This window comes from Emys orbicularis, chromosome 1 (genome assembly GCF_028017835.1).
Source record: "Emys orbicularis isolate rEmyOrb1 chromosome 1, rEmyOrb1.hap1, whole genome shotgun sequence".
In the NCBI taxonomy this organism is placed as follows: domain Eukaryota; kingdom Metazoa; phylum Chordata; order Testudines; family Emydidae; genus Emys; species Emys orbicularis.
In genome coordinates, this window is record NC_088683.1 from 215,783,552 (window position 1) to 215,840,584 (window position 57,033).

Below are 57,033 nucleotides of genomic sequence, written 5' to 3' on the forward strand. Positions count from 1 at the left end.
AGCCATGACTTCGCCTATTTCCATCACTGCTGGTGAGATAGTCTTGTGAGGAGCACCTTGGGACTAGCCAGAGTGCAGAGGCTGTGATTAGGATCCCTTACATGGACCAGGCAAGTGAAGAGAGGATGCCTTGCTTCTTCCTTGTCCCATAAGATAGGACAACTCACTCTAAACAGTACATCAGTCTTCCCTGCTCTGAGCTTCACTGATGGATGGGAGGAGAAGAGTGGGTTTGTTTCTTCTGGCTGTGTTTCAAGGTTGCCCATTTAAGTATCCCATACATAAATCTTTATACTCAGACCATGATTGATAAATTATGTCTTGTTATTTTATCCATGTTCGATGCATCAAACCTTTGAAAGAAACTGAAGGAATCATATCATTGCATGGACTATAAGCCCCCCCACCCTCCTTTGGTTAAGATTTGCTAATTCTTTTATATGATTTTGGAAAGTGAGGTTTAGCAAGAAGTTTGGGAGGTTTTATTCTGAATTAAAGATGACAAAGAACTCGTGCTACAGGTATAAAATACAACAACAGGGAACCTTACTAAAACAGGAGGAAGCAGAAAAGATCATTGGAGCCTTGAGAAAGAACAAATATAATGGCATCCTCTAGAAAACTAACAGATGAAATCAAAACTACTGAATAAAAAAATCATGAAAGGCAAGATTCTTAACATACTAAAACAACCTGCATTCATTCATTGTCTTTCCTTTTGCTACTCTTCTCATACACTTAGTCTGATCCTGCTCCCACTAAAATCAAAGACCACCTGACCTCAATGGTGCGGGATCTCATCCTGACTCTGTTTCAGTAAGATATTTACATTCCATTAAAAGAAAACACTTCTTTCATTCTAGCTAAACTTTATTCTGACCTCCAGTCAGAACTGTGCAGACTTAAAATTTGTTCTTTGAAGTGTTGTTGTAGCTGTGTTGGTTCCAGGATATTGGAGAGACAAGGTGGGAGAGGTAATATCTCTTTTTGGACCAACTTCTGTTGGTAAAAGAGACAAGCTTTCAGGCTACACAGAGACCTGAAGAAGAGCTATCTGTAGCTCGAAAGCTTGTCTCTATCACCATCAGAAGTTTGTCCAGTAAAAGATATTATCTCACCCCCTTGACTCTCAGACTTAAAAATGTCCTTGCAGAGAAGGAGCTTGAAAAATTTCCCACACAAGCTGGGATTTACAAGCTCCATGCAAAATGGGATCCCCCCCCCAACATTGATATAATTGAAAATGACATTAAACAGCTCTGGGGAGCTGACATTAATAAATAAAAAATGGGAAGCTGTGTTTCTCAAGTACTTAAATATAGGCTGCCTGCATAAAATAAAGATGTGCGATGGGGCGATGGATACCACCACGCATGTCAAGGTTCCTTCCCCACTCTGAACTCTAGGGTACAGATGTGGGGACCTGCATGAGAACCTCTAAACTGAATTACCAGTTTAGATTTGCTTTTGCTGCCACCACTCCCAAGTGCTAACTCCCTTCCCTGGGTAGCCTTGAGAGACTTCTTCACCAATTGCCTGGTGAACACCGATCCAAACCCTTGGATCTTAAAACAAGGAGAAAATAACCATTCCCCCTCCTTTCCCCCCACCAATTCCTGGTGAGTCTAGATCCAACCCCCTTGGATCTTAAAACAAGGAAAAATCAATCAGGTTCTTAAAAAGAAGGCTTTTAATTAAAGAAAGAAAGGTAAAAATAATCTCTGTAAAATCAGGATGGAAAATAATTTTACAGGGTAATTAGATTCAAAGAGCCCAGAGGAACCCCTTCTAGCCTTAAGTTCAAAGCTACAGCAAACAGAGATAAACACTCTAGCAAAAGGAACATTTACAAGTTGAGAAAACAAAGATAAACCTAACACACCTTGCCTGGCTGTTACTTACAACTTTGAAATATGAGAGACTTGTTCAGAAGATTTGGAGAGCCTGGATTGATGTCTGGTCCCTCTTAGTCCCAAGAACGAACAACCCCAAAACAAAGATCACAAACAAAAGCTTTCCCCCCACCAAGATTTGAAAGTATCTTGTCCCCTTATTGGTCCTTTGGGTCAGGTGTCAGCCAGGTTATCTGAGCTTCTTAACCCTTTACAGGTAAAAGGATTTTGGAGTCTCTGGCCAGGAGGGATTATAGTATTGTACACAGGAGGGCTGTTACCCTTCCCTTGATAGTTATGACAATGCATCTGGCAAGTAGGGGGTTAAAAAACACATTTTGTACAATCAAATGCCTCCGCAAACGTGGCTGGAATTGAAGAAGCAGGTGGTCACTTGATAACATCGCTACAAGAATCTGGCAGCAAGGTCTAATTAGTGTGCAGGAGCTCCAGAGGACTGCTTATGAGCTGAAAAGGCAGCAAGCAGGCAGTGCACGGGGGGAGTATAAACAAGAGCCAGGAAGGCACTGAGGGAATCCATAGCCCATTACATTTGGCTGCTGGAAGCCTTTTTCCTTGTGTGGTTGCTTAGTGAATGTGTGTGTCTCTCTACCATGCCTGCACTGAAAATCCATTTGTGTAGGTTCCTTTTTCTTGTTTTTGCCTCTCCAGGTGGCCCGTAACAGTTACTTTAAACTACTGTACGGTGTGTGGGTGTATAGAGAGAGCTTTATGCATACAAATCACAAACCCAGCCCCCAGGAACTCCTCTTTCCAATACCTGTCTCTCAGTTGTCAAAGAGAAATAGCTCAGCAGCAGGATCAAAGAGCATTATATGTATTTAAAAATCCCTAAGAATGGGCCCATGTAACCATTTGGTGAGCACGTTCGCCACTTCAGAGCTAGCCTTGACAGCAGAGCTGGAGGAGACGCTGAAAACATGGACCCTATTTTTGTTTATATTTCTGTGCCATGACTATAAAAGCATCCAGCTGTCAAAGCCTGTGAGTTGGGGAGGGGTGTTTTGTCAGAAGTTTGAAAGCTATTCGCTTCAGGCAAATTGTAACTTGATCACAGCGACCTGAGTTGAAATATACCAGAGAAACACCTAGAAAAATGTAGCTCTTTACCAAGGAATCCCTTGGAACAAACTGGATACTAACAAAGCTGAGGAATGAAGGGAGAAGACTAACCCACCTCATTTCTGCCCTGGATGTGTTTTATTCCTACTTGTTTTTAGTAATATTACAGTAGCGCCGATAGAACCTATTAAAAATAAGGATCCCATTATGCTGGGAGCTGTATGAACAAACAGGTAGACAAGGTCTCTGCTTCAAAGAGCTTACAATCTAATTCAGTGCCTTTAAAACATTAAAAATATGTAGCTACAGCATAATCATCTGTACATTCCTTTTGCCTACTTGAGCAACAGAGAGTTGTTTTTCAGAGAATCTCACTTTTGGGTAAGGCTATGTCTACACTTCAGCACTGATGCAGCTATGCCGCTGTAGTGCTTCTGGTGAAGATGCTCTAAGCCGATGGGAGGGAGCTCTCCCGTTGGCTTAATGAATCCTACCTCTGCGAGAGGCGGTAGCTTTGTTGGCAGGAGGGAGAAGCTCTCCCACCGACAAAGCACTGTCCACACCTGCACTTAGGTCAGTGTTTTTCAAACTGTGGGTCGCGACCCATTACTGGGTCGTGGCATGTAAGGTGCTGGGTCGCCTGGCTCTGGTCAGCAGTGCCGACCGGGACGTTAAAAGTCCCATTGGCGGTGCTGCCCAGCTAAGGCAGACTAGTGCCTACCTTTTCCGACATCGCGCTGAGCCCCGGAAGTGGCCAGCAGCGGGTCCGGCTTCTAGGCAGGGGGGCCACAGGGTTCTGCATGCTGCCCCCACCCTGAGCACCAGCTCCGTACTCGCACTGGCCGGAAACTGGCCAATGGGCACTGGGGTGGGGGGAGGGCAGTGCCTGCGGGCGAGAGTTGCGCAAAGCCGCTTGTGCACTTCTGCCTAGGAGCCGGACATGCTGCTGGCCGCTTCTGGGGCACAGCGCGGTTCGCGGTGCCAGGACAGGCGGGAAGCCTGTCTCTGCACCCCGGCTGTGCCGCTGACCGGGAGCCGTTGGAGGTAAGTTCACACCCCAACCCTGCCCCCCCAATTCCCTGCCCCAGCCTTGAGCCCCCCCTCAAACCTTCCTGCACCCCAAACCCCTCATCCCTGGCCCCACCCCAGAACCTGCACCCCCAGCCCAGAGCTCCCTCCCACACCCTGAACCCCTCATTCCCAGCCCCACCCCACAGCCCTCACCCCTGTACCTCAACCCTCTGCCCCAGCCCTGAGCCCCTCCCACACCCTGGGTCCCCAGAAAAAAGTTTGAAAACCACTGGCTTAGGGGTGTGGATTATTCACACCCCTGAGCCATGTAAATTGTACCAAAGTAATTTGTAGTGCAGACATAGCCTAAGTCCCATTCATCCCTCCCCAAATTCCACTTTCTTCCAGAAAATCCCTGCAGCCAAAATAAGCTGCATGTTAAATAGCAAGCATTATGCTAACACGCTTTTTTGTTTCATAGGATTAAGCTATTATCAGTGTAAACTGGCTCCCCAAGATGCAACCTCTATCGATACCCTGAGGAAATCACTACAAATGACAGGAAGCTAAAGATAGTTAGTTGAGACAGACCCCACAAAGAATAAATTTCTGCTAAATTGCTCAGACTGTGGAGGCCCATGCAAATAGACCCAAGGTCAAAGTTACACCAGTGTAAATCCAGAGCAATTCCATTGAAGCAAACGGTTTAACATTAGTGTAACTGAGATCAGAATCCGGTCCATAATCTCCAAACTCCAACAGAAAAAAAACACCAAGCTCTTTAGCTTTTGGATTTAGCTATTCCAGTATCCTGTCGGGGCCAGTGAGTTAAAAGTTTTCCTTGTTAAAAATGAAGTGTACTCCTCGTGGATCAGCAGCCGAGTTGTTGATACACTGCTTATTGAGTGTTTCAGCCAGGGCTTCCGGTCCACAGAGGAAAACGCCTACTCTGGAGCTGTTAAGAAAGAACATCACAGTGTGGTAAGTAATCAAGCAGGTATTCAATCCACAACATGAGTAGGGTGGGTGAGCAAATGGATCATTTGATCTGCAGCTGACAGACATTAAAGGCACTAAAATAGAACCTTGTATTACAATATCAGCTACTTAACATTAATACATTTAACATCTCTTTAAATCTTCACAGTGCTCTTGAAACAGGAACTAATTTATCCTCCTAAAACCCGTGAGGTAGACAGGCAAGATTTATAACTGCTTTTAAAACAAATGGCAGGCTAAATCCTGGTCCTCCAGAAGTCAATGCCAACATTTCCATTGATTTCAATGGAGTCAGAATTTGGTCCAGTGAAATTGAGACAGAGAGGTTAAGGCCCAGATTCTCATACGCAGCCTCTAATTTTGCTGCTTCCAATTTTGGGTTCCCAGATGCAGCCCATCCACCTTAAGGCCTGGTTTTCATCAGTATTAATCATTGACTTCAATTGGAGTTACAGATTTTTCTAAAACGAGGCCTTCCGTACATGAAGTTTAGCACCCAAAATTAGTGGACATTTTTGAAAATGTAGGTCTAAAGTGGTTTGGCGAAGGCCATCCAACATTTCAGAGGCAGAGCCGAGATTAGAATTTGGGAGTTCCTGGCTCTGAAGTTCACATTCAGTCTGTTGGATCACTTTGCCTTTCAAATATTACCAACATAAGGAGTAAGACAATTTTTTTATGGCAGCTAGTTTGAGGGAGTCCACAGAAACTATAGATCTGAAATCTGATTTACCTTGGGTGCTGACTTGCAATGGTTTTGAACTCATTTTCCCAGTTGGGTCTGCCATACAAGGTTTTCTGTTTCAGACCCGTAATCACATCTTTCTCTTCATCATGGTGTACTGTAAAATGAGTGGCCTATGGGAAAGGAGACAGACTTTAGGGAACAGCGTAAAGAGAAATTTAGAGATGGTTGCTTTAGCACCAGTTTAGAAAGTTAACCCTATTAGCATGCAGTGGAATTATCTGCAGGCCAGAAGAGTTCCTTTGGGATGTGGAATTTATGTTTGATCTCAGGGATTGAAAATACTAATCCTTCAAGCTAGTAATTAGCTTTCTGTTGTAGTGAACAGCCTGATTCAGGTTCTCTGATGATACTGTAATGACAAGATTCTCCCCTCAGTTATACTGGTGTGGTCCCATTGAGGTTGCACTGGTATGTCTGAGGGGAACGTGTGTCCCTGTGAAGTCTTTTCTCTTCTCCCTATCTGTGTAACTTCCATTTACATCAACAGAGTTAAGTGCATGATTCTAAGCTCACAGAAGTCAATGGAAAGACTCATGTTTACTTCAGTGGGATTTGGATTAGGCCCTAACAGAGTTACTAGTTATATTTGGGGGAAGAATTAGAGAAAAGTGTCTTATTCAGAACCAAGAGGTATACAACCTTATTTCTTCTCTTCCCCACGTCTAAAAGTGTGACAACTTCCCGCCCCTTCCACTCACAGAATTTTGTGTGGCTGAGTCCCATTGCTGTGCATTAGCTGCTGCAGGGGAGGCCCAGCTGGAGTTACTGCTCAGTTGCAGAGAGACAAGCTCTCTTAAGGGAGACCACACGTCCCAAGGAGGAGGGCTAAACAATCCCTGAGTCCAAGGAGAGAGGCTTTCTTTCAAGTGTATTTGTATTGAATAAATTAGAACCCGAGGAGGGGAATTTTATCTCACATTCTTTTAGACTGGGTGGAGTTCTTAAGCAACCCTGAGAGAAGAGAACCTGAGACAGGGAGAGCCTGCAGCACCACACTAGGTCAAGAGGGGGTGCCGGAGGGCAGGCAGGGCCTACGACAGGGCAATGTTGGGTTTTAAGCACTATTACTAAGGCTAAGACTTTAGTCATGAGTATTTTTAGTAAAAGTCATGGACAGGTCACGGGCAGTAAACAAAAATTCACGCCTCATGACGTGTCCATGACTTGTACTATATATCCCTGTCTAAATCTTGGGTGCTCTGGAGGGGGAGTCTCCGGGGGCACCATGGGTGATTTGGAGGGAGGGCTCCGGGGGCACATTGGGTGCTCAGAGGCAGGGGGCTCCGTGGGTGCTCTGGGGCAGAGGGCAGCCTAGGACCGCCACTGGTACTCCGGGGAGAGGCAGGGGGAGAGAGCAGAGGGCACGGCCCGTGGTCCAGAGGTCAGTTGCATCAGCCACTGCAGAAGTCACAGAGGTCCTGGAAAGTCACAGAATCTGTGACTTCCATGACAGACTCGCAGCTTTAACTATTACCAATAGAAATTCTATTTTTAGCATATGGAAACTTCTCAGTTGGCCATAGGTTTTTGCAAGTTGGTCTTTCTGACAATACCCTTCTAAAAATAAAATCCCTGACAGCCATACAAGGGTAAGGAGAATGGTACAGCTCCTTTTTGAATGCTTGTACCTTCACAAAAACCAACCACCCCAAATGATGTTAAAATAATAAATAAAATCCATGACCCTTAAGAGACTGACATTTTCCCCAGAGTGGTTACCTGAGTTTCATCCCAGCCTGTTAGGTAGATGTTGTAACTGAGAAACTCTGCATTGTCCCTCTCCTGCATTTGATTCTCCAGGGACTGCAAGAGGTCAGCAAACCATTCAAAGGCGTGAGTGTCTCTGCAGAGCCAGTAAAAATAGATCTGAAAGAAACAGAATTAAACTCTTATCTTCTGTATGCACTTATGCATTTCCACATCCATCATGTTTGCTGATCGAAATGGGGATTTTTAGAGGCACGGTTTACTGGTGCTTTAGAAATTCCCCTTGTTGATGGGAAGTTCATCTGGCATCATAACTGTTTAGAGGCTGGAAGGGCTGTGGGGAGGAGATAACGATTATGTGAGAAGGGAAACAGTTCCCCCTTTTCCCTCCACCAGTGTCCTATTTACTGTATCATGCTGCCTCTCCATCCCTGCTCCCTCAGAGTAGCGATTTGTTAAGCCATTCAAAAGTGACTTGGAGGAAAACCTGTCTCCATCTCTGCAGCCAATGAGGGCCCAGTAGGCAGCAGAACTGGTCCAGTTCCTCTACTCTGGGGGGGGGGGGGCAGAGGGGATGTGACCTCAGGTGCACAGAGGAACTGTGCAGGCTCCCTCTGCCCCAGCACACAGGGCAATTTCAAGAGCGAGGGCATGGCTGTGGACCAGTGACTACTTAGTTCCATTGACCTATAATCCCACCCTGCCCTGGGGGAAGAGTGCAGCAGATGCCAAGGCTATTGCAACCCAAAGCTGGCAACAATATAACAGAGGTGGTGAAGTGGCTTTATTGCTGCCTTCCTCAATTCAATGGAAAGCTACTGGGTGTAGCTCATCTTCCCTGCGCTGAGCTGAGTCCAGAATTTGGCCCATAGGCTTGTGACTGCTTCTTCTGTCATCATCTTGAGCTGCGAACAGCGAAGAAGCAAACAGAGGGGGAGTTCCCACAGAGTTTTTTGCCTTTCAGGCTTCTGGGAGCAATAAATACAACATCTGAAGAGGCTCTTAGAAGGAAGACAATATGGATAGTGAGCGAGCAGCTGTTGTGACCTGCACAGGATGTGCCATGTTTGTCTTTCTCCCAGAGGATAGAAGTGACTTTGTCTGTACGAAGTGCAAGCTGGTCTCTATATTGGAAGAGAAGGTTAAAGGACTAGCGACCCAGGTATCAACCCTGCATTGCATCAGAGAAAATGAAGACTTTCTGGATAGAAGTCAGCGTTTGGTACTGCAGGCACAGCATGCTGAAGAATCAGAGAGGGCCATACAGAATAGGGAAGATAATTGGCAGCATGTGACCTCCAGAAGAAGCAAGAGGAGAACCCATGTACCCCCAATGCAGATAGAGGTAAGAAACCATTTTCAGGCTCTCTGCACAGGTACTATGGTGGAGAATGGTTTGGAAGAGTCATCTGAGGGAAGGGATCAGAAGGAGACCCCATCGACCAGAAGGCATGGGATGCATTATCCTATGGATGGAGGTTCCATGACCACCATTCCCAAGAGGAGGAGACAGGTGGTGGTGGTCGGGGACTCCCTCCTCAGGGGGACGGAGTCATCCATCTGCCATCCAGACCGAGAAACTCGAAAAATGTGCTGCTTGCCTGGAGCTAGAATTCGGGATGTGACGATGTGTCTGCCGAGACTGATCAAGCCCTTGGACCGCTACCCCTTCCTACTTCTCCACGTGGGCACCAATGATACTGCCAGGAATGACCTTGAGTGGGTCACTGCAGACTATGTGACTCTGGGAAGAAGGATAAAGGAGTTTGAGGCACAAGTCATGTTCTTGTCCATCCTCCCTGTTGAAGGAAAAGGCCCAACTAGGGACCATCAAATTTTGGAAGTAAATGTGTGGTTACGCAGGCGGTGTCAGAGAGAGGGCTTTGGATTCTTTGACCATGGGATATTGTTCCGGGAAGGAGGATTGCTAGGAAGAGATGGGATCCACCTATCGAAGAGAGGGAAGAATATCTTCACAGGCAGGCTTGCTAACCTAGTGAGGAGGGACCTAAGCCCTGAGGTAAGTGGGGAAGTGGGATATCGGGAGGAAACACAAGGAGGAGGGTGCAACAGGGGAGGCCTCCTGATTCATACTGAGAAAGTAGGGCAATCAGCTAGTTATCTTAGGTGCCTGTATACGAACGTAAGAAGCCTGGGAAACAAGCAGGAAGAATTGGAAGTCCTGGCACAGTGAAGGAACTATGATGTGATTGGAATAACAGAGACTTGGTGGGGTAACTTACATGACTGGAGCATTGGTGGATAGAAAGTTGGCTAGATCATCAGGCCCAACAGGTAGTGATCAATGGCTCAATGTCTAGTTGGCAGCTGGTATGTGCCCCAGGGATCGGTCCTGGGGCCGGTTTTGTTCAACATCTTCATTAATGATCTGGATGATGGGATGGATTGCACCCTCAGCAAGTTCGCAGATAACACTAAACTGGGGGGAGTGGTAGATATGCTGGAGGGTAGGGATAGGGTCCAGAGTAACCTAGACAAATTGGAGGATTGGGCCAAAAGAAATCTGGTGAGGTTCAACAAGGACAAGTGCACAGTCCTGCACTTAGGATGGAAGAATCCAATGCACTGCTATGGGGAGCGACTGGCTAAGCGACAGTTCTGCAGAAAAGGACCTGGGGATTACAGTGGACGAGAAGCTGGATATGAGTCAACAGCGTGCCCTTGTTGCCAAGAAGGCTAACGGCATATTGGGCTGCATTAGTAGGAGCATTGCCAGCAGATCGAGGGAAGTGATTATTCCCCTCTATTCGGCACTGGTGAGGCCACATCTGGAGTACTGCATCCAGTTTTGGGCCCCCCACTACTGAAAGGATGTGGACAAATTGAAGAGAGTCCAGTGGAGGGCAACGAAAATGATTAGGGGGCTGGGGCACATGACTTACAAGGAGAGGCTGAGGGAACTGGGCTTATTTAGTCTGCGGAAGAGAAGAGTGAGGGGGGATTTGATAGCAGCCTTCAACTACCTGAAGGGGGGTTCCAAAGAGGATGGAGCTAGGCTGTTCTCAGTGGTGGCAGATGACAGAACAAGGAGTAATGGTCTCAAGTTGCAGTGGGGGAGGTCTAGGCTTGATATTAGGAAAAACTATTTCACTAGGAGGGTGGTGAAGCATTGGAATGGGTTACCTAGGGAGGTGGTGGAATCTCCATCCTTAGAAGTTTTTAAGCCCCGGCTTGACAAAGCCCTGTCTGGGATGATTTAGTTGGAGTTGGTCCTGCTTTGAGCAGGGGGTTGGATTAGATGACCTCCTGAGGTCTCTTCCAACCCTAATCTTCTATGATCTTTTCCTTTTCCTGATGATACTTGTCTTGTTAAATCTGTGGACACTTCTCCCCCAGCAGGCAGGCACATCTTTGGAGCAAGGCAGTCTGTTCATAAGGTTTGCTGGGCCTGTTTTGTTGGGTCTCCCCCTGTCCCAATTCATTGGGAAGGTTTTGTACACCCAGGGGACATACCTTTTTGAGTCTTAGATTGGTTGCATCATTGCAGTATTTGTACCAGACAGACTTGAGTACAGATGCAAATGGGGTGACCCCTATTCCAGCTCCAACCAGCATCACAGTTTCATAACTGAATACATCTTCACTAGCTGTGCCAAAGGGGCCATCCACAAGTATCCTAAAAGAAAGATTACAATTAATAATATAAAAATATCATCTATATATCTATCACCAAATACACAAAGTGTGGCCTCAAGTCTTCCCTACGTCCAAGCACCTCTTGGTAAAGGATAGGGTGGGGCACTGTAAAACTAGTTACAGCTCCCTGATTCTGTGACACCCAGCCCCAATCTGACATAGCGCAGTCTAGGGGCTGCTCTAATTGACACCAGTGAAGGGTTGGTATAATGGAGTTCTCCCCAATTAATCCCCTTTGCTGGTGGTGGGAAAGATCAGTGGCACAGAAGCTGTTTCCACTGGTTTTATGTCAGTTGGGAGTTTTCCTACACTAGTGGAATTCTCCACTGGTCACTTATAGCCAGAACTGGAGTCTGAGAATCTGGCCCATAAACTTAAGGTTGCTCAAGTGCATTTTCCATTGACAGAATGACTCCACAATCTAGGCAATCACCAGATTCACCTCCTCAAAAACACTTGTCCCAGTTCAGCAGAATGTGCATTTTAAGAAAACTGATTTTTATGAGCAGGCATGGAATGAAAATGTAGAGGGTAGCCATCAGCCAGGATGGAGGGAGTCAAGGAATGTGTGAGGCATGCCTCCAAAGAGGGTAGGTCTGATTTTAGGCCTAGCAGACTTGATAAACATTGTCCCTTTTCAGAGATTATCATGGAGATTGCACATACTTTGGCAATTTCCATGCTTCTTGAAATTCTTGTTTGTCACATCCACAGGCACTGGACAAGCCCTCTGTCCAGTCTCCTACAATACGGATGTGAATGCTGAAGTAATCCTCTTCAGGGGCAGAAGTCAGTGTGAAAGGGTGCCACTCCAGATGGGACACTGTGGGACACTGGACAAAAATGTACTGGCCAACTTCCATCCTGAAGCCCTTTTTCATCATCTGGAGCTCAAACGTTTTGAAGGGATGATTGACCACCTAAGGGCACAAAATACAAAAGACTGCCAACAGCTGCATGGTTAGCTCCATCCACTATCATCACATCCATCACCACCTGACATAGTTCACTGTGAGAGCAAATTAAACTGGTCAAACTGTCTTTCAAAGAGCACAGGACAGTCTGAGGAATAGCATCTGACAGCCAGACAGGAGACTGTAGAACTGTCTAAATTGATAGAAACATTTTCATACCATTCTTGTGGCTATTATTTATCATTTAATACAAATTGTTATAGGGCAGACAGATACATCTAGTACATTGCCAGGGTTTTGTGTGTGTGTGTGTGACTAATTCTAGGTGCAGTGTGTCAGTGCCACAGAATGGATCACATGTTCATGAAGTTGAGGAGTGGAGGTTAGCACACAAGCAGGGCATTGGATTGACAGCACTGGAAAGTGAAGCCTTCTGTGTATATCCACGTGGGAGTTATGGCATGGGCATTCACCTTGCCCCTGTGGTTTTTTTAAGCCTAGCTGGAAATGACCATCTCGAGGCGCAAGACAGTAATTCAGTCTCTATGACTTTTTAACATTGACCTCTCTGCTGAGCCTGCCAGCAATTTTCAGGAGAGGTTTGGAGAAGGAGATCTAGTCTATTGGCTAACTTCAGAACTGGCTAGCTTTGTAATTATTTGTATTACTGTAACATCTAGAGGCCCAAATGAGAGAGGGCCTCATTGTGCTTGGCACTGTACAGACACATAGCAAAAGACATTTCCTGCCCAGGAGAGCCCACAGGATAAGCAGACAAGACAGATAAAGGGTTGGAGAAAGGAAGTATTATTCCCATTTTTCAGGTGGGCAGCTGAGGCACACAGAGATTCAGAGTAACATTTCTAAAAGCACTTAAATAAATAGAAGTGCAGATGTACTGCTGAAGGGACCCATTTTGGTTAACAGCATCCAGAACACTTTACAAGGGTACTTTCTCTAATAACGCATCCTGGTGTGAGGAAGTCCATGCCTTTTCCTGCAGGCACTCACCATACTGTATTCTCGACTACTGACAACAAGTAATGGGAAGACTGAGGAACAATTTGCCCAAGATAAACACATAACATTGATACACACCTTTGTGATTACAACCTTCTGCTGGGATCGCCAAAATCGCACCAACCTCTCAAAGAAGTACAAAATCATGGGAACCACTACCCATTTCCATGTCTGTTAGCAGAACAAAGGTAAGAAGAAAATGAGAAGGGGAAGCAAGATATATGCTGATAAGTGACTTTACATAAAATATTGGAGGCTTTATACACACAGAAATTCATTTCAGTGAATTGATGCTCTTCATCACTCAGTCTGGGAATCTTGATACATCACATCAAACCTTCAAAACAACTTCCTCCTTTGAGAGTGGATTTTCCCTCTAGCAGGTGTTGCAGATGGATTTACAATCGCTACAGTACAGCTGGCTAGTTAGAGAACAGGATTCTCCCATGGGTGCTCCTTCCCCTTTGGCTAAAGTTCAGAGTGACTTTGAGCACAATATGGATTAATAGGTATATATTTTTTTCTTTCAAAGTCGAGTCAGGGAGCGGGATAGAGATTCTCAAATCCCAATGTGAGGATCAGAAGACTAGATGAACAAGAGGCCTACATTTGGTGGATAGGATTTTCTGAAGTGAAGAGTTTAGAGTCATCGGGTTTACACTCTCTGGTAGGGTGACCAGATAGCAAGTGTGAAAAATCAGGACGGGGATGGTGGGGTAATAGGAGTCTATATAAGAAAAAGCCCCAAGGATCGGGACTGTCCCTATAAAATCAGGACATCTGGTCACCCTACTCTCTGGAAACTTCTGAGGTTTGTTTGAATTGGTCAATTCTAGTTTCAAAGCAGAGGGCTTGGATTTTTCAGGCTTCATATGAAGGAATAAGTATAAATCTGCCTCAGAACTCAATCACTTTCTTAGTTCAGCATTTATTTTCTCTTTCCTTTTGTCTCTTCATGCACATACAGTATGTAAGACTAACAGTACATTATACATTAAAAAGGTTAGTAAAAATCATAAGAATAAATTAATCCCTGGTATAACCACACTGATTGAAATGGAGCTACACACGCAATCAGTTTGGCACATTTAAATTCTGTGGGTTTGTAAACTGGTGGGTATGTGACCTCTGATGGGATCTGGGTGATGAGTTCATTTCAAAAATATTTTCAAAGAAATGGGACGAGTAGCAAGCCCTGGAATATTATGACATTTTTAAAAAATCCATTATGATCTAACAAGTTTGAAAAGCAATCAAGAACCAGCTGAGTTTAGACTTGCCCCTCATGAACATAATGGAGCAAATTTACACACATGCAACTCTATAGCTTTTACTTGGAAAATGAGTCTGTTTTTGTCAGAAAAGTACTTTTAACAGTGACCCAAAACACTGGGAAATAAGAGTCACTCAGCACATTAGAACTATAACGCTCACCCTCTCCTGGTGATTATACTATCAGTTGATGGTACTGAACAGTGCCTGGCAATTCTCTTCACATCTTGATATAAATCTGTGCTAGTCTTACTTCACCTTCGCAAGACGGTGGTTCCTACTGATAGATTTGGATAGAACCTGAGATCTAGTCAAAGAATGCCGCTGCACGGTTGGCGATCATGTGGGTGCCAGAAGTTTTGGTAGCACAATAAGATTGCCAGTGACAGACATGAACTGAGTATCCAGACAGACTACTTTAAGGATCTAGCTAGTAATCAGTCCAGATGATCCTGGGTCTCTCTGGGGTTTGCCATAGGCGCCGACTCCGTGGGTGCTCCAGGGTTGGAGCACCGATGGGGAAAAATTGGTGCTCTGCACCCACCGGCAGCTCCCTGCCCCACCAGCTCACCTCCGCCACCGCTCCGCCTCCTCCCCTGAGCGTGCCATATCCCCGCTTAGCCCCCTAGCTCCCAGTGCTTCCCGCCATGAAACAGCTGTTTCACCGTGGCAAGCGCTGGGAGGGAGGGGGGGAGGGGGAACACGGTGCACTCAGGGAAGAGGGGGGGCCGGGGCAGGGATTTGGGGAAGGAGTCCAATAGGGGCAGGGAGGGGGTGGAGTTGGGGCAGGGACTTTGGGGAAAGGGTTGGAATGGGGGCGGGGAAGGGGCAGGGTTGGAGTCGGGGCGGGGGGCGCAAGCACCCACTGGTGCCGGGAAAAGTTGGCGCCTATGGGGTTTGCCATCATGATGAGCTCTAAGTCGAAAACGCCCTTAAAATAAACATATTATCCTCAACGTTCCTTAAGCCATTGTTTTACATTAATGCACGGTACCTACCTTAACGATACGAAATATTCCCTCTCAATATTATTTCTTATTTGTATTTCAGTAGCACCTAGAGACTTCAGTCATAGGCCAGGAACCCCATTGTGCTACACATTGTACAAACACACAACAAAAAGACTATACCTGCCCTGAGGAGTTTGCAATGTTCCTGAGCATGCTAACATATAATTTTGAATAAACCCTGTAAGCTTATGATTATATTCTAGTGAATGGTTCTCATATTTTTTTGGTATGTCAATCCTGTTCGATATTTTTCCCTTTCCTTTTGCCCATCCTGTTAAATATGAACATTTTAGTTTAGAGATGGTCAGGACGAATTCAGGAAACTTCAATTGTCTCTGAAGAAGAGGTATTTGGAGATCCACAGATGGGACCAACAGCGGAACTACTCCAGATGGTAGTTCAACCAGCGTGGAGGAGGCTGGGTTGGTGCTGTCATCTTGGATGTGGTCACTCAGTGCTGACTGGGCAGTGTTCTTACATCAGATGTTTTCCCCAGAAGTTCTTCTTTCCCTGGGTAGCCCACCCAACAATGATATACAACTTGGTGATCTCCAATATCTGGGCCTCCAAGTATCAGCTCAAAAGCAAGACATTTAGGTGATGCCCTCCATATGCAGTCTTCACACAACCTTCTTTGGTATGTCTTTGATTACAATCTGCCATTTCAAAATGTTAAAAAACAAGTGATTTCCCACTGAAGCTCATGGTTTACTGCATATCTAGATTCAGATTAAATCTTTCTATAGTTATCTAAACATGTTTAACACAAAACGTGAAAGCTTTTGAAGACTGTCATTACTGTATTTATACTTAAGACAATAGAACATACCATAGGAGGATTTCCAGCAAACTGGGGGATAGGACATGAAGGTATTTTTCCCCACTGAGTGAAATTCTTTCCACATTGTATTGGATTATGCACTTCCAAACTCTCAGCTGTCTGTCCACGTACAATACGGCTTGAAAATAAAACAAAATGTTAATGTGAATTAAATGATATCTAGTACTTACAGTTATTATATTCAACAATTTATTTCTGCACTGTTAATATCCTTTTTTCTGGTAAGATTCTACTACACTGCTCAATCTGAAGATTTGCTACTAAAATAAGGAGAAAGGGAGGCAAATCTGTATTGATTTCCTAGGGGAACCTCCCCACATAAAACATCAAGTGAAGAACTGAGAAATACTACCGTTACAAGTTGTAATAACGTGGTTACAAAGGGAATATTTTATTTGTTTGAAAGAAAGCCTGATTTATTTCTGCCTGTTCTATTTCTATCCCCTAGAAATAAAAGAGGTGGAAATATCAGGATCCTCAATTTATCAGCGGCCATAACTAGAATTACTGCAAACAAACTTCAGCTGTACAAGCTATGTTTGGACTCTCCTGTCTCTTGGAAGCTGTGGACTAGATCTTCAGGTAGTCAGTCTCTCACATCCTAGCTCGTGCAAAAACGTCAATGGCACTATGACAACTGACACCAGTCGAGGATCTCCCCCTGATTTCTAGCATCAAATCTGGTTATTGCTTTTCCATACACAGATGACATGCAGCTATACGTCTCCTTAGAGACAATGAGTTGTATATTTTCCATCACTCAAACTATACTGAGTCTGTCAGTGCCTGGTTACTTGTGACATCTACCCTTCACACATGAAAGACTAAGACTTCCTTCTAGGTGAAAAGTCTTCTGTCCAATATTTCTGATTACCTTATCATTCTCCTTATACTCAAAAACTCCAACTTTGCTCCTAAGGCCAAATACACTGGAATTATCTTAGTCTCAAGCTGATCCTTTCTTCTAACATCTCTCCTCTCTGTACAACTGCCTACTACCTTGAGATCATAGCTAGAACTTATCCTTTCCCCTACAGAAATCTTATTCCTGCCTTCATCTCCTCCCATTTAGACTACTGCAGGTCTCTCCTGGCAATGTTTCTAATCCTTGCTCTCTAAACGTCAAGGTTTTCAGTATTGCAAGTTTAAACTACCAAGGTTGTAAGTAAAAATACAACTTTGACTAATATTGCTCATTTACCTCCTATTGTAAATAGAGACAAAAATATACCACTGTGTTGTAACTACTGACAAGTGTTGACTTTTTAATGACGGGCATTACTTTTGCTCCAGGAAACATGAACCATTCTTATCTTCTCTTGCTTCATTAGCTTTCTATTCATCCCAGATATTAAAAAGCAAAAATTTTCATCCTAGTTTTCAAAACACTTCCTGGACTTGCATCACTCTAATGTGTTAACTTCATAGTCACCTTCTCATCTGTTTGCTATTTGTGCTCCTCCAGCTGTAATCTCTGTGACAGAGTGTACCAACCCCGCACTGGGCAACCAGAGGTTAACCAGTCACTTCAGGCCCAAGAGGCCATGCCCCTGTGTCTCTGCTGCACATGCCTCACGTGGAGGGAGCAGATAAAAGGAAGCTGGCCAGCTCAGTCAGGGCTGAGTGAGGAGGAGGACGGACGTGTGTGGCTGGCGCCAGTAAGCCCTCCAGACTCCTAAGGCGGGTATCCTGGACTACACTACGGAGAGCACAACACTGGCTGTGGAGACCAATTTGGACGCTGAACTGTGGCCCGTGGAAGACAGGCCCGCAATGGACTTAAGGGTACGAAGTGACCCAGGGAATGTATTGGAGCCAATACTTGAACCCTAAACAGGGAGGTTACCAGCTTCACAGGGCCCTGGGTCAGAACCCGGTGGAATAGTGTGGGCCCGGGTTCCCCTGCCCTCCACCCCATGCTGGCAGGTGGGCATTATTGCTGGAGATCCCAGCCATAGACCGTTCATTTGTTCTGCCTCGGCCAGGGGGCTGAAGCCCTGTTTGTGATTGTTTGCCCCCAGCAGGAAGCCCAGGGGCTACAGACTGTTCATTTCTTCTGCCCTGCCTAGGGGGCCAAAAGCTTTGTGGTTATTAACCCCAGCTAGGAGGCTGAAAAGCTACAGTCTGTTCATTTGCTCTGCCCCACCCAAAGGGCTGTAGTCCCTGACTGTGTTTGTCTGGCCCAGTTGAGAGTTGTGATGACCGTGTGACAGGGTGTATCAACTCCGCACTGGGCAAGTGGAAGCACCCCTCCCTCCGATGGATGTGCAGAGCCCCCGTGACGATCTCATTTCTGACTTCTCCCTGGGGTCATTCACAGTGGATGGAGGAAGTGTTTTTGCACAGTCATCATTACTGACCATTTTTAAAGAACTCTTTCCCATCTTCTGGACCACTCAATCTCTCTTTTAAAAGGTCACATCAAGAACTTCCTCTTAACTGTAGTTTATGAGCATTAGCCAAGAAATGCTGCTTGTGACTAAATGCTATTTAGCTTTCTGTCCTGCTTTATACATCTGTTCTGTAATTTTAAACAGTAACTGGAGTTCATTTTCCTAGTACTAAAGCTGCCTCACTTGCTCTTTATAACTTCTTAAGCTATTTTGCAATGGGAAATAAAGAGGAATGAAATGAATGATCCACGGGAAAAGAACATGCCTGTTTGGAATTTAGGAGCTGTCTCTAAGCCACAACAATTAATGTTTGTCTACAAATAAACCTGCAACCACTGAAATGTAGAAAGAACAGTAAATATGGCAGGCGACCAGCTTGGCTTAACAGTGAAATCCTTGCTGACCTTAAATGCAAAAAAGAAGCTTACAAGAAGTGGAAGATTGGACAAATGACCAGGGAGGAGTATAAAAATATTGCTCAGGCATGCAGGAGTGAAATCAGGAAGGCCAAATCACACTTGGAGTTGCAGCTAGCAAGAGATGTTCAGAGTAACAAGAAGGGTTTCTTCAGATATGTTAGCAACAAGAAGAAAGTCAAGGAAAGTGTGGGCCCCTTACTGAATGAGGGAGGCAACCTAGTGACAGAGGATGTGGAAAAAGCTAATGTACTCAATCATTTTTTTGCTTCTGTCTTCACGAACAAGGTCAGCTCCCAGACTGCTGCACTGGGCCGCACAGTATGGGGAGGAGGTGACCAGCCCTCTGTGGAGAAAGAAGTGGTTCGGGACTATTTAGAAAAACTGGATGAGCACAAGTCCATGGGGCCGGATATGCTGCATCCGAGGGTGCTAAAGGAGTTGGCGGATGTGATTGCAGAGCCATTGGCCATTATCTTTGAAAACTCATGGCGATCGGGGGAGGTCCCGGATGACTGGAAAAAGGCTAATGTAGTGCCCATCTTTAAAAAAAGGAAGGAGGAGGATCCGGGGAACTACAGGCCAGTCAGCCTCACCTCAGTCCCTGGAAAAATCATGGAGCAGGTCCTCAAGGAATCAATTCTGAAGCACTTAGAGGAGAGGAAAGTGATCAGGAACAGTCAGCATGGATTCACCAAGGGCAAGTCATGCCTGACTAATCTAATTGCCTTCTATGAGGAGATAACTGGGTCTGTGGATGAGGGGAAAGCAGTGGATGTGTTATTCCTTGACTTTAGCAAAGCTTTTGATACAGTCTCCCACAGTATTCTTGCCAGCAAGTTAAAGAAGTATGGGCTGGATGAATGGACTATAAGGTGGATAGAAAGTTGGCTAGATTGTCGGGCTCAACGGGTAGTGATCAACGGCTCCATGTCTAGTTGGCAGCCGGTTTCAAGTGGAGTGCCCCAGGGGTCGGTCCTGGGGCCGGTTTTGTTCAATATCTTCATTAATGATCTGGAGGATGGCGTGGACTGCACTCTCAGCAAGTTTGCAGATGACACTAAACTGGGAGGAGTGGTAGATACGCTGGAGGGTAGTGACAGGATACAGAGGGACCTAGACAAATTAGAGGATTGGGCCAAAAGAAACCTGATGAGGTTCAACAAGGACAAGTGCAGAGTCCTGCACTTAGGATGGAAGAATCCCATGCACTGTTACAGACTAGGGACCGAATGGCTAGGAAGCAGTTCTGCAGAAAAGGACCTAGGGGTTACAGTGGACGAGAAGCTGGATATGAGTCAAAAGTGTGCCCTTGTTGCCAAGAAGGCTAACGGCATTTTGGGCTGTATAAGTAGGGGCATTGCCAGCAGATCGAGGGACGTGATCATTCCCCTCTATTCGATATTGGTGAGGCCTCATCTGGAGTACTGTGTCCAGTTCTGGGCCCCACACTACAAGAAGGATGTGGAAAAATTGGAAAGAGTCCAGTGGAGGGCAACAAAAATAATTAGGGGGCTGGAATTATGGGGAGAGGCTGAGGGAGCTGGGATTGTTTAGTCTGCAGAAGAGAAGAATGAGGGGGGGATTTGATAGCTGCTTTCAACTACCTGAAAGGGGGTTCCAAAGAGGATGGATCTAGACTGTTCTCAGTGGTACCTGATGACAGAACAAGGAGTAATGGTCTCAAGTTGCAGTTGGGGAGGTTTAGGTTGGATATTAGGAAAAACTTTTTCACTAGGAGGGTGGTGAAGCACTGGAATGGATTACCTAGGGAGGTGGTGGAATCTCCTTCCTTAGGGGTTTTTAAGGTCAGGCTTGACAAAGCCCTGGCTGGGATGATTTAGTTGGGAATTGGTCCTGCTTTGAGCAGGGGGTTGGACTAGATGACCTCCTGAGGTCCCTTCCTGATATTCTATGATTCTATGAAATCCAATTCTGAAACATTAAGGGACTGCTAATATTAATGATGTTTGGAAAGATAATTCCTTGTTAGATTTAGCACTAAGGTAACAAAAATGGGTTTGTTGTTGTGTTATTTCCTTCGGACAATTTCAGGTGGTATATTATGTAATTCCTTCTAGGAAATAAGGCTGAGGTAAGTTATAGAAAGAGGAACCCTACACAGGAAAGAACTTTCTAATTAGAAAGTCAAAAAGTGAATATCTGTGAGTCTAAATATGACCAGCTCTTGTAAAGATTTATGCATGTGACAACTTGTCTCTGATATGCATGTTTGTAGGATTGGGCCAATAATCACTATCAAGATTATTCTAAATCAAGCATCCTAAATCACTAATCAGATACATTACATGTCTGTTTGTTGGGCTTCAATTTACAGTACATGAACTACCATGTATCTTGTAGTGTATGCGGTGAATGTTTACAAATACTTACCCAGCTCCATGAATGACAAGTCCAATAAAGAAGACGACAAAGAGATGGTGTGTGTACCAAAATACTTCAAAATAGGACCTTCGAATGGTTTTAGTGGATGATGTGATGATTAATATAAGGGCCAATGTAATGATGACACCACTGAGACCTGCCAAGTATGTGAAAGCTACGTATAGGCCACCTTCGGGGTTCTGTGAAATAAACACACACAGGGGTTTAAATGAAGACAATTTATCAAAATTGAATTGGGCACCATCAGTCTTTTTCATTTCAGAATCTTTAAGGAGATGGCATTCTGTAAGAAACAGCATGGGAATAGTTAAAGTGTCAGCAGTGATCAGAAGTTGATAGGAAAAAGGGAGGGGGATAGAGGAAGCCATCTGGGATCTTTGAGGATGAAAGTGATGCAATCACAATTATTTGTACTATATTTGAAGTTTTTGGTTAGGGATAAGTCCAAACCCCATCCATGACACTACAGCGGTAGGCATGTCTAGAAGGCTACTAGAGTATACACCTGTTGGGTTACAAGATGATGTTCTGGGACATTGTGGTTACAGCATGTTAAAAAACAGTCAAAGTAGTAGCTTTGACTGACAATTGGAAGAAGCCTTTTGAGCATCAGAAGCTTCAATCTGAACCCACTATTCATTCACACCTGGGGTGAAATCCTGGTCCAACTGAAATCAATGGGAATTTTGCCATTGACTTCAGTGGAGTCAGGATTTCACCTCACAGGTGGGATTTTCAAATGCACCTAAGTGATTTGGGAGCACAAGTCCAACTGATTTCCAAAGGACTTGTGCTCCTAAGTCACTCCGGTGTTTATGCATACCCTATGTATGCTACACTGCACTTGTACTGAATCTGAATAAACTAAATGGAAGAGGGAAAGAAAGTATTTTCTACTCATTGGCACATGGAAGTGGGAGTCAGAAATTCTGGGTTCTGTTTCTAGCTCTGCCACTGGCTAGTTGTGTGGGGAAAAAATGTCACTGAAGTCCATTTTCACAGCTGTGTGTCTAAAGTTGGGAGCCTACATCCATATGTAGGTACCAATACGAACGTTCTGCTTTTCAGCGGTGCTGAGCATCTGCAACTATCAATAAAGTGAATAGGAATTGTGGGTGCTCAGCAGATGTGTGTGTGTTTTTGTGGGGGGGGAGGGGGAGAGACAAAAAACAGACCTTAATTGTAGGAACTCAAGTTTGAAGATTTTAATCTTCACATCTCTGTGACTTTCTTAGCCCATCTGTAAAATGGGGGTAATGATGATGCTTATCTAGCTACTTCGCATAGGCGCAGTTTAATGAATTAATGTTTCTAAAGGACTGAGACCATTAGGGGACAAATGTGAGCTATTACTGAAGCTCAGCATCACTATTATTAATTATTGCCAAATATAGAGGAATACATTGTTCAGGGTTTGTTCCTGTGATGTGGTTTAAACACAGATTCAGCCTACTAACCATACCAAATAACAAAATGTCCTTGACACAGTTGCCTACGTGAACATTCCTCATAGCACAGGGTCACTTACCGGGATTTTTTTTCGGACAAAATTCAGATAGGTTTCTTCTGACTTATCACCAAGTTCAGAGAGAGCAGCTTGAATAGTTCCTTTTGCTTCAACACGTGCATCAACACACCTCTCTACGTTAAATAAGTGTGCGATAGTGTGTATGGCTGTGAGTGACAGAGAAAACAACACGGCTTGTGTTAGGTAAGTGTTATATCATTTCCTCTATAGGTACCTCAGAAAAAGTTTCTGGCTTTTGAACACTAAGGCCTTGTCCAAACTACAGAATAGAACCTTTGCTCTCTATCACCATATGTCTGGGTGGCAATCATTAGTGGATTTTATCCCCACAACTACCCTTTCAGGAAGGAGAGGGCTATGCCCATTTTACGGATGGGGAACTGAGGCACAAGACAGACTAAGTGATTTGAGCAACACAAAAGTCAACTAGGGATGGACGCTCAGCACTTTCTGAAATTCAGGCCCCTTTGAGATGTCATTAGTTGGGCACTCAAAATCACTAGTCGCATTTGAAAAATCGGGCTGAGGGGTCTGATCCTGCACTTGTACAAAACTCAGGTGGTCTGAGTTGTGTTCCCAGCTCTGGCACAGACTTCCTGCTTGACCTTGAGCAAGTCACTTAATCGGTTTGTGCCTCATTTCCCCTTCTGTAAAATGCCAATAATAATACAACAGCCGTACCTCAGGAAGGGACCACAGCAATAGTGAGAAGCTCAATGTATTCTCGTTTCTGAGATGCTCAGATACTGTGATGATCAGCACCATAGAAAAGTCTATGGCAAGTCTACATAACAAGTAGGGGAGAAAGCCCATTTACCCAATCCTTCGTATGCAGCTTCTCTTTCTTCACTCTCCTTATTTACTACAAACATCCCAGTTTGGAAACAAGTCTCAGAAAGCATTAAATGCTGGGTACCAATTTTTCTGAGGGCATGATTGAATACCCTTTATTAAAGAGTAGCCTGCACTGGAATAACAGAGTTACAGAGAGTTGTCTTTTGCCACTTCACTTTCTGTTAGTTTCAGACTAGCATTTGGAAACTGATTTAACCCATGCCATGTGTCATTCTCTTAGTTTAGTGAAATGAGGTACCTGGTCATAAACTCCAAAGACATGGTTTCCATTTGGATTCTGTGCAAAGTGAAATGATAAAGCAATGATCAAGAAAAACTCTTAAATACCTACCAGTATGAAGGGCGATCATCCAAGCCACCATTTTGTGAAACGTGAGGTTCCTGTCTAACTGTCTCCGAATACGGGTTGAGCAGCACTTTGGGTTAAAAAAAATGAAAAGTCTTTGCAGATTATTTGTGGTGTGAAGGATATAGTATACTTAACTGGGGGAATAACCCAGGTTCATTGAACACAAGACTTGCTGAAATTGATGTAAAGATTAAAAACGACATGAATTAAATGCTATAGTGTGATACTTTACCATATAGTGATGCCAAATAATCCTATAAGACACTTGATTAAATCAAGTTACTTGATGATAGGATGGGAGTTCAAGATGGCAGAGAGTGGCTGGATATCTAAATTAAGACTTGCTTTAATATGAGGAACAGAGCCTGTGACAATTCTCTGCCATACCAGAGGTATTATCATTCATTATCATTCATGCTATGGTAGTGCCCAGAGGTTCCAGTTGGAGCAGGATCCCATTGGGCTATGTGTCGTACAAATATATAATGAGGGAAAGTCTGTGCCTCAAAGAGTTACCAGCCAAAAGGTGCTAGACACTTTACAGACACATATGAAGATACAATTCCTTCCCCAAAGAGCAGAACTGCTGACCTGCCAGTTAACTTGGCCTGAAGTTAACCATCCTGGCCTGAAGTTAACCTGCCCATCTTGCAACATATCATTGGAACTACACTGACAAACAGAAATAAAAATCTCCCTGACTAATCATTAAATAAAGCTGAAAAACCTGATTCTTAAAAGAAATCGAGCTGACAGATTTGGTAACAGTCGTGACACTGGTTTGCACATTTGAGGACTGATCCAGAGCATATTGAAATCAGTGGAAGTCTTTGGATCAATACTATACTTATCTGTGTTCTCCTTCTCTTCCTTATATTCTTAAACATTCATTACATTGTCCTCTCTTTGCCAACCATGAAAAGCAATCATCAGGAAATATGATACAAACGGTCTAAGATTAACATTTAGACATGGAAACAGGACACATCAAATTATTTTTAAGATGTCTGGAGAAAATACAAGCATATTTTTGCAAGAAAGCACAGAAGTCCTGAGTGTTCATGTGTAAAGTATTTTTAGTGTTCTGCGTTTTCAGTTTTTACCAATTTTCACTGATAAATTACCAGTTTTTTTATTAAAGGAGTTCAGTTTTTACTGATTTACATCCGTTTATCAATCCACTCAGTATTTTTGGGGTACTTATTTTTGTTAAACACTAAAGCTTTACAAGATTGTTGCGTCCTGCAACTCTGAGATTGAAGCAGTTCCACAGTGTAAAACACAGAACACAAATGGCGGAGGTCTGAAAAATCAAATAACGTTAATATTGTGCTATGATTGGCTTACAAGGAGCCGCTGCCCGCCTATTTCTTTGCATCCTTTAGTGTGGTGCTGAATTGAAACAATCAATCCTCCACAAATAAAGATATGTAATGCCCTCTATCCACCCAGATACCTCCTTCAGTGCCAATCTGCTTATGGGTTTGGATGGATGGGCCTGGATCCCCACACAGCCAGTCTTGCCCTTTTTGTGACTGGCTCCAGACTACTCCCAATATGGCTTTTACTCCCCCAGGGCTCCCAGAGAAGGGCATCTCACTCCTTATTGGTCAGGCTAGCTCTTCTTCCTGGGCTTTCCCTTGTCAGTCATTTCACCCTGCTCCTTCCTCTGAGCAGACATGCCGGCAATCCTTCCCCAAAACAACAGGACCCCCTGTTGCTATAAATCAGGGGTCCCCAACGCGGTGCCCGCGGGCGCCATGGCACCCGCCGTGGCGTCTAAAGTGTGCCCACGTACTGGCAGGCGGACGAGCATCCGCCGAATTGCCACCGAGTTTCGGCGGCGACGCCTCTGGATAACGCCGCTTGTCGGCGGCATTTCGACGGATACTCGTCCGCCGCCACGGTCCTCCATGGCTCGTCGTCTGGCACCTGCCAGACGGAAAAGGTTGGGGACCACTGCTCTAAATAGTCTCTCACCCTCTTAGTTGCCTAGCAGACTTTGAGTCTGCCTTTGCCTCCCCCTTCCTACCAGGGACAGTGTGCCTCTCCCTGAACTACCAGCACACAGAACCCCTGTAAGCTCCTTGGCGGGTACAGATAGATAAGATAAAAAGGTAAAACATGGGGCAAAAACTCAAATCTATGCCTGAATTACCAACAAGAAAATCAGTGCTTACAATTTTTCAAGAAAAGTAAAGATGGGAGCGAAGAGGATGCATTGTGCTGCGAGTACTGCAGCATTGAGGTCAGTGCACGTGCTGACAGAATAAAGGAGCATGTTGACTGCAAGCAACACAAGAAGCTTAAAGAAGAAAGTGAGCTTCAGGATAAACAATCAATATCAGGAGCTTTCACCAGGGCGTTAACAAAAGAGAGGACACAGCACGATTGTGTCAATGAATTTGTGCGTGCTCTTTGTTTCACCGGACAACACTGTTAATAACAGAGGGGCTTATTGGTGACTTTGTGCAACAATAGAGTCCAGCAGCAAAAACCCTTCCTAATGAAGACAACCTCGCTCGTAAGTATCGGAAAGAAAATGATGATGCTTTAGTATCTAAACTGATGGAACAATTGATGGAAATGTGGTGTCTAGTCTGATTTTTGACAAGTCTCCCAATGCATTGGACCATCCGATTCTTGGCCTTTTGTTTTCATTTTTTTATTTCAAAGCAAATAAGCCCACATTGTTTTGTGTTGATGTGACATTCATCCCCTCTGCTGATAGCCATTTTGTCGACGCAGCAATAACTGACATATTTGAGATGTACCAACTAATTTGGGAAAACGTGGCCACAACTAACACAGATTCTGCTGCCTACATGGCTAAGTTTGCACAGGAGATTAAACTCAATCAGAAACTGGAGATGCTACTTATTACCTGTCCTGCTCATCTGATTAACGTTGCACTGTCAGTAGCTACTGCTACAGAAGAAATGAAAGACGTGAAATCTTGCCTCATTGGATTCGGGGCCATTTTCAAGCATGCAAACAAGTTGAAGGCTTTGTTTTACACTGTGCGAGACGAGTGCAGAGCCGGGAGCTGATTACTACGCCTGTTGCGCCACATCAGTGGATGAGCTTTTATTTCGCTGCCTGTCATGTAAATAACATGTGCACTGTGCTAATGCGTCTCCTAGATCATCTTGAGTTTTGTTAGTTCTAAAGCAGAAACTCTGAAGAGACTGGCAAATAACCGAAATGACCACCAGATTCTGCGCACCAAGTTAATGTTCATGGTTGAAAACTTGGAATCACTGTGTGACACACAGAAAACACTGGAATTTTCTCTGACTACTGCCAACATGTTTGCCAGTACAGATGTTTACTGGATCCTGACAACCAAAATCTCAGCTGAACTGAGCACAAAAGCTGCAGGAGAAACATACGACGAAAAAACCTAGCTGTTTCTAGAAATCCTTCCCACCCCAGAATATGAGAACCAAACAAGTGTTCAAAACCTTCCACACAATGCTCAGCCAGAAATGGGAGATGACCATGGCCCATAATCTGAAGCCCAAAGTGTTTGGTGCTGAAGATTCTTTTTGGAATGTCATCCAGTTGTTGCACCCCTTCCTCAAGGTGAATTTTGCAGCAGACTATGACCATTTTGCCAGACTGTTTCAACCATTTGCCGCTAAACATGAAATTTCAAAGCTGAAAGGGGAATTTACTACTTACATGTACTTGCCTAACCCTGACAACGTGAAACTGGATGTGCTGGTTTTTTGGAACAGTCATCAAGCTACAGTTCCCAACTTTAGCAAAGTGGCACGGCAAGCTTTGAGTGTACCCACTGGATCAGTTGATGCAGAGAGCTTATTTTCAAAGTTGGACTGCCTCCAAGACAGCAAGAGGCTCAACATGAGTGAGGATACTTTGAAGAAAATTATACGAGCATACGCAAACAAGGATTTCTGGAAAAACTACTAGCTCTGAGAGAGACAAAATAAACCTTTGTACATAAAAACAAAAACAAAAATTGTAACATACACATTTTGCTACAGTATAATCAAAACGTTTTTTTCTTCCCCCCCCTCCGATTTTTCACTATACATCCACTATACTAATAAAGGTAGTTTCAGACTAGCATTTGGAAAATGATTTTAACCACAGTTCTCTTGTTTGACTATTTCTAGCTGTTACAGTAACCTACATTAGGGGACGGATCCTCCTCACATAGTAGTGCTACCCTGCTGACTTCACCAGTTACATTGCGATAACTGACGGGAGAGACTGACCTTCCAATACTTTTTAATTTTAACAAATAATTGGAAACTTTGTTAAAAAAAATGTCAGTGTAATAGAAAATTGTTGTTCCTGGCGGCCTGTCTCTAGACTGTGCAAAGAGGAACTTTGAACTCTTTAACTTCCTATTTTAAAAGACCAATCTGTGAAGCACAGTGATGGCTGTACCACGTTTTCCTCTTTGATGGAATACATGTTGATTCAATAAAAGAAGCAGAATTCCTGCCGCCTGGGAAGTACATAGAGAACTCGATTCTTCTTTCAATTATACATTAACACTTATTTTGTGCGTTTAGGGGAAGGCTTCCTGCACAGTGTTATTGAACCATCACCATCTTTTTTTTTTTACACTCCTCCATCCCAACCCCCTGTGAAGCTTCGGGTGGCAAGAAGCCCACTGTTTAGGCAGGAATTTTTAAGTCACACAATAGGATATAGTCATGCTTTTTGTAGTGGTCGTTATGCAGCTGACATCTCCTGAATGCAATTAATTTTTAAAAAGGCTGAGAGCACATAAACTGCGGGATTCCCCAGCCTGCTCCAATCCAGGACTGCACAAAATTTGCATAAGATAAAAAAAACCTCCTCCTCCATGACATATAAATTTCTTATGAAAAAGTATCTCAAATTAAATAAATTCCAACTGCCCTAGGAGTCCTACTGTATAATCTCCCTTCTGCAGGGCCCTAGCTCCCTCCTCAAGGCATCTAATCCAACCCAGTCACAGGGACAATTCACAAGTCCCACATGCCTCACTGAGACATTAATTTGCAGCTCTGTGCAGGGTCCCAACACTTGTTAACTGGGTGTAACAGCAAGAAACTCCCACCACCCGGCTACAGACAGCCACAGAGCAGCAGGATTTGCCCCAACCATTGAATAACAACAGAGGACAGACAGCTTTATAGGGACACAAGACAGGATGAGCTGCACATCTCAAGGAGTGAGCAGTTTAGTGCTAGAAGCAGAAGGTCTAATTTACATCTAAATCCTTGTCTTATTGGAATTAATTTCATGACTTCTTTAACACCAGGAGTTGGCTTTAAATCTTGATTGGTATTAGCTAATCTGTCACAGTTCAGGGAAAGAACTACCACAGGAAAATAATTTTACATGAGGACAATAATACGTACTGTTCAGTTTTTACATAAGTGGTGGGGATGTAACCAGTCTCCACTCCATTTACACCATTCCAGTGATGGAAGGGGAATAGAGCAAACCAGAGAATCTGGCCCCATGAATTCAAATTCCACCTCTTTCACTGACTGATTTTAATATTTCTATGTGCTTTGCAACATCTATTAAACAGAAGGGCTCCTCTGGGAGAGTTGGAAATAGAACCTAGAGCTCTAACGTGGCAAACCCAAGGCTCAGCCACTTAGCCACACTTTCTTTCAGATAGAAATATTTAGTTATGGTACCTTTAACCACTTTTCTAGCCACTAGACTACACTCTTCTCTGAGAGCCTGGAACAGTACCCAGGAATCCTGAAGATCAATATTTTACTCTTAGGGGAATTCTGCACCACTGCACACACTCAGAAACATGTGCCCCCTGCAGATTCTCCTTGCTTCCCTGCAGAAAAATGGTTTCTGTGGGGAAGCAGAGAGAAGCTGCACCAGTGCTCACTCACCCCTCCCCGGCAGCATGGGCACATCTGTTCAGGCACCCAGAGCAGCCAAGGGAGAAGTAAGTCATTCGGGGGGCCGCCACCCAGGGACATTAGTCCCGGCTGGGCTGGAGGGGAGAGGAGGAGGAATATGACGGAAATGGCATTCCCCTCTCCCTTCCCTGCACGAAGCAGCCAGGGCTGGGTCAGATCACCCGCCCCCCCCGAAACCTCCCCCAGCTGCAAGAAGCTCTGCACCGTGTGGATGCTGTTAGCAGGGGGGTCTGGGTGCAGGGGGTGAGGCTCAGTGGGGTGTGGGTTCTGGGTGTGGCTCGGCCGGGGGGCGGGGTTGGGTGTGTGTGGGGGGTCCAGATGTACAGGGATTGAGCAGATAGGCGGAGCAGCTCCTCGTACAGTGACCCGTCCCCCCAATTCCTGGCCCCATTGCGCCTCAGCCATGGAGGGAGGGGTCACTGTACAGGGAGCTGCTCCTTGTCCGCCTGAACCCTATGCATCTGAACCCCCCTGCCGATCCATACGCCCCCCCGCACCCTAATTCCCCCCCCCACAAGTCTCCGAGAACCTCCACCTCACTAAGCTTCATCCCCTGCATCAGGAAACCCCTGCACCCAGACATCCCTGCACCCAGAACCTCCCCACTGAGCCCCCTGCAGCCAAACTCCCAAACCCCTTGAGCCTCCCCCCCTGCATCGGGAGCCACCTATACCCAGAACCCCACCCCACTGAGCTCCAACCAGCTGCACCCTAACCCCCATGCCACCAAGCCCCACTCCCCCAGCACCCAGACTCCCCACTGAGGCCCTCACATCCAGAACCCCATCCCCGCTGAGCCCTAACCACCTTCACCTAGACTCCCCTGCAGAGTCCCATTCCCCCCTGCACCCAGAACCCCACAAGGAACCCCTGTGCATCCAGATCCCCCCTGCACTCCCCCCCACCAAGCTGCCACACCCAGATTCTGCCACACAGAACCCTGGTACTCTTGAGGGAATTCTGCACCAAAAATACAATATTCTGCACCAAAAAAATTAAATATTTTAAAATTCAGCATATTTTATTTGTCAAAATAACACAGTAACACAATAACAATATAAAATCACACCATTTTCAATTCTTTTGGTAATTTATTTAAAAATGCTTGTCAGCAAATAAAAATGAAATGGTATGATTATACTGTATTATTTTGACAAAATATGAAGAATTTTGCAGAATTTTAAAATATTGTGCACAAATTTTTTGGTGCAGAATTCCCTCAGGAGTAATAGTTTACTACTGTCTAGCAATTCACTGGCAAGGTGTGTATCATGTCCTCCTCTAGAGACTATTCCACTTAAAGGATAACCTGCTACCACTCCTACCAGTTACTCCATGAGCACAAGTGGTAGAAGTCTGTACTATGGATGTGAAAGTCTTGGGTTCATACCCTGCTGACAACATGTGGAATATAACTAAGATTCTGTGGGTAGATTTTTTTTTCCATTTCTCTTTTTTTTTTTAAATCTAGGAAATTTAATTAAAAAAATAAAAGAACATTCAGGTTGCAAAGTCAAGCAGTCTTAAGGTTGCCTGTGAAACCTTAAGTCACCTCCTGGTGCACATGCTTTATGATACAGTTTTAAATTACGTGATTGCATAGAAACAACAAGGAGTCTGGTGGCACTTTAAAGACTAACAGATTTATTTGGGCATAAGCTTTCATGGGTTAAAAAAACCTCACTTCTTCACATGCATTTTTATCCACAAAAGCTTATGCCCAAATAAATCTGTTAGTCTTTAAGGTGCCACCGGACTCCTTGTTGTTTTTGTGGATACAGACTAACACGGCTACCTCCTGATACTTGACATGATTGCATATAATTTTTCCATATGATCCTAATGAAATCAGTGGAATTTTGGGATATGCAAATAATGCAGCATCAGGCGCTATGTAGCTATAAGTCTATATAATGCTGGAATAAAATAGTATCTGAGGTAAGACCAGATAACCTTAGATGCTGTTAAATGATACTTAATCTGATAACCCATAACAACTGTGTGGTTCAGTTTTTGGAAATAGTATAGGAAAGAGATTGTACAATCTTTTTAATTTTCTCAACTCTGAGCTCTTTTCCCCTTTTCTCAGTAAACAAGTGTTACTCGCCATTAGGAAAGAACAAATTATCTGAAAAATGAGAAGTGAAACTCATAGCATATTGCTTATGAAGCAGTGGCAGAGACATGGAGGCTGGACGTTTACTCCAATTTTAACTCCTATAAGTTAAAAGAATTTTTTGTATTAAAGTTAGATTTTTAGCCTGGAAGACCCAGTCTTGTAGTTTCTAGATTTGCCCATAAACTGATGGAACTAACAGCAATAGCCGGAGCCAAGCATAATGTAGCAGATGCTGAGGAAGTATTTTCCCACACAGCTCTGCCAAGTCAACTGAAGAATGACCAGCAAGCAACACCTTTGCTATTTGAGTCCTGGGTCTCTCTGGACATGAAAACTAAAAACTGCGCTGAAGTGTCCGACATTTTGTAGTGACTTGGTGACCTGGGGAAAAGTCCCATGTTACAGGGCAGGATGAGGCCAAACTCTCATTTATTTTTCATTTTATTCACAAGACCTGTTGTAGCTGCACTTTGATAAATATCACGAAGACAAACAAATCCTTCAACTATAAAAGAACCCCCTCTAGCCTACAAATAACACTCAGCCCACCAGCCTCATGCAAAGGCCTAGATAAACCTTGCAACACAGTCTTTAGGCCAACAGTCTTGGGCTGAGGGCCGCCTTCTGAGAAAATCCTTGCAGGAGACCTGGAGAAACCTGGTAAGAAAGTCCCAACTGACCTCAACCCTTGGGATGGCGCGTAAGCAGGAAAGGCATCTCTAAGGCATGAAATCTTACAAGGCTTTCCAGATCTAAATCAACTTCTTGAACTGGAGCCACTGGGTATGTACGTGTTTGTGCTGAGGCATACAGGAAGAAAGAAGAGGGATGATAAGATGTTTTGCATGAGAACAGTCCTGTGATTCTCTTTCATTGGAACATTATAGAGTAGCATCTTTAGTTTCCCAGTGCCTGCCGGTAGCTTTGGATGAGAACAAGGTGACCAAGTACAATTCAGATAAAGCTGAGGTGATGGGATAGGGTTGGGGGGGAAGTAACTAGATGAGATCATAGGCGTGCGCACGGGGTGTGCCCAGGCACACCCTAATGCAGGGGTGGGCAAATGGCCCCACTCTCCAGGCGCAGCAAGCCACGGGGTCCGCGCTCCTGGGCCGGAGCGCCCGGCCAAGCGCAGCAAGCCACCAGCCCCTCCCCCGCCTTCCCCCCTCTCCTGGAGCCATGCCGCCGTGCATGCAGCGCTCTGGGGGCCGGGGCTGCCCGCTCCCGCGGGGCAGTGTTTGGCTCTGCGGGGAGGCAGACACGCTCCCGCGGGGCAGTGTTTGGCTCTGCGGGGAGGCAGACACACTCCCCGCTCATCCGGAGCCATGCTGCCGTGCGCGCAGCATCCTGAGGGGCGGAGCTGCCCGCTCCCACGGGGCAGCATGTCTGGCTCTGCGCGGAGCAAAACATACTGCTACGAGCCTCATGGTAAGGGGTCCGGGGCCAGGGGGGTTGGATAAGGGGTGGGGGCAGTCAGGAGACAGGGAGCAGGGTGGGTTGGATAGAGGGTGGGATCCCGGGGGGTGGTGGTTAGGGTCTCTGGAGGGGGCAGTCAGGGAGCAGGGGGGGTTGGATGGGGCATGGGAGTCCCAGGGTCTGTCAGGGGGCGGGGGGTGGATAGGGGTCAGAGCAGTCAGGGGACAGGGAGCAAGGAGGGTCCTGGGGGGCAGTTAGGGTGGGGGTCTCTGGAGGGGGTGGTCAGGGGACAAGGAGCTGGGGGGGGGTTGGATGAGTCGGGAGTTCTGGTGGGGCTGTCAGGAGGCAGGGGTGTGGAGAGGGGTTGGGGCAGGCAGGGAGCAGGGGGGGTTGTATGGGTTGGGAGTTCTGGGGGTCCTGTCAGGGGGCGGGGAGTGGTTGGATAGGCGTGGGAGTCCCCGGGGTCTGTCTGGGGGAGGGGGTGTGGATAAGGGTTGGGGCAGTCAGGGGACAGGTAGGGGGTAGGGTCCTAGGGGGGCAGTCAGGGGACAAGGAGCAGGGAGGCTTAGATAGGGGGTGGGGTCCTGGGGGGCAGTTAGGGGCAGGGGTCCCAGGAGGGGGTAGTCAGTGGACAAGGAGCAGGGTGGGTTGGGGGTTCTGAGCGGGGCAGTCAGGGGGCGGGAAGTAGGAGGGAATGGATGGGGGCGGGGCTAGGGCAGGGCTAGGGCGGGGCCTCCTGGGTGCACACCCTAATGAAATGTGCTGCGCACGCCTATGGATGAGATGGTATGTCCTTCCTCATTTGAACATTTTGTGTTAGTAAGGTTTGCAACCTGAGGTTCCTTTTGTAGCCCTGACTGTAGTAGTCAAGGATAGGTTTGTGCTTGGATAGAATATTTTCCTCTCAGTTATCCATGTCTTGATTGCTGCAGTGTGCACTGGTTAGGGCTACCATGGAAGACCACTCACACTTTCAGCTAGCATGGAATGCCACTTAGTGCATCTCATGGGCAGCCTATTGCACCTGTGCTCCATAGGCTGCACATGAGGTCAGAAGCCTGTTAAGCAATTTTAGGCTGAGTCTGGCATAAACCAGGCACAGCAGAGAAGGGAGAATGTAAGAGAAGGATCAAGTGTGAAAATCCAGCTCTCACAGCTTTTGAAAATATTTTTCTTTCTTTCAAAATTTCAGGCACAAAGTTAGAAGCCAGGGGCCAAATTCATCTCTGGCATAAATGGGTGCAACTCTAGGGATGACAGTTTGAAAGCGAGGCCTTTGTAGTTCAGTTGTTCTCAGTGTATAACCCCCACTTCTCTTCCACAGCAACACTCGGGACTTCATTACTTCTGAACAGGGGCACGTAAAAAGGAAGATACTTTTGGGGAACTCGAGCTCAGTAATGTGGGCTGCTCTCTCTCAAGTATTCTGAAAGTCTTTCTTCATCTTACCGCACTGGATCCTCTGAGGAAGGAGAGCAGGTTTCGACAGACTGGCAGCAGAATCAGCAAGCAGTTGAAATTCAAACAGGCTGCAGGTGCTCGTGCCCAAGCCAAAGCAGACTGTAATGCAATGTAACACAGGGCAATATCAGTACAGCACATCGTGTAAGAAACTAAGGCCTGGTCCACACTAACCCCCCACTTCGAACTAAGATACGCAACTTCAGCTACGTGAATAACGTAGCTGAAGTCGAAGTACCTTAGTTTGAACTTACCGCGGGTCCAGACGCGGCAGGCAGGCTCCCCCGTCGATGCCGCGTACTCCTCTCGCCAAGCAGGAGTACCGGCGTCGACAGCGAGCACTTCCAGGATCGATCCGGGATCGATTTATCGCATCTAGACAAGACGCGATAAATCGATCCCAGAAGATCGATTGCTTACCACCGGAACCGGAGGTAAGTATAGACCTACACAGCAACTGGGAAGGAGGTTACCTCCCAGCCTGGGCAGACAGACATGTGCTAGCTCTACTTGAGCTAGCATGCTAAAAATAGCAGTACAGCCATCATGGCATAGATGGCAGCCCAGGCTAGCTGCCGAGTACAAGCCCACCAGACCGCCCCTGCCCAAAGTCCAGCCTAGCCCATGCTGCAACATCCACACTGCTATTTTTAGCATGCTAGTTCAAGCAGAGCTAGCACATGTCTGTGTAGCCAGGATGGGAGGCACACTCCCAGCGGCACGGTAGATGTACCCTAAGTCCTGATGCTCACCCACCCTAAAGCTTCTTTACACTTAGCCTGAGTACAAATGAGAATTAGGGGTGTCATTTAGATTTCACCCGAGTACTGCTCTGTACAGATTAGTTGAACACACACATAGCAGCACAGAGATGCCTTCAAATAAAACCTCATTTCTCTTTTCAGTGTTTAAATTATCTCATTATTTTAAAGGCTCACTGTTAGGTCTGACAGCTGAGGCCAAACACAGAGCAGATGTAACCAGTTAGCAGTCCCCCATCTGATGACTATTAGAATGTGGTCTCATTGAAGATTGGTAGGGAGTCACATGAAGAGGGGTACAGCATACTAGGAAACTGTATCTTATAATATGTATATTCAAGAAAGAAACCAGGACTAGATTTAGTCCAATGATTTTTTGTAAATACAGGTTTCTCTTTCTTTTTATGACCGGTGCCATTTTAAAAGAAAACTTTGTATTGATCATCATATTCCTCATGGTTTCAGATTTACAACTTCAACAAAGAGCATCAAAAAAGGGATGAAGCTTGCTTCTTCTTTTTTTTATTAAGGATGGAGGAACAATTTGTAAATCTCCATTCAGACTGAGCAATTTTGGAAAAATTCTGCTTTCAGTTACAGAAGCAGCACTTCAGAGGGCGTTGCACCCTTATAAATAAGAGCAGAATTTGACCAATACGTTTGACTGTGAAAGCAAGAGCAAGATTCCCAGCTTTGTTGAATCAAATCAATAACTCTGTTGAAAATATCATGTTGTTTTATGACTCAGAGCCAACAGTATCTTTTGCAATAATGAGGTTCTACCGTGATCACTTTTTTAAAAATATGAGCAATCCCCATCACTGACTTCTCTGTAGTATATAAAAATACTAATAGAAATCAGGTTGGTTTGAATCTCTTGCAGCATCTCACAAATTGGCTTTAGCAACAGTCTGTTTCATCATGTCTAATGTGGTTGGGGGGAGGGATAGCTCAGTGGTTTGAGCATTAGCGTGCTAAACCTAGGGTTGTGAGTTCAATCCTTGAGGGGGCCACTTAGGGATCTAGGGCAAAATCAGTACTTGGTCCTGCTAGTGAAGGCAGGGGGCTAGACTTGATGACCTTTCAAGGTCCCTTCCAGTTCTAGGAGATAGGATATTTCCATTAATTTTAAAAAAAATATTTAAATTTATTTAAAAAGCTTTGGAAACTACAGGTCTGTTGCATCTTACACACATTTAACATGCGCAATTTCAGCTTTATGCGGTCAGCAAAAACAAAAACAAAAAAAAAGAGAAAAATAACAATTTTAATACTTTACCTGTAGTGCGGGCGATTCCGTCCGCCATTGAACTCAATGTAATTTTGACTATACGCGGTTTTCGCTTTACGCGCTGACCGCGGAACGTAACCCCAGCGTAAGATGAGACAGACCTGTAGTTTACAATAGGTCACATGACCTATCTCAGCCAATTGGATTACATTTGGTACTCCAGGGTCTTATATATAGATATATTTTGATATAATCATAAATGACAACTAGCCTTGTGGGCAAACAGCTGTGTAAACTATTCACTTCAGAACAGAAAAATGATTCTATGAAAAAAATGATTAAGATAACTTTTTTTTATTCCAGGGCAATACTTTGCACAGCTTCTGCTTAATAAAGCAGTCACGATCTGTGTTCTATTTTTTAATTAAAAGGAGTGTGAATCTTCCTGGAAGACATCTCCAAAATGGGATTTGTCTGCTCTGCATTCCATTTTTCTGTTTGAAAGCACCATGTGTTTTCAATTATCTGTTTGTATGAGTTTTGAACTGCTACTGTCTCCACCAAATAGAATTGAGGACAAAATAGGAAGACGTAGTTAAAATTGTATCTGTTCAGTATATGCCATGGTAACACACATGCTGTACTTACCCCAAGAAGCTCTCTGCTATAGTGGAATTTGACTGGAACATCATATACTCTGTAGTACCACCAAAAGAGGAAGGCATTTAACCCCAGCCACACAAGCTGAATGAGAAAAATACATGATTGGATGCAATCAAAAGATATGTTTTAATCAGACACAAATTGGGCTCAATACAGAAGTTACTGGATGAAATTCTATGGCTTATGGTATTTAGGAGATCATACTAGATGATCTAATAACCCTTTTTGGCCTTAAAATCTTCACCCCATTTACCTCTTTAATATAATGGAGGCTGCCATTTCCTCAGGGGCAGTGATTAAGGTGTTTTATTATTATATTATTATCATTTTATTATTTTGTGCTACCCCTTCATTCTATATTATAATTTCCCTACACTCCATCCCAGCTCCCATCCCCATTAAATCCCCTTTTTCCTCTCCAGGCATATACACTAGTGGAATAACCCTACAGCTAACAGTGCTACAAGTATCCTCCCTAAGACTACACATACTGATTAACATATATTTGTACCATTGCCCTGAATTGGATGCAACATCAGATCTTTTAAAGTGTGTGTGATTAGACCACTTTCTCAAAGGTTGTAGCCTATGGAGGAAATAAGCCATAGTACTGCAGCAGCTTATCAAGTGTCCCCTTTAGCTCAGGTGGTTTTGTGAGGCACATGTGACCCTGAGGCCATGTGTGCATGGTTGAGCTGATGACCATTATTAATGGCAGGTTTCCAGTCAGATTTCCCCTTGTAGCAGCCAGGGGTTGAAGCTGTGCCAAAGGGCTGGGGTGACTTTCAACTGTACTGTGATCCCCCTCCCACAGTTTCTACAGGGCGAGGGTAACTATAAGCTCAGTCCGAGTCCCGGTGAAATCCCTGCCAGAGCACACAGCCCAGCAAGTCTCACTGCATCAGCACATTTCCCTCTGGCCTGCCCTACCCGTTTTGGAGATAGTTGTTTGGCTTCAAGTCCCACAGAGCAATAGCTGGGGGCTCTGGGCAGCTTGCACCCCTGTGCCCAGCCCCAGGTGGATTTACCAAGTGGGAAAGAAACACATGGGAGGGATGGGGAGGAGGAAGCAGAGAGTTGGGGGTTTGGGGTGGTAGAAATTATAGTGCTGCACTCCCTTACTCCTACCCTAAGGATTCAGGTGTTGCTTCCTCAATGGATCCTGGCCCTCACTAGCATTGTGATAAAGCCTGGGGCCAACCTAGACCCCGAAGGCCTGTTTCTCCTCCCGCTTACATTAGGGTAAATCAGGGGTGACACCACTGAGGGGAATGGAGTTCCACCAGTGTAAAACTGGAATGTGTGAGAGGAGAATCCGTCCCCAGATCTCTATTACAGAGAAAGTGCAGAGCAGGAAGAAAAGTTCAGAAGAACTCCTAAGGCTGCATTACAAGTCTAGCCAGGGGAATAACACCCAAGTAGCATATAATACTGTAACAGTGAACAGTGCTGAACGCTGTTCCAATCAGACCCTCTAAAGAAGCTTTCCCTTGACTTGTTTCTGTCGCTACACCTTCCCTTATTTTTCTTTCAATCTATTTCAAATAACATCTTGTTTTTCTTACTCTAGTGAAAATACACTTTTGTTTTAATTCAGCTAATGTTCAGCTCTTGTGAGGGAGACATGCCAGAGCTCAGCTCCTGTGAGCTTTTGCTTACTTGAAGCACTGACCATGACAGCACAATACATTGATTTTTCAAGCCATCGGGATGTTCAGACCTCATTTTTAAATATGTCCTAGCTACTGATATCATTACGGAGAGTAATTAACAGTAAATGGCAGGCACAATCCATTTCTGACTACACAAGTTCACATTTCAGCAACCACAGATGTTACATTTCTAAGTCTACTTTTTTCCTATTGGTATATAGAATATTAGCTTTAATAGCATCTGGCAAAAATTCCGTGACTAGTTATAGGTAACTGTCATTACAGAATTGAATATCTATATCTTTTGTATCATTAATATTTTCTTAAAACAGGCTCTTTAATGTGAAAAAAGAGCAGCTGAGCTCTTAAACATGAAAGTATCATTTCTTTTGCCTGAGGAAGATTAAAGCTCTGATCCTGCAAACACTTGCTCACATTCGTACTTATAGGCACCTGAGCATTGATTTCAATGGCACTGTTCAGGTCTATAAAATTAAGCATATTCAAAAGTATTTGCAAGATCAGTACCTATGATTTCCAGACTAATTTATGGCTGTTCATTTAATAAACCTATTACACATCATCAGCATTATTACATTATTTTAGACGTTTTGAAAGCAAATCTAAAAATCAGCTTCATGATGGTCTAGTAACTCTTTTGAAGATATAGAATCAATTCACTATTTCTCATCATTGCACTGTATATCAAGCCAGAATTTAAGATAACTTTGGCTAGCAATCAACTGTTTAAAAGAAAAATACAGGAACATAACAGGAATCTCGGTTGAATTCACATCCTGCTTCTAATATGTGTGTTGCTGCGTATATATACACACATGCGAACATACAGGCTGGTTAGTCTGAACCTAGTCTTTGGGGGGCATTTGGCTTTATTAATAAATCAAATAAAACACCCAATTATTAAACTCCCATCTAAGTTTTCCTCTCCAAGTTTGGCTTTTCCAAGATGATCTCTCTGTCCCAGACCCTAGCTCCCCTACACATGAGAGGGATGCCAATCACTTTTATATCCTGGCTGGAGCTAATTGAACCCCCTGGCTAGAATGACATAGCATTGTTTTCACTGCATATTCATGCAAAAGTCAAGCACAGCAAGTCTTAACAAAGGATCCCCACATGCAGAATCCCAGAATCTGCCACTCTGACATAAATAGCCTACACTGAGCACTGTACATTATATAATTCAGTTTCATTAGCACTTATTTCTAGATAGTCTGATAAGGTATTTCTTTTCTTGCATTCACAGAGTTTACATTGAAATGTAATGTTATTTGCTCTCTCTCATGCCATGATCACTCTCCCATCCAAACACTTACATACATATAACTAATCAAATGAGACTTAAAATACAGAATGAAAACCTGGCCCCACTGAACTCAATGGCACTTTACTACTAAGGAACTCTGGGATTTCACCCGGTAATTCTTAGTAGTAATTCTCTTCAGGTTCTATTGCTTGCCCATAGCCACAGTATCAGAAAAATTAAAATTGACTCAAAGTGCAAAGTGCAATTTTTCAGCATATTTCAGCTCTCACAACACGTGTGGCCAAATGTGAATCACAATAAGGTATTGTACTTACAATGACAAGGATGGAGAGTCCCTCGTTCACCACCCAGTTGCCCATCGTTGCTGGGCAGAGTGCACACTGGCTTAGTTCTTTTTCAGGCAATGTGTGTATCTCCCCACAGAAGGAAGTGAGAGCAGCAGCCTTGATGCAACCTGTTTCCTTTGTCATTCATCTAGAAATTAGCTAACCATTGACCCATGCAGTGGTTTAAATTTGCTATATCTTTCCTGACATCTCTACAAACACATCATCTTAAGACCCAGCCTTAAATAAGGAGAGCTTGGAAAGTGACATTTTTCTCTTGTGTATGAACTACTTTGGGTTAAACAAATGTCATTGGAGGGTGTTTCTGCCCTAAACCTTGGTGTCACTTAACTTAACTACAACACTGAAACCCTTTAGTGCAATGAGAAACTACACATGATCAGACTCCTCCTCGGTTCATCCTCCCCCCCCAGCACTACACCCTGCCCCTCCCACCTGCTGATCCAGTCTCCTCCCTCACTTTCCTCTCCCCCACAGTTTATTACTCTCCTGCAGCTCAGCATCCCACAAAAGCCTCCAAAGATGATTTACCATCCCCCTCCCTGATAGACATGCACTAGCAACTCTGGCCCAGATCCTCAGAGGTATTTAGGCTCCTAACTTCTATTGATTTCAATGAAGGTTAGGAACCTACATATGTCTGACCATCTGGGCCTCTTTGCCTCCCAGCTTCTCTCTGCTTGGCTCTTCAGTCAGTGCTGTGATGTGGACATGCCTTCCCAGTTAGCCCGAAAGCATTGCCAACTCTCATGAGACTTGGTGCTTTTTATAAACTCCCAGCTCCTGGAAGCATGTGATTATGGGAGAATCAACTTAAGTTTTTGTTTAAAAATAAAGCAGGGGGCGGGGGAAAGACTCTAGCCTTTGTGCTTGCAGAGCAAAGTGTAGAAATGTGACCCAAATATATCCTAAAGGCTCAGACACCAGACGACCCCCACATGTGTTCCCTTTTGGAAGGCTCGTGGGTTTTTAAGCCAATCTCATGATTTTTAGAACACTTGGACTTGACAATGATGTGACTCCCAAATGCTGTCCAAGGCTGGCAGAAAATAGTAGCAAAAAGGTAGATTGGGGCAGTACTGGGGATCAGGGAAGAGGGTCTCGGGGCAAGGTCAGGACTCTTGTCTCTGGTAACTTCCCACTTCCAAAAATGCCCCCCTTCCACCCCCCCCCCCAGGATTAGCATTTCCTGTGTGATCCACCTCCCATGCCCTTAAAAACAGAGAGCTCCCAAGTGTCTGTCAATTGACTTTGACAGAACTACACCAACTGATACCAGCTAAGGATCTGGCCTTGCATTTCTGGCTCTTGTGTCTGTGAAAAGGATGTTCTGAAGGCAAAAATCTGCAGTACGTAGGTGCTGACTTTGGGCTGCTCCCCAGCCCCTGTACACAACAAGAACCAGCCAAATCTTTCCACCAGGGAAAACCAGTCCCTCAGTTTAAAGGGGGATTTGCTGGTGCCATAGAATGGCCCCAGGGGAGAAGGGAAGGTGTGTTGCCAGACTGCCCTAAATTCCAGCTGTTCTGGGCTGCCAGACATTCCCTTAGACACCACTGCAGCCAACACACAAGTTACATGGATCAGGAATAGTTCCTGGCCCCCCAGGAATCCAAGAAGCACTGAGCCCAGCACAGTCATGACCTAGAACTGACGATAGCACTGGGGGATGTCTGACCCATGGCATTTCCAATAAGAATGGAGAAATCATACATTTTGTTGTGGTTTTGAAATGTCCCGTTATCAAATGCATATGGACTGAAGAGAAATATCTCCTCTGCCCATAGTATGGTGCCGTATAATTAACTTCAGAATAAAAAAGGGTGGTAGTGAGGGCACAGGTTAAAAAAAGGGTGCGATCCTGTGATCTCTAACACTACAACTCAAGAAAGGCAAGAAAAAAATGCCACTTGGACTATCGACGTTTTTCTTCTCTAACCAGAAGCTCCCTTAGAAGAATAATATCAAATGTCTCATAGGAAGAGAAACGTAACAACTGAAAATATTATTCACTTCTATAAGCCAGTGAAACGTTCTTCTCTCCAGCAGGTCCGACAACCGGTAACCACCACACTAATAATTATCCAGCAGAATATGCTTTAACTGGCCACCTGATGTACAAAACCTCCCCTGAACTGAGATAGCTGCTTGGAAACAGACTGGAGTATTACACTCAGTAAGACTAAACAAAAGATGGATGTCAGCTACTCTCACAGCTGATGTGATCTGTGGGAGAAATCCTGGCCCCACTGAAGTCAATGAGAGTTCACCCTGGATGACTAATTCATACATGGCACCTGTCCCCTGTGGGGCCCTTGGTTCCCTTCGTGGCACTTCCATGTTCTATTATAGTTGATGAACAAGTGAAACTTCCCTTCATCTGGTGTTTGTAAGTCTTTGAAAGCTTTATATTTACCGAAATCCATGAACACAAGACAAGGAAATATTGCCAGCAGACTGCATGGATAAAAATAGTTATTTTGTAAGAGAATGTGGGAGTAGAACAAAGACATTCCCCTTGTTTTCATGCTTCAAAATTTCCTGTTTGTATAAAATATTGCAAAATGGCCAGTTGAGATAGTGAAAGATTTCTGCACAACATCTTGCACATCTTTGCAGTGAAAACTTTCACAGGTACAACTTTCACTAGATAAAGTTCCAATTTTAGCACAAATGTTTTGCAAAAATGTTCAAGTCTCAAGGATTTGGAATTTCATGTGACTGTTTCACACACATCTCTAATACAAAGTCACCAACTCCATCTCCCTGCCAGCACAGCCTTATTCCCTGTTAGTGTACATATGTGAAATTCTGTCCCCATTTAAAAGCCAGGCAGCTGCACTGGACCCATGTGTTTAGCACCTGCCTGCATTAAAGAGTTGATCCCACACAGGGCACAGCTGGGAAGTGTTACAGGTTTAAAACCAAGGAGAGCAAGCACAAAGGAACCTGACCCTGTCTTACTGAGCACATCGCTCAGCAGCTGCTATGTTGCCCCTACTTAGTAGCAGAAGTCAAGTCAAGTAGGGAGCCCATCACTATGCACCTCTTTTCCGAGCTGAGGTTACCCTGAACTACATGTCTCCTCTGATATCCTCATTTCTGCCAACCCCCACCCCTACCCCTTTATTACCTTGCACTACTGAGGGGAAGGAAGTGGGCAGGCAAAGGGCTTGAGAATTATTTCTGCTCAATGCAGACGAGTAATGTTTCATGTTTCATCATACTAGCATTCACAGGTAGCATCTGCTCACACTTGCACTGGAGTGCAACAGTTGTATGGTGCCTGCTGTGCCTTGCAGGGAAAAGGCCTGTGCTTATGCACCAGGGGAAATGGTCACTGAGTTACTCTGTTATCACTGATCCCACAGAAATGACATATTCTGAGACTCCTCGGGTCCTGTTAGCAAAATTCCTAAACAACCTCATGACTGTGCCAGCGAGTGAAAACGGACACAATTGCATTTCATAATAATAATAAAAATAAACAGCTCTCCAAAGCCTCATCATGCTGAGTTGACATGAATGGCAGAAGGATAGAGGTTTTTCTGTGGACACAATGGATTCCACCTGAGACTGCTTATGACAGGACAAAACTGCAATAGACCCCACCATTATCACTACAGCCTTGTTAATGAGAGATTCCAGTGGGACTTAGCAGGTCTCTCTAGGTCTCTTGAACTTTAAATTGTCCTTTTTCAATTCTCAGGGAAAGTGGCTCATTATTATCTTCTTAATCATGACATTTCACAACATCTTATTTCAAGCAGGCAGGAGAGCCATGAGCAGGGCTCCAACAAGCTGCAAGCTCGGTATCACGGATGTTGATTAACAGAAAATATCCGTTGGTGGTTTCAGCATCGAACAGTGGTTTAAATGGTACAGCAGGCCTATGGTATAAAGAGAAATAGCACCCTCAAGTGGTGTATCCTGCATAAGTCCTGGTGGAAATACAGTCCTGCATATATTCTCATGTAAAGCGGACTGGTTTCCAGGCAGATGTTCATTCAGACATTATTCCCATAATAGATGTAGAGCTCTAGATAACGCCTTAAAGGATACGTTCATACACACACCCCCCCCATGCACAAAGTCAGAGGTCAAAGTAAACTGGGTTTGGGTAGGACTGGGGAATCCACCTCCATCTGCAAGCAGGACACAAGGCAGCTTCACAGCCCCTCTGCAGCTGGTACGCTGGCTCTTGGGCTGGAGTAGAAGTCACAACTTACCTGTTTCTCCTCATGGGAGAAATTGTGGTCACTGGATCTAATTAATCTCAGATCCATTGGTTTTGCCCTTACCCCTGTGTGAGGCTTTACAGAACTGGTGTGAAGTCACCTTGCATCCCTATTCAGCCACTGTGCCCTGGTGGGGGGGGAACGTCAGACAAACCTGCTATGATGGATACATTTCTCACCAAGAAAATATCCAAAGGTGAAAGGCAAGGCGACCTTCCCCTACAATCTCAGGCCAGTCTATCCACTATTGAATGGAAAGTCTGCTAAATTAGCCCCAGGTATATTGTTAAATGTGTTTATTCTGAGATTTATAAATTATGATTAAAGCTAACATAAGCCACTTCCCATGCAGTAGGAACTGCTGAGAGGAATATCTGCTTTAGAGCATGTTACCTAGGAAAGTTTCAACAAAAAGTCAACGCTCTGAAATTTCACTAAATGGAGTTAAATCAATGGTCACACATGGAAGGTGAAGCAACATTTGAATGGATTTAGAGGGGCAGGAGAGGCAGGATTTTAGTAGAGTAAGAGTAGGTAGTGAACAACCTCCATAGAACTTGGAAGGAGGAGCAGATGTTGCAGGAGGGAAGAGTTTGGAGGAAGCATATCTGTGTGCACATGGCTAGAACGCTAGCTGCAGTTGCAGCATCTCTGTAAATAGTTCTCTTAATAAAGAACCAGTTTAATTTTACAAGCATGGAGTCCTTTCATGTTACTACCCAGCCCAGGGTAAATGAAACAGAATAGGTTGCCAGATTAGAGGTTACAGGAGTTAAAAGTTAGGAAGGACAACACAATCTGGAAAAAATATCAGATCCACCAGTATGCAGTGTAGTTGTTGCCACGTCAGTCCCAAGATATTAGAGAAACAAGTGAGTGGATGGTCCCTTACAGTATGCGCTAGCTACTTAGGCTAAACAATCTGTTCCACCTTGCACTTATCTGTGATGCTGGGAGTATTTTTCCCAGACCTGAAGAAGAGCTCTGTGTGGCTTGAAAGCATGTCGCTCTCACCAACAGAAGTTGGTCCAATAAATGATATCACCTCCACCTTGTCTCTCTAAGATCCTACCAATATATTCATACAAGGCAAATTAGACATACACAGTTTAGTCAGTTACCTCTACCCCCTCCTTCCCTCCACCCACCAAGACACTAGCTCATTCACCTTCCTTCTCCAATTACTGTCCTTAATTTGTTTCTTTAATTTCCACGGCATCCTGCTACCTCTATAGACGAACCAAGTAAACGCTGCACTATTGAGGCCTTCATTTCTAACCTGGCCAACAGGAAAAGAAGGTCAGAACAAAAAGCTGTGAGGGAAGTTCTGTTTCAAGACAGAGATTTAAAAGTGTACAGGAGAGAAAGCAAGAGCAACAGAAGGCTGCCTGCAGGCTGCAGCCAGGGTCAAGCATGAAGAAGCAGGCAGCTAACATCCTAAGTGAGTAGACAATGCCATCTGGTGGACACCAGGCACTTACACAGGTAGCTCATTTGGGTGCTGTGCACTCAGATATCTTAGTCTTTAAAATATGGCTCAGGGATGCTGGAGGAGATTTGATTCTATCTACCCAGTAATTCCTACCATGTTACAATTCCCCAGCATGGTCCAAATAGAATTCCTTCTTGTTGTGTAAACAGGATGGACCATGGACTTCAGTGGGGCTGTCGTGCTGTTCGGGAATATTTAAAATGTGGTCTGGTCCCATCTATGCAGCAAAACCAAGTCATATCAGGGGATTACCATATTGACTCTGGTCTTCCAACACAGCAGGAATTTCAAGGCGCACCAGCCCTAACAGATGGGGTTCTGGAGTTCTCCGAAGCTGGCGAATGGAGGAAGGAGGATTTCTGGGATGGGTGGTTGGACATTGTCCATGTGAGGGAGCATAGTAAGGCAAGGCAGCCAATAGCCTGTCATTACAATACCATTTATTGTTCTGTTCAATATCTTCATCAATGATTTAGATAATGGCATAGAGAGTATACTTATAAAGTTTGCGGACAATACCAAGCTGGGAGGGGTTGCAAGTGCTTTGGAGGACAGGATTTAAATTCAAAATTATCTGGACAAACTGGAGAAATGGTCTGAAGTAAATAGGATGAAATTCAATAAGGACAAATGCAAAGTACTCCACTTGGAAAGGAACAATCAGTTGCACACGTACAAAATGGCAAGTGACTGCCTAGAAAGGAGTACTATGGAAAGGGGTCTGAGAGTCATAGTGGATCTCAAGCTAAATATGAGTCAGTGTAATGCTGTTGCAAAACAAGCAAATATCATTCTGGGATGTATTAGCAGAAGTGTTGTAAGCATGACATGAGAAGTAATTCTTCCGCTCTACTCTGCGCTGATTAGGCCTCAGCTGGAGTGTTGCGTCCAGTTTTGGGTGCCACATTTCAGGAAAGATGTAGACAAATTGGAGAAAGTCCAGAGAAGAACAACAAAAATGATTAAAGGTCTAGAAAACATTACCTATGATGGAAGATTGAAAAAAAATTGGTTTGTTTACTCTGGAGAAGTGAAGACTGAGAGGGGACTGATAACAGTTTTCAAGTACATAAAAGGTTGTTGCAAGGAGGAGGGAGAAAAATTGTTCTTCTTAACCTCTGAGGATAGGACAAGAAGCAATGGGCTTAAATTGCAGCAAGGGCAAAAACTTCCTAACTGTCAGAGTGGTTGTGCACTGGAATAAATTGCCTAGGGAGGTTGTGGAATCTCCATCATTGGGGATTTTTAAGAGCAGATTGGACAAACACCTGTCAGGGATGGTCTAGATCAGGGATTGGCAACCTTTGGCATGTGGCCCGTTAGGGAAATCTGCTGGGGGACCGGGATGGTTTGTTTACCTGCAGCATCCGCTGGGTCGGCCGATTGCAGTTCCCACTGGCCGCGGTGTGCTGTTCCAGGCCAATGGGGGCTGCGGGAAGTGGCACGGGCCAAGGGATATGCTGGCTGCCACTTCCCGCAGCCCCCATTGGCCTGGAGCGGTGAACCGCGGCCAGTGGGAGCTGCGATCGGCCAAACCTGCGGACACTGCAGGTAAACAAACCGTCCTGGCCCGCCAGCGGATTTACCCGACAGGCCGCGTGCCAAAGGTTGCCGATCCCTGGTCTAGATAATACTTAGTCCTGCCTTGAGTGCAGGGGACTTGACTAGAAAGCCTCTCGAGGTCCCTTCCAGTTCTATGATTCTATGATTTATGGGAATAAAGAATAATTATGTATTAGATCATTTACTATCAGTGGCCCAAGTTCTCCCCTCTTCATCCACAGGCAGATATGGATGAAAACCCATCAGATCTATGCAAGGGGAGGGTATGGAAGAAGAGTCATCCTCTGCCTCTGTAGCCTTATTCCTCCTCTTCCATTAGACAGCGGTGTAACTCCGTTAGAAGAGTTGCAGAAACAAGGCCAGGAGTGAGAAAGCATTGGTGCTCCTGGCACTCAGATAGGTACCTAAGCAGGACAGTTAAATGTGCCTGGGTAAGGGGAAACCAGGTTCCCCTCATTTCCCCCTCCTCCACAATGATGACACCTATGTCACTAAACCTATAAAAGCCCCTTTGAGGGTGTTAGAGCCTAGTCAGCATTAACTTAGGCACTTTCTCTCTTTTTGATTAGAACCAAGGAGTCAAAGGCGCAATGGCTGTAGAAGGAAACTCAGCGGCATGGATCCATTGCTGTGTCAGGGGTGGGTCAGGATGCAGCGGAGTGCCACAGCGGCTCCAGTGGGGAGGGTCCCTGCTTTCAGTGCTGCCTCTGAGATTCCAGCCAGACTGGAGTCACAAACGCTGCTGGGGTGGATGACCTGGTGATGATCCACTGACACCTGAGCTCTTCCACACAAATGGAAAATGTCGGTCAAGTATGTGTGCATCCAGGCAGTGGTCTCCTGAATCCAAGGCCTGGTCTACACTTAAAAGTTTCATTGGTAAAACTATGTTGGGGTGTGTGGGGGTGTGTGTGTCTTTTTAACTGATACAGTTATATTGATAAAAGCCCTAGTGTGGATGCAGTTATATTGATATAAAGGTGCCTTATACTGTAGCATAAAGCTATATCTACACTAGAAGGTGGTTGTCGGCATAGCTTTGTTGGTTGGCATGTGAAGCATTGTGATTTTTTTACTGACATAGCTGGACTAGCAAAAGCCTCTAGTGCAGATGCAGGTATACCGGCAAAACTGCACTTTTAACCATATAGTTTATGTTGCACAATAGAGATGGCAGTTTTGCCAGTGTAGCAGTATCCACACAAGGAGTGCTTTGCCAGTACAGCTATACCAATCTAACTATGCTGGCAAAGCCTTCTAGTGTACATATGGCCTTATACCCCTTCTGGTATGGGAATAGCTATACTGGCATAACTGCATCCATGCTGGAGGGGTTGTACTGGTTTAACTATATCAGTATAGTTTCACCTATCCTTATAAATTAACTGCTCGATGGCATCTCACTTATTATCCCTTTGACAATACCTCTGTGGGGCAGTGACGGGACGATGTAGCTTACCCACCAGGTACCTGCAGAAAGGCACTGCCAGTTCCATGTCGTGTAGATATGACTTCTGACTCATTTCTATTTGGATGGCCGTAATTTAGTTTGAATAATATCAATGGGGAACCACTGTGGGATAACATCCCGTGTAATGGAGATATCTAAGCAAGATGCTGTAATATAATGAACCCTGCTGCCAGGGAGTGGGCTACTTAGCTTTCAACTGAAAATCATTATCTAGCTAGAATGCCAGTACATGGCTAGTGAAATTCACCCCTGTGTCAAGGAACAGCCCAAGGCCTATGCGCCATTTAAGCCCTCTCCTGATGTAGAATTTTACATCTCTTGCCACCAAATTTGCTAGTTTTACATTTTTCCCTTTGTTCAGTTTCACGAGAAAGACACTAGCTACAACTGCTCTTCCTCTGGGTTTGCCCCCATCAAGTCAAGAGACTTGTCTGAATTAGCATGCAAAGCCCTCAATGGCTTAAATGAGACCTCACTAGTGCTTTGACCTTAAAGCTGGCTGTATGCACAGGGGTGAATTTCAGCTGGCTGCTGTGGGCATAATAAAGTTTCTGGGGAAAGCTCTGAGATTGCTCTCCTATTTGCTTGAGTGTGTCTTCTGTGCTCAGTAGGCCTTGCACAAGCCCTCTGCACAGAGGTTAATTTCATCCAGATAGATTTCTATGGGGCTTTTAATACTGAACACTTACAGAAGCTTGCAGCATTGTTTACAGAATTTTATATCTAAAGCCGTGAAAAACAGATCTTCCTTTTTCAGTGGAACTCTTGTCTAAAAATGATATTAAATGAGCAGGGTGTGAAGCTCACTTAGGTATTCTAAAGAGGCTACATCAAAGGAAGAAAGAAAAGAAAGGGTTACTCTTTGTTTCTTTTTAAATAAAAGCAGATTGATTTTGCAAACCTATTTCCAGGCTGCTTGAGATGCTTGGGAGCAAAATTTCAAACCAGTCCTACTAAATCACACTCCAGAAATCTGCAGAAGTCCCCCATATATGTGTACCTGCATATATAAATACGGCTTTCACCATGGACAGTCTGCACAAAGAATTTAGCCAGAGAATTAGCACTGGAGAAATTCTGATGAATAAGTGATGTGGCTAAGTCCACAGCAAAGTTATGTTTTGATTTAGATGACCCTTTAGTCAGATTTTTTCCTTTCCTATCTTTGCAATGAACCTTTTGGACTTGAAGTTTCTCCTTTCTTTGTTGTTTCAGAGTACTGAAAAAAGAAAGGTTATTTCTGCTTTGCTTAGTTAAGATAGCAACTCAACACAGAGACCATTGGCTGCATTTTTGGGTGATTATAAGAAGAGTGATTTATAGGTGTTAGCTAATGGATTCTTGCACAGGTCTCTGGGATTTTCCATTTCACTTTGTACCAAATGGCAAGTCAAGCTGAACAGTTAAACATAACTGACAGGTGGGTCATTTGATTAGTTAACCCTATGGAACTGCTTCCACCCTTCACTGGATTTGCCTTATATGCACAATAAATCATTAAGACACCATCAATATTATTACTCTGGTCCTTAGTTCACTACAAGACAGAAGTAATTTTTCACTTATTATGCTTCCCCCCCACCCCACTCCAACATCCCCAATCATCTGCTTCTCCATCCCTTTTCAGAATGTTTTTGCCTTCCTCTGACTGCAGATGGCTTTGGTCCATTTCTGGTTTTATACAAGCATGTAACTATGAAGCAGGGCCTGTCATTTGCAATGCCCTGGCCATTCCCACTTTAGCATCTCTCATCTGTACATGTAGAACACATTTCCTAATAGAGGACTCAAGTGCTGACCTTTTGGGGAATCACTTTGTCAGTTTGGTAAAAGATCCCAGCAAGACAGTGGCATTGATCCCTGATCACATTGTACAAAAGGGCCCAAGATACTGACGAAGTTAGTCTTCTTTCCACATCCAGTGGAGGCAACAATTCCTATTACCTGCCTTTGCTTTGTGGTTCGTTTTCTTTCTGCTCATTGCCTATAGAGGGAATGGTAGATTTAAGTTCCTGTGTGTACTGCAACAAAACATAATTAAAGAGAAACTGTCAGCTTGAAATCTAGTCTACTATTAAAACAAAAACCAAGAGAAGAGGTATTAACAGTAGCTATGCGTACTACATCTGCCACTATGTCACTCTCCTCATTATTGTGGTTTTACAATCACAGTTTCCAGTTTTCTAAGGTGTTTCTCTCTCCTCTATTGCTGTGGGGGGGGGGGGGAGACCCACAAACACAACAGGGGAAACTCATTGGCTATTTAGGAGGAAATAGTGAAATGTACTATACAAAATAAACTGAAAAAACCCACTTTTTCCCCTCTGTAGTGGCCCGTGGCCATCCCTTCCTGTCAGGCTCAGAGGGAAGCCACGCGCCTCACTATGTTGTGCCTATAAATACAATGCTCAACAGAGGAATTAGCAGTCTACAGGCTCTGGCACTCTGGGCAGGGCAGAGCAACAGGCAACAAGCAAACGGCCTAAAGTAGGCTGCCATCCCAGGGGCGGGGCTGGCAGCAGGGGGGTAGAGGGACCCAGGCCCACCCTAACTCCACCAGGTCCCATCCCCAGGGTCCTGACAGTGGTGGAGAATTCTGCTACTGGGTAAGCGGGGATCCCACCAAAACATGCTGACCTAGACTCTGGCAATAAAACCAGACTAATGTCTGTTGTCCCTGGGCTACTTCCTACTACCCCTTCTGAGTGTACCTCCATCTCCTGGGGTTCCTCTGTCTCCCTGCGGTACACGGCCAGGGGTACTGGTCAGTCAGCAGTCTCGGAACCTTCTCTGGGTCTGTGGCGCTGTAGAGCTCGGTCTCTGGTGCAGGGCTCAGCTATGGGCGAGGGACATCTGCTCCGTTCCCTGGCTCTTGCACCCCTGAGATGTAGGGCCCACCTTTTAAACTTCCTTTCCTGCCCCTTTGCTTCTGGCATGGGGTGTGTGGCTTGCCTGGCCCCAGGGGATGGAGAGTGGTCCCTCCCCGTCAGGCTCAGAGAGAGGCCACACCAACTCACTACACCCTCTAATCATTTTCAGCGACAAGTTAGAAAAATAGGAAAAAACATTTCAGTCAGAAGGGCGATTCTTCACTTGACATTAACCCTTTAAAACAATCCTTGCTTTTGTTATTAATACAGCCTGGAGTAGTGAGGCAGAGAGCAAGATAATGTGTACACACATTATAGTATATGTGTGATTAGTATTATCTGACAGTGCTTATTATCTCTCTGTAGAGGGACTTAGCTGTCTTGGTACTAGGTAAGTCTTCCCCCCCATTACCACAGTATCTGAGCACCTCACCATCTTTTGTGTATTTAGCCTCACTACACCCCTGTGAGGTAGGGAAGTGCTGTTATGCCCATTTTACAGATGGAAAACAGAGTTACAGAGAGACTAGGTGACTCATACGGGAAGTCTGTGGCAGAATAGGGAATTGAGTTGCAGGACTCCCAGGCTAGTACCCTGCCCACTGGATCATCATTCATAGTGAGTTATAAAGTGATCTTAGGGGCTGGTCCTGCAAACACTATCACAGACTATGGTGTTTGTTGAAGTCACTCACAGTTGTGAGGACTATGGCTAAAAAATTTTAAAGTGACTAGCGCTTCTGAGTTTTTTAGTTCTGGAGTGCTTATCTTGAGACTCCTTAAAGGAGCCTGTCTGAAATCAGCCCTCTGAAAATGAGGTCCCTCTGAAGAGTCTCAGGATGGGTGCTCAGGCACTCTAAATCACTAGTCGCTTTGGAAAATCTTGGCCATATTTGACAGTAAGGATTTACAGGACTGGCGCTTTAGTTGGCAGTACTGTGTATGTGCTTTCAATACACTGTCAAATGGGATCAAAAGCTGTCTTGAAATTCCCAAGCATCAGAGTTGAAGTGACTCAGCCATATAGCTTAGCATAAAGATGTGATGTATATACTTATTTTAACCCCTGGAATAGCATTATGCAGCTACACTGTTTAGGGCTGGTTTGATTTTAACAGAGCACTGTTAGAATCATAGAAGATTAGGGTTGGAAGGGACCTCAGGAGGTCATCTAGTTCAACCCCCTGCTCAAAGCAGGACCAACACCAACTAAATCATCCCAGGCAGGGCTTTAGCCATACAACAATGCTTTATTTGAACACTGTAGGTCTAGGTCTCTGTAAGACGAGCAGACTCACCCCTGCGGCGCCTCCTGCTGGTCTCTCAGGGAATTAGCTCGACCCAGCCTCCGGAGCGCCCTCTGCAGGCCAGTGATCTGCCTTGCTCTCTACTTCTGGGCCCGTGTCCCTCCCAGGACCCCAGTGCCCCTTGCTCGGGGTGCTGCGCCCTGGCAGTACCCACACGCTAGGTCTCCCCTCCCAGGGGAACCCCCACCCACTAATCCTACCTCACCTCAGTATCCGGCTACTGTCAGTCACCATCTAGCCCCATGCCCAGGGGCAGACTGCAGTATCAGCCACTCATCACAGGCAAGGTTGGGTTTGGGCCTGCTGCCTTGGCCTATCTCCAGGCTGCCCTCTGCAACCTCTAGTACCCCCTGGCCTAACACTAGGCCACAGCCTGGGGCTTTCCAGGCTGGAGCTCCCCAGCCCTGCTCCACCCAGGTACTCTGCTCTAGTTCCCTACAGCCAAGCCCTTCTCTCTTTGCACTCAGAGAGAGAGTACTGAGCTTCTGACCGCCCTGGCCTTTATAGGGCCAGCTGGGCTCTGATTGGGGCGTGGCTCAGCTGCATCTACTTGCCCCAATCAGCCCAGGGTGTTCTCTCTCACCCCCCCATCCTTTCCAAGGGCTGTTTTTAAATCCCTCAGAGCAGGAGTGGGTGACCACCCTGCTACAGTCTCCAAAGGGGTTAATGTAATGTAAAGTCAGATTGTTCTAAATAGCTCTTTGGTGCTAGCATTGGTCTGTTAAATCAAAATTAGAGGAAATACCATTACTACAGATGAAAGCAAGGCTGTATCCATTTGTAGTTCTAATAACTGTAATCTCTAAATATAGTTCTGGTGTCTACTTTTCTTTCCCTGGAAAATCTCTTTTCCAGTCCCTTTGTAATGCCTTTTTCCCTGCAGGTTCTGAATGCATTTGAGTAGAATCTTGCTAGCCGTCTGCATATAGTATCAACCATTTTCAAGGACATGCAAGCATCTGTACACTCCCATTTTCACAACAGTGACACTTTGATTAAAAAAAGCAACCCTAGAAAATATGATGTGAATGTTTTGTTGTTCCTTTCTATAACAACACCTATATTCTAATATTGCCTTCATAATGCAATAGACAACAAGGGGGAAAAACAGGAGGAAATACAGCTTAAAGAACATAAACAAAATTTATTAGGGTCACTGACTGCAGAGCAGCAGATGCAAGCATATAGCTTTGTATTTGTTACAGTTACTGTATTTGGCACAATTCAGGATACAAAACTGACAGTCTGTTTACAAGCACAGCAATGCATACATAACCACGACATAAATATAATTCAAGTGTCTTTCAGTGAGATGCTATAGTCCTCATTTAATGCTTAGAAGTTCAGAAGGCTGCAGAAGTCAAAGTGAATTAATCTGTAACCTGACTACCTCTGACTTTGTTGTCTGGTTATCAAAATATACCATGCATCATTTTGTTGGACACGTCATTTATGGATGATTAAAGTTGTAGACTGACAGGAGAGGTTAGCCAGAAGAAAAGAATATTTGAAGAAAAATTTCAAAAGCTAATAGATGAAACATATATTATGTATTGCTATTTTCTGCTAAAATGTGTATGTGGATCTTAATGCTCATGAAAGTGAGGACCTAATAGCAGAGGTTTAAGGTTGATGTAGTGTGAGGCATGCACTGTGCGCTGTTTTCCCACAGAGGTCTTGAATACCCCTAAGGCGGATTCTATTCTTCAGTGAGCTAATCAGCTCTGTACCTGGTCTCAGGTCAAACATCCTATTTTTGCCCTGAATGTCCTATTTGGAGAAAGTAAAGGCATGTTACTGTTGGCCAAGATTTTCAAAAGTCACTAGTGATTTTAATTGCCTCAATTTTTGGATGCTCAACTTGGGACACCTTTTTCAGAGGGTAGCTGCTCAGCACTTTATGAAATTCAGGCCTGTCTGAAGGGTTTCAAGTTGGACACCCAAAGAGTGAACTTACTAATCACTTTTGATAATCTTGGGATACTAAAGACGAGCAATCTTGACAATCAGGAATCTGTGCAGACAGCTACCGCACACCCATACATTCATATGTTTAGACATTATTTTCTATTTATATCTCAAATACATGCTATGCCTGTCCCCGTTTTTTCTATGTTCACTTTAACCAGAAAGACACAAAACTGCAATTGTAACTTGCTGTATTGCTTAGCTTGTTCATGCAACGATGTGTCCTTTTTAAAATCTCACCAGGCAACAACTGGCATCCTGCAATTGGCTCCCACTTCTAAATGTACTTTAATGCTGGCCTGCAGTTAGAGCTCTGCAAGTATGCACTGCATTCATATATACAATGAAAATTTCACAAGACCTTGCTATTCAACTAAGGGAAAAATATTGCCATTTCTGTGTCAGTGTCAGCAATAATGGGTTCCCACTATGGACTGGGTAAAATTTAGCAAAGAATAGAATTGACAGTTTTTTCTCAGGTAAAATTTTGCTATTTTTATAAGATTTGGGTCTCTTTCCTCCCCCCCAGCAATATAGTAGGTTGTCTGGCTGAACAAACTGCCTTTCATTTTGTCCAGAGAGTCAAAAATTTATGGCGAGCAGGGATTGCTGTGTGTGTGTATTTGAAAAACCCATTCCTTGTCCACTCAGCTTGCAAATTCTGAGTTCAGAATTCTGTCCTTTGCTACATAAGCACTTAGAATAAGGTGACCAGCCAACCAGAATTGGGTGGGACAGTCCTGAAATGCAGAGTTCAAGTCCAGGTCCTGGGCTGAATGACTCCAGGACAGCATTTGTCCCAGATTCCCTGCAGGGCCACTCCATGCCTGCCTGAGGCTCAGGGCTGGTGCCAGCCTCTTCCCTGTGGAGAGGGTGCTGAGGTGGGCCTTGGCTGCCCTTTGCCATGAGGCCCCGCCCCTTCTCCTCCTCCCCATAGGCCCCACCCCTTGGCTAGGCCAGAAGCCAGAGCCAGGCAGTAGTAAGAGCAGCCCAGGGAGCCCAAGCCGCTGTGGGGTAGGATTACCATATCTATTAAATAAAAAAAGAGGACCCTCCACGGGCCCTGGCCCCGCCCATTTCCCCACCCCCAGCCCCGCCCCAACTCCGCCCCTTCCCCGCCCTAACTCCGCCCCCTCCTCCCTCCCACTCCCAGCCACGGGGAAAGGGCTG

The 57,033-nt window shown here is 44.8% G+C and overlaps 1 protein-coding gene across 1 annotated transcript; it reads right to left on the minus strand.

Annotated features, from left to right (window-relative positions):
- Positions 1-4,814: 4,814 nt before the first annotated feature.
- LOC135875175 (cytochrome b-245 heavy chain) lies at positions 4,815-41,053 on the minus strand. The gene is made up of 13 exons (XM_065400171.1): positions 40,922-41,053; positions 37,653-37,748; positions 35,001-35,111; positions 24,084-24,168; positions 22,898-23,043; positions 21,358-21,548; positions 16,143-16,272; positions 13,110-13,202; positions 11,764-12,017; positions 10,915-11,077; positions 7,453-7,599; positions 5,719-5,843; positions 4,815-4,941 (listed from the first exon to the last, which is right to left on the minus strand). Exons 1-13 carry the CDS (start codon positions 40,964-40,966, stop codon positions 4,815-4,817), a joined length of 1,713 nt encoding a protein of 570 aa, XP_065256243.1. The 5' UTR covers positions 40,967-41,053.
- Between the last annotated feature and the right edge of the window lie 15,980 nt (positions 41,054-57,033).

Excerpts from the sequence above, each read along its gene's own strand:
- LOC135875175 (XM_065400171.1), bottom strand. The coding sequence starts at position 40,966 with ATGGGCAACTGGGTGGTGAACGAGGGACTCTCCATCCTTGTCATT. Across the intron at positions 13,203-16,142 it reads TTGCTGGAAATCCTCCTATG|ACATGGAAATGGGTAGTGGT; the intron begins GTATGTTCTATT and ends TTCTGCTAACAG. Across the intron at positions 5,844-7,452 it reads CAGGCTGGGATGAAACTCAG|GCCACTCATTTTACAGTACA; the intron begins GTAACCACTCTG and ends CCTTTCCCATAG.